The 72,089-nt window shown below is 41.6% G+C and overlaps 2 protein-coding genes and 1 long non-coding RNA gene across 6 annotated transcripts; all 3 read right to left on the bottom strand.

Moving 5' to 3' along the window:
* Positions 1 to 18,303: 18,303 nt before the first annotated feature.
* Positions 18,304 to 21,196, bottom strand: LOC108437812. Of its 2 annotated transcripts, XR_001858646.2 has the most exons (3): positions 21,147 to 21,196; positions 18,816 to 19,143; positions 18,304 to 18,701 (listed from the first exon to the last, which is right to left on the bottom strand). It is a non-coding gene; the product is annotated as an uncharacterized LOC108437812 (long non-coding RNA). The 2 variants fall into 2 exon arrangements; XR_005131838.1 differs by having other exon boundaries at positions 18,304 to 19,143.
* Positions 21,197 to 23,521: 2,325 nt separating this feature from the next.
* LOC108437811 (cerebellin-1-like) lies at positions 23,522 to 27,363 on the bottom strand. The gene is made up of 4 exons (XM_017715179.1): positions 27,170 to 27,363; positions 26,584 to 26,646; positions 24,280 to 24,408; positions 23,522 to 24,172 (listed from the first exon to the last, which is right to left on the bottom strand). Exons 1-4 carry the CDS (start codon positions 27,306 to 27,308, stop codon positions 23,892 to 23,894), a joined length of 612 nt encoding a protein of 203 aa, XP_017570668.1. The 5' UTR covers positions 27,309 to 27,363; the 3' UTR covers positions 23,522 to 23,891.
* Positions 27,364 to 34,275: 6,912 nt separating this feature from the next.
* LOC108437810 (complement C1q-like protein 2) lies at positions 34,276 to 53,794 on the bottom strand. 3 transcript variants are annotated; one of them, XM_037547033.1, is made up of 4 exons: positions 53,602 to 53,794; positions 35,873 to 35,935; positions 35,034 to 35,162; positions 34,276 to 34,926 (listed from the first exon to the last, which is right to left on the bottom strand). In XM_037547033.1, the coding sequence occupies exons 1-4, from the start codon at positions 53,738 to 53,740 to the stop codon at positions 34,646 to 34,648; spliced, it is 612 nt and encodes a 203-aa protein (XP_037402930.1). In that variant the 5' UTR covers positions 53,741 to 53,794; the 3' UTR covers positions 34,276 to 34,645. The 3 variants fall into 3 exon arrangements, with proteins under 3 accessions (XP_037402930.1, XP_017570666.1, XP_017570667.1); XM_017715177.2 differs by lacking the exon at positions 53,602 to 53,794 and adding an exon at positions 36,519 to 36,738; XM_017715178.2 differs by lacking the exon at positions 53,602 to 53,794 and adding an exon at positions 36,519 to 36,737 and having other exon boundaries at positions 35,888 to 35,935.
* Positions 53,795 to 72,089: the final 18,295 nt, after the last annotated feature.

Below are 72,089 nucleotides of genomic sequence, written 5' to 3'. Positions count from 1 at the left end.
GGTAGTGTCATAGGTTGCTGCATCGTGGCCTGGACGTCTTGTCATCACTACACCAGCAAATTCTAAAGGAAAATGTCAGGACAGCGGACTGTGAGCTGAAACTCAAATTGTGGGTCAAGCACCAAGCCAACGTGCAGGACGAATAAACAGTTAAGGGAAACGTTTAGTTGCAGTTATTGCTGCACAAGTGGGTCAAACCAGATACTGAAAACAAAGGTTCACACACTTTTGCCACTCACAGATACATTGTACGGCATATATATCCAGAGTGCTTCTGCAAACAGTGAAAGAATGGGTCACTCTCAGGAGGTCAGTGAATTCCAGCGTGGCACCATGATCAGACGCCACCTGTGCAACAAGTCCAGTCGTAGGATGACAGAGCGGTCAGCAGATGCTGAGGGGCATAGTGCACAGAGGTCACCAACTTTGTGCAGTCAATAACTACAGACCTCCAAACTTCATGTGGCCTTCAGATCAGCTCAAGAACAGCGTAGAGAGCTTCATGGAATGGGTTTCCATGGCCGAGCAGCTGCATCCAAGCCCTACATCACCAAGCGCAATGCAAAGCGGGGAATGCAGTGGTGTAAAGCACGCTGCTAATCTTAACCTCAACCCAAAACCTACTCTTAGCCCTAACCCTGGACGAGGATTAGGTTAACAGTTTATTAATTATCTACAAATAACCAGTGCATATATAGTATTGACATATAACTGTATGGGTGGCTGAGGATAAACCCCAGAAGACTTTAGATAGAAGAGTTTCTTATAGGAGAAGCAAGATTAATTTTTTTGCATAAAATTGACCTGATAATTGAATTCAAATCATCTTTTAAATAATAACGTGTGCAGGGGTCCTTCTGGGAAATGTTGTCTTGAGGCAACATTGTGTGCGACAACGGGACAAACTGATATAGATCCATGTTCCCTGAAGTGGTGAGAACTGGCGTGTGACTGGCTAAATCCATCCCACTGTTGCACTGCTTCTGGTCAACAAACATATTTCTGCATATTCTCATAACTGAACATGATACTGAATGTTAAAGAGATGTTTAAAAGTGCCCTCTAACAGATAGTATGACCAAAGACGTGCTTTTTTACTGACCCAGTCAAACTCTGCCCTTCATTGTTAACCCTGTCAGTGTCCTTAAATATGTACAATGTTATTATAAAGTGATGAGAATGTTTGTTGCCCTGAGGCAATATTGTGCAGTAGAGGGTTAATGGACGTATCAGATAGCTGATAAGACCCAAATGTATCAAACTATGAAAATGAGTGTGTGACAGAGGTCACTGGTGGCCCAGAAAGACGTTTAAATTGGTCACTATGCTGTGTTAAGGTCAGAAATATAGGGCTTAGTATATCCTTTCACTACTTCTTCTCGAGGACTTTTACTTTCTCAAGGAGTCCATTTATTGATGTTAAGTTAGGCTGATCTGTAAAACATGGAGTACGTCCACAGTTTCAACATCTACCACACTGCCCCTTCTTTTCATTGCAATTTCACACTTCAACAAACAATGTGTGAAACCATGCATCAGCTTCTGTACAGAATGTGTTTGCAGTGTCAGACGCTGCTTCTCTAACACAATTAGAAAGTTTGGCCATCGTTGCTGACCACTTAACCCCTTAAAAGCCCAAGCCTATTACACACTAAGGGTTACTATGTAGTATTCAGTAACTACAGGGACTTCAATTCAAAGTTTTGTTCTTAACTTGTAACTACTAAGATCCTGAAGCATATATTTCTGCAAAGAATTTGGACATGGTTTGATTGTACGCAGTGGTACTTGAAAGTTTGTGGACCCTTTAGAATTTTCTATATTTCTACATAAATTTCATCTAAAACCTGATCACATTTTCCTATCACATTCCTAGAAGTAGATTAAGAGAACCAAATGAAACAAATGAGACAAAAACTATTATTACATAGGTCTTTTTAGTTTAAATGACAGGTGTTATGCTTGGAGAAAGGAAAACACTGAATTCCAGCATAAAAACCTTATACCATCTGTGAAACACGGTGATGGTAGTATCATGGTTTGGGCCCATTTTGCTATACGTCAGGACAGCTTTTGTACGCAGGAATGAAATAAAACACCAAGCCGATGTGCTGGACTAATCAACAGTTACCAGGTGTAACACCAGATACTGAAAGCAAAGGATCACATACATTTCCCACCCCCAGATATTAAAATTGGGTCACTTTTCTTAACAAATAAATGATTATGAATAATGAATAAAGTCTAATATTTGTATCTTATTTAGTTTAATTTGGATCTCTTTATCTATTAGTAAGACTTAGGTCAAATGCAGAACTGTAGAAAATTCTGAAGGGTTCACACACTTTCAAGCCCCACTGTGCATAGTAATACAAGTGACAGCCTCATATCGTCCATCTGCAATATAAGTATACCAAATGTTATCAGTGCCGGATTTATGTCTACATATCAACACTGCTCATTGATCGGGTGCATAGTATGCATTACTTACATGTCTCTGGCCTAAGAGAAAACTGAAAATGTTTCTTAGGCTAAATTAAGACACACAATTCCTATCTAATTGACAATTTTCAGATTCATGATCAAAAATCAAATGTTATGACTAATTGAGTTTTAACTTTCTCATTAAGTATTGTTTGCGTAACAATTAATTTCAGCATCAAAAATTAATTTAATGTAGTATTGCACAATGAAAGGTCTTGGTCAAGGAAAACGTTCAGTTGTTTTGTTTGCATTACTGATACTGCGTATGACAACTGGAGAGTCCCAACACATCAACACAACACAACAATGACTACAACCATCATTAAAGTCAACACGAAGGTCATAAGACAGTATCAGAACAGTTTTCCGTTGTTCTCTCTCAATTTTCCTGAGGTACGCCGTTTGAAGAGGGTCCATGAAGATCATCATCAGGCTGGACCTGCTCAGAATTGGATCATTTACATGTTAAGGGTTTAAGTTGGAGTGTATGCCTTCGTCAGACACCATCAGTGTGAGAAAAGTAACAAGTGATATAAATTTTTATCTGAACTTTTTCCACTTAGACAATTTCAATATTGCCTAACTCAGTTCCTTCACTTGCAGCGTATGTACTGCGATCTGCGTGTTTCCATATATGGTAATATATAGAGTAACTCGGAATCTTATTATCTCAGGTCCTCATGAATAACCCTGTACTAACTTCGATATTTGCTGAACCCAATACTGATCTCACTGCCCTGCCTGTCATTAACTCAATAGGTATGAAACCTGTTGGTTTTTGTGGGGCCAAACCACTTGGTCTCAAGGTCTCTAGGACTGCTGATAACGATGATGTCCAGCTCTTCCTCTGGAGCCTTGGATTTTTATTTATTTATTTTTATTTTTTTTGCCAGATTTTCTTCTGACATACCAGTCATGACTATCACATCAATGCAGTAATCCTGGACTTGATTAGTCCATTTGCCTTTGCCTTTGTTTTTTTTACATCAGGCCTTCCATTATAAGCATGTAGGGGAATTTACATTGCCATGGTTTCAGTCACCATTTGATTTCTTTTTTCAAATTTGGGTAAAAATCTGTAGGAAACAATTGGGTAGTTTTAATATTTTCAAACTGCCAGTGTCCATAAAAAGCTGGCTGTAACTAGCCGATATAAACAGCTTTGTTGATGGTCAGCAGCGCTGCTGGAGCTTTTAAACACCTCAGTGTCACTGCTGGACTGAGAATAGTCCACCAACCAAAAATATCCAGCCAATAGTGTCCTGTGGGCAGCATGTGCATATGTTCTGGGAATCTAGCAGATATGTGGACCTCTACAGTAGATATCTTATGTAAAATACTTGATCTCAGTATTCCACTGTCATCATATTTATGTCTTTTAAGTGATGACTTAGCTCTTTAGTTTTCTTCAGTTCAGCGAAGGATGGTGATGGCAGGTTTTACAGCTACCAAAACTGTCTTACCTCTTTGGAAATTTCACAGTTTGCCTCTCAGTCAGTCTTTTTTTTTTTTAAACAACTTATGGAGGTGTGATGCCACAGAGTCACAGAGATCGGCTTCTGTGATCTTTTTGCAAGTGTGAAGACCTACTTCTGCATTTTCTTGTATGTCTGTGTGTGTGTGTGGGGGGGGGGGGGGGGGGGGGGGCGCTCATTTCTGCATGTTCCACTATATAAGAATCAGAAGCTCATTGCCTTTTACATTCACCACAGTTCATCTCTATAGAGCTGTTGACCAGCTGGTTGTGGGGGACGATCAGACTGAGTTCACCCAAAGCCAGATTGAAGAGCTGAAGAAACAATACGCAGGTAAATCAAATGATCTGAAAGCTCCCCAAACAACCTTTTTTCACAATGGCTTTGACTTGTTTTGCTTCAGACCATAACGCTGAATGAACATCTATGAAGGTCATACAGTTCCACAAGTTTAAAAAATCGAATGAAATTTGTTTGAAAAATTCAGATAATTTTATTCTGCACTTCGTTGCTTGTTGTTCCACATTGTTTCATGCTGTTTATAAAGTTTGTAATGTTTTAAACTGGGCTTTAAGGTTGTTGGTTAGTTTTTTCCGCTTCTGAACTGAGTTATAATTCACATGACAGATATTAAAGAGAACAGAACTGGAAAAAATAGCACAACTCTGTGTTTATTAAACACCAACATTCACTTATTTATGTTCATGAATATTTCATCTTTATGAAACTTGAAATGCTAAAATATATATTAACATATGACCCTTTTTATATCTCATTAGAATATATATAAAGTGGTCCATTTGGTGTAAAACCTGATTCTGTGTTTAGTTGGTTGGATTCTTTGTGTGTGTCACAGGGCTGGAGGGGAGTGTGGACTCTACTGAACTGAGTGCTGAAGAACCAGGAGAGGAGAATTCATGTAAGACTTAAATATGAAACAGAAAAATCATTTTTAAAAATACTTCATTAGAAAACTGAGCAACATTTATCTGAATAAATCTCAGAACTAAACATGTAATGTATGTAAATATAACAAACTGAGTGTGTAGTCAGGCTCCATGTGCAGAGCAGCTTCATTAAGGACAATCTAGCTCTGCCACAGCACTAGAGGAGCTGAGCATACATAATCTTAAATTAAGCTTGCAGCAATTTATTGACTAGATTGGAGATGATTTTACCTGATAAGAGAGCTTTTTGCAATGATCAGGTCAGTAGTTCTTCAAACCACTCTGTCCATCCCTCTCATGGGAAGAGATCAAATACATGTTTCCGTTTGCAGACATGGAAAAGGTGGCGTTCTCATATGCTTCAGGCCTAAACGGCGATTTTGGGCCTCACAGCTCTAACGTTACACTGGTTTTCCACAAAAAAATCACAGATGTTGGAAAAGCATTCAGTCCAATCACAGGTAAATGCAGTCACTCCAGAGACAGTGTCTGATGTCTGGTCTGGTTTGGTTCTTCTCTCTGGTGGTGTAGAGACGCTGTACTGATCCATCTTTTTCTCCTCCTGCAGGTGTTTTCACTGCTCCACTCGAAGGCGTCTATTACTTCAGGTTTAATTTACTTGGTTGCAGCAGTTCTCACAGGCTGGCTGTATGTTTGTACAAAAATGAAATGAAAATTTTAGACGTGACTAAACACCCAAAAGGAGAGTATACATACGCTATTGGTGGAGTCACTCTGCTGCTGCAGAAAGGAGATCATGTCTATATTAAGCTCAGAGAACAAAGTCAGGTTTTTGATAACAGCGACAACCATTGCACTTTCAGTGGTTTTCTGCTGTTTTCTATGTGAAATGCTTTTACTGGTGAGGACAAATTGTGCATTCGAAGTTCTAAGACTTCATTTCACAATATACAGCCTTTGGCTTCTGTAGCTGATACGTTTCAGAGTGCATATAAAATGTGACCTGCATTTTTAAAATGTGGGAGAGATTATTAAACAATAAATAACATTAAGTGCCAGAAATCATTGAACCGGGTAAAAACAGCCACTATAAGTAGATCAGAATACAGAACAATTATGTAGCTTAATGCTTTCTTCTTTACTCGAAATATATTACGACTTTCTCTGCTTTAAGTTCCTCACCATTCCTTGCCATTTCTAGCATCACAAAAATGTGGTAAAAATGCTTCATGTCCATAAAGTATCATTTTGTACTGCACAAGTGTGTTGTGTTTATTGCCTAAAGTGACGTTTGTCATTGAAAGCAAGTGGCCCTATGATCAAAATGTGTGTGTAGTGATTCCAGAGGAAGCTGAACTGAACATGCAGGGAAATTTTAGCCCTTTAATTCATTTGGTAGTGTAGTTGGCAATATTACTGCTCTTCTCATAGAAGACTGGGGTTTGATTATCTATCAGACTGAACACACCTATATACCAATAAGAGTCCTTGGGCAAGACAGATAATACAATACAACAGTGACTCTATGTAAGAAGATTTGCTAAATGTGTGTAAATGTAAAAAATATGGGCTAAAATGTAGTTTTGGATTTGTGCTCCAAATAATATTCACTAAGCCTTCATATAGGTGCATATAAATTAGCACAACATTTTCCCATGAATGGGTTTCTGATTGGAGTCCAGTTGGAGATGGGAAATAGTTAATGTACACATGCTCACTAGAAAATGACTGAAGAAGCAGGACGCATCTTAATTACTGTGCCCGATGGCTTCTGGGAATTGGAGTTCCCTGAATGTATGGCACCTCGCCGCCGTCGCCCTCTGCTGGCGGCCCTTACAACAAACACACACACACACACACACACACACACACACACACACCCTGCCCCAAAGAAACACATTCAACACACACACACTTGTGCTCTCTCTCTCTCTCGCTCTCTCTCTTTGTGAATTTAATTATAATGGGATGTCAACATAAATTAAAAAAAAAATAATAAAAAAATGGTCCAAAGATCACAAACAGCCAGTACTGGTTTTCAGCCTTGTCCCTTCCATACAGAGATCTGGTACCAAGTATAATAATAAAGTAACCGTATAGTCAATATGGGAAAAGCTCTATATCAATATCCATAGACAATCCATAACACCATCCCATCACACACATATGAATGGCTATGGCTTTGCTGGGCTTCAGAAAAAAGCCACGTCAGTCTCGACTGCATATGTGGACATATTTCTATATTGTGCTCTATTTACACAAAGTTAGGTTAGTTCATCATTTATGTTGAACAGACTCTCCCAAAGTTGCTGCTGCGCTGACGTTGAACCGTGTGCTGCACTGGGTCGGTATGACCAACAGGTCAAAACCAGCTCTAAACAAAGTGACCGCTAGGCCCTGATTGGTGCTCTGGCTTTGCGCTTCTTTCGTTTTGACATGTTACGTTTTTATACACACAGAAATATACACTATATTTCCAAAAGTATTCGGTCGTCTGCCTTCACACGCATATGAACTTGAGTGACATCAGATTCTTAATCCATAGGGTTTAATATCCTAATCCTATCCTAATCCTAACCTCAACCCAAAACCCAAACCTCACTCTGGCCCTAACCCTAACCTCAACCCAAAACCTAATCCTGACCCTGGCCCTAATCCTAACCTCAACCCAAAACATAATCCCAAACCTCACTCTGGCCCTAACCCTAACCTCAACCCAAAACATAATCCTGACCCTGGCCCCAATCCTAACCTCAACCCAAAACCTAATCCTGACCCGGCCCTAACCCTAACCTCAACCCAAAACCTAATCCTGACCCTGGCCCTAACCCTAACCTCAACCCAAAACATAATCCTGACCCTGGCCCTAATCCTAACCTCAACCCAAAACATAATCCTGACCCTGGCCCCAATCCTAACCTCAACCCAAAACCTAATCCTGACCCCGGCCCTAACCCTAACCTCAACCCAAAACTAAATCCTGACCCTGGCCCTAATCCTAACCTCAACCCAAAACCTAATCCGGACCCTGGCCCTAATCCTAACCTCAACCCAAAACCTAATCCTGACCCTAATCCTAACCTCAACCCAAAACCTAATCCTGACCATGGCCCTAACCCTAACCTCAACGCAAAACCTAATCCTGACCCTGGCCCTAATCCTAACCTTAACCCAAAACGTAATCCTAACCCTGGCTCTAATTCTAACCTTGACCTTAACACAACCTAAACTTAACCCTCACACTGGCCCTTAACTTTAATCCTAAACCTAACCGTAACCTTAAACCCACTCTAAACCCTCATATGTTTTTGACATGTTGCTGAAAGTACTGTTTGTTTGATGTAAACAGGACCACTCGGCATAAACGTGTCACCCATATTTCATTTGTTTGCATGTATTCTTGCTTAAGGACTCTTATGAGACCTGCATGGTGTGATCACTCAAGCAGAGAATCAAACCCCAGTGGTATTACCATCTACACGAATGAATGAGGGAATGAAGGAAGGAGGGAAGAACAAAAAGGGCACAATGTGATGGCAATGTCCTTCCTGTGAGATCAACACCCAGACTTTAATAACATCACCTGAGTGAAACCATCATCACATGATGTCTCTGAAGGTTTTCTCAGTGCCCCTCGCTTTGAATGATGAACATCAGTGTAGGAAATAAAAAGAACACACTTCTGTGGTCCAGAATGTATTGGTCACGTTCATTTTTGACTGAATAAAAAGGGCAAAGAATGTAGCAAAGCAAAGCAAGTATTGAATCAAATATAGTAGAAAACATCACTCTGTGTAATAATGTCTCCTGCATTTTAAAGCTGCAGGTCATTTTAGACGTATTCTAAACAGTATTTGGTAAATGGATCATCTGCAGTATATACTTGGACTTGGACTGCATTTTTGATTAAAAAACACACATATGAAAATTTCAGTATATACACTATTTCCAAAAGTAAGTGACATCCCATTATTAATCCATAGGGTTTAATATGATGTCGGCCCACCCTTTGCAACAACTTCAACTCTTCTGGGAAGGCTTTCCACAAGAGTTAGGAGTGTGTTTATGGGAATTTTTGACCGTTCTTCCAGAAGCGCATTTGTGAGGTCAGACACTGATGTTGGACGAGAAGGTCTGGCTCGCAGTCTCCACTCTAATTCATCCCAAAGGTGTTCTATCGAGTTGAGGTCAGGACTCTGTGCAGGCCAGTCAAGTTCTTCCACACCAAACTGGCTCATCCATGTCTTACACCACTGCATTCCACGCTTTGCATTGCGCTTGGTGATGTAAGGCTTGGATGCAGCTGCTCGGCCATGGAAACCCATTCCATGAAGCTCTCTATGCTGATCTTGAGCTGATCTGAAGGCCACGTGACGTTTGGAGATCTGTAGTAATTGATTCAGCAGAAAGTTGGTGACCTCTGCGCACTATGCCCCTCAGCATCCGCTGACCCTGCTCTGTCATTTTACGTGGCTGAGTTGCTGTCGTTCCCAATCATTTCCACTTTGTTATAGTCCCACTGACAGTTGATTGTGGAATATTTAGTAGTGAGGAAATTTCACGACTGGACTTGCTGCACAGGTGGCGTCCGATCACGGTACCACGCTGGAATTCACTGAGCTCCTGAGAGCGACCCATTCTTTCACTAATGTCTGTAGAAGCAGTCTGCAGGCCTAGGGGCTCGGCTTTATACACCTGTGGCCATGGAAGTGACTGGAACAGCTGAATTCAATGATTTGGATGGGTGACTGAATACTTTTGGAAATATAGTGTATATGTAAAAAAAAAAAAGCCACGTGATGAGTATAATATAAAGGCTGTGCTGGTTCCTCTTTCTCCTAGCCACAAAGATCATTTCACATTGCAAACAGCAGAAAACCACTGAAGCTGCAAAGGTTGTCACTGTTGTCAACTGTCACTTCTGAGCTTAACATACACTTGATCTCCTTTCTCCAGCAGCAGAGCGGCTCCACCAACGGCATACTCATTCGTTCCTTGTGGGTATTTACTCACATCAAAAACTTTCTTGTGATTTTTGTACAAACATACAGCCAGCATGTGTGACCTGCTCGAGTCAACTAAATTAAACCTGAAGTAATAGACTCCTCTGAGTGGAGCAGTGAACACACCTGCAGAAGGAGAATCATGGATCAGTACAGTGTCTCTACACCACCAGAGAGAAGAACCAAACCAGACATCAGACACGGTCTCTGGAGTGACTGCATTTACCTGTGATTGGACTGAATGCGTTTCCAATATTTGTGATTTCTTTGCTGAAAACCAGTATGGCGTCAGTGCTGTGAGGCCCAAGATTTCCATTTAAACCTGAAGCAAATGAAAACGCCACCTTTGGTCTGTCTGCAAGCAGAAACAATCAGTGTCAGACCAAATCTGATCTCTTTCCATATTAAAGGCTGCACTCTGTACGTTTGGGGGGATTTGGAGACCTCTCTGGTGGAAACATGAGAACATTTTGTAGCGTGGGTTGTGCTTGTGACCCCTTTTGTTCCCTGAGCCGATGAATATGATGACTGAAAGAGAATTCTAAGAGGACTCGGTCAAATCTTGGTGAAGGACACGTCTTCTGAGGATGTGAGTGAAGTATCTACTGTTGTCGTCGTATCTTCATCAGTATCATGTAGATTTTGAGAACATTTTGAGACTTAAATATTTTTATGCGTAGTCATGTGATGTTTAAGCAATAGAAGACGAGAGGGGGTGCGTTATCATGAAATAACATCCTGGCTGTGGTTTGGTGTCCGTAGATCATCACAGCCGTGATGTTATTGGTGATAACTCACTCCTCCAGTGTTCTACTGCTTTATAATAAACACAGTAAGAAATGAATAAACTGGACGTGAACGCGGCGTTTAATATGTTTTAATGTTCAGTTCCTTCCTCCTAATTATAGCTCCTTAACGAGCAGCTTGATGTTACGTCAGAGTAATGAGCTCCGCCCACTCGCTGCTCAGCCGGCAGTTCGTTCTCCAGGTCCTTACACTAAATTCCCAAACTGTCGTCACCACTGAGCAGCTTTTCAGTCGGCAGCTGTGACAGAAGAACAGCTGAACAACCTGGAATCAGCCAGAAATGAACCCAACACCATTCGCCAAATGTGTCTGATCTTCAGAGTTGGACCAAATCAGACTGAGCCATAAAACTGACCCAATATCAGGTTCAGCTCAGTTTGGTCAGTTTTTCCAGTCATGGGCTGGAGGTTAGGGATCCAGCCTCATGACCGGTTCGATCCCCAGAGCCGACAGCACATGACTGAGGTGTCCTTGAGCAAGACACCTAACCCCCAACTGCTCCCCGGGCGCTGTGGATTGGGCTGCAAACTGCTCCGCAAGTGCGCTCACTGCCCCCTAGTGTGTATGTGGTGTTTCACTGCCCAGATGGGTTAAATGCGGAGGTGAAATTTCCCCATTGTGGGACTAATAAGGGTCACTTATTATTTTTTTAATTTATATTATTATTAAAAGTAAAGATGGATTTTTCCTTCTCCTGTAAAGCTACAAGGGTTTTGCTAACGCTGTACAGATTGGTAATAAGAGGGTAATGTTATGGAAGTATCATGGTAATGAGCTGTATTTATAAACTCATTATTATTTATTCATTAGTTAAAAGGCAACACAAAGGGAACATGTGATGCTGTATTTTCCAGCCCTGATTCTGTGTAGTCTCAGTACATTTACCTCCTCTATTCCTGTGCAAGTTCACTTGTAAAGTAGTAGAAGTTACCCAGACTGTTCTGCAGAGCTGATGGTGTTACATGATGTGAGATGTAGTAAGTGGAAAAAAAGATGGAAAGAATCAAGCTTGCATTTTACAGCTCTGATACCCTTTAGTTTGACTGTAATTCCAGCGTGTAACATCATCCAGCCGTGACCACTTAAAGACATCACAGCAAGGAAAAATTGGAAATTGATTGAGGGGCAATGAAAGTGTGTTACTGTTATGTTTCCACATTATCATCAGCTAGTCATCACTACAGTTACTGACTTATTATTTTCTAAGAACTAGAACATTTGTATGAATTTTAACAAAGTCCAACTTGTTACCATTATTTTACTATTTTATTTCTGACCACCGCTACAATGGCTTCCCATTTATTAATGACTAACAAGTGTGCAGGTCATTTTTAGTCAAATACAACTTGTTTCGCAGAAGAAACACCAAAAGAGGTGTATGTCAGATTGAGGGACCTGTATCAAAAGTGGGTGAAACCTGCAACAAAGCCTGTCAAGCAAATTGGGGAGACCATTATCCTGGAGCAATTTCTGAGAATGCTGTGCCCAGAGTTGCAAGTGTGGATCAGAGAACATGATCCACCATCTGCAGAAGAAGCAGCAAGGCTTGCAGATGTATTTGTTGCAGCTCGGCGTAAAAATCAGCCCTGGAGTTACACCCACTGGAAAATGGACAAAGACAGGCCATCACCCCGTCGTCCAACTGTGACTGCTGAAGGGGGTAAGTCCATGGAAGTTGGACATGTGAGAAAGACGTGTTAAGCATGTTAATCCTCGTGGTACAAAGACGATCATCTGCTATAGCTGTGGTCAAGTAGGTCACAAAAAGCCTGTGTGCCCAAATGTGGTAAAGAAATCAAATAATATGTGCTACATGCCCAGTATAGTAGGTCCTGAGCCCCATACAGTCCCAATACCCAGTGAAGTCATTAAAAACATTGTATTAAACGGTCAAACCGTTAATGCTCTGATAGACACAGGATGCGCTCAAACTGATGCTGAAATCTCTAGGTTGCTTTCAAAAATGTCCAAGTCGACTCCAGAGAACCTGGCTCAGTGGGAATATAAAGGGAGCTGTTTCAGCGTGCAAAACAACGTTCTGTACCAGGAAAATAGGAGAACGTGGCAAATGGTGCTTCCCCAATGTGTGCGCCCTAAAGTGATGACCCTAGGACATTCCATACCGTGGGCTGGTCATCTTGGAAGACGCAAGACACACACCCGGACACACACCATTTCTTTTGGCCAGGAATGTCAAGATATCGCAGACTTCTGTAAAACCTGTCCAGAATGTCAGAGCACTTCTGTTAGGGGTCCCCCTAAAGTCCCTCTGATACCGTTGCCTGTTACTGATGTTCCCTTTCAGCGCTTGGGCATGGATATTGTGGGTCCCCTGGAAAGAAGTCAAGGAGGTAACAAGTATATGTTGGTCGTTTGTGACTATGCAACTCGTTATCCAGAGGTTTTTGCTTTGAAAAACATTAAGGCCAAATCTGTAGCATTTTGTCTTGTACAGTTTTTTTCCAGAGTGGGATTCCCAAAAGAAATTTTAACTGACAGAGGTTCCAATTTTATGTCCACACTTTTAAAACAAGTCTACAACTTGCCGGGCATTAAAGGACTGAGAACGACTCCCTACCATCCTGAAACAGATGGTTTAGTAGAACGTTTTAATCAAACATTAGTGCAGATGCTACGGAAATTTGTGAATGAAAGTGGGTCTGACTGGGATCAGTGGCTCCCCTATCTTTTATTTGCATACAGAGAAGTTCCGGCATCAACTGGTTTTTCGCCATTCCAACTGGTTTATGCCCATGAAGTGCGGGGACCACTGTCGCTGATGAAGGAAACCTGGGAAAAGCGTCCAAATCCAGATGAGGTTAGTACCATTGACTATGTACTGAGCATGAGAGAGAAGCTAGAACGCATGACAAAGTTGGCTGCTAATCATCTGCAAGAGGCTCAGCGTAAGCAAAAAGTCTGGTATGACAAAAAAGCACAGCAACGATCTTTTGTTCCTGGACAGCAAGTGCTGGTGATGCTCCCCACTGAGGAGAACAAGCTCTTGGGTAAGTGGCAAGGGCCTTTCACTGTCACTAAATGACTAGGATCTACCACCTATGAAATCGCCACACCCGGACAGGCGTGCTCTGTGACCCTGATGTTTTTAGGAATCAGCCTGGATATACTCCCTTGGTACAACATGAAATCGTGCTGAAAGAGAATGCTTAACCCAAACGTCTGAGCTACCGGATTCCTGAATGGTTAGTATCAGCATTTATGGAGGAAGTGGAACTGATGAAGGCCATGGGCATTGTGGAACCATCAAAGAGTGAGTGGTGTAACCCTGTAGTTCTTGTGCCCAAGAAAGATGGCAGTTTGCGTTTTTGCATTGACTTTCGCTATCTCAATTCTGTTTCCAAGTTTGATTCATATCCAATGCCTTGGATTGAAGAGTTGCTTGAGCGATTGGGAAAAGCTAGATTTATCAGTACTTTTGATTTGTGTAAGGGCTATTGGCAGGTTCCCCTTGCCGCAGAGTCTCGGGAATTAACTGCTTTCCGTACTCCTACCAGTCTAATGCAATTCCGGGTTTTACCATTTGGATTACATGGATCACCTCCTACATTTCAAAGACTGATGGACACTGTTCTGCAAGGTTTAGGTAGCTTTGCAGCTGCTTACCTTAATGACATAGTGATCTTTAGTGATTCTTGGCATGCACATCTTCAACATCTACAAGCAGTGATCCAACATATTAAAGATGCTGGCTTAACCATAAATCCTACAGTGTTCCCTTGCAAAGCATGAAACTGAATATTTAGGCTATGTACTGGGAAACGGTCTAATTAAGCCTCAAGTCCAGAAGATCCAAGCCATCCAGTCTTGTGCTCTTCCTGTTACCAAAAAGGAAGTGAGGTCCTTTTTGGGCCTTGCTGGATGGTATAGGCGCTTCATTCCGAATTTTGCCACTCGGGCAGCATTGTTGACTGATTTGACAAGGAAAACTTGCCCCAATCAGGTCCCTTGGACAGAACCAGCTAAACATGCTTTTCATGACCTCCAAGAAGCTCTGAGCCATGAACCTGTGTTGCACAGGCCTGATTTTGACAAGCTCTTTGTTTTACAGACTGATGCCTCAGATATTGGTTTGGGAGCAGTCTTACTACAGGAACATCTGGGTAAACATCCTATTGTATATCTAAGTCGAAAGCTCTACCCCAGAGAAACCCGTTATTCTATTGTGGAAAAAGAGTGTTTAGCATTAAAATGGGCTTTGGATTCTCTCAGATATTACTTGCTTGGAAGAGACGTTCTTGTGGAAACGGACCACAGAGCCCTTAAATGGATGGACAGAATGAAGGACACAAATGCCTGCTTAACCCGTTGGTATTTGGCTATGCAGCCATTTCACTTTGTTATCAAACATTGACCAGGAAAAGACAATGTGATTGTTGACTTTCTGTCAAGGTTACCTTGCCAGCGTTCAGAGGTGGGGGGAAATGTGATGGCCCACTAAGGTCCCCACATGTAACATCAACATGGGTTGTGTGTGTTGGGTATTGGAGTGTGCTGGGGATTTCATGTAGTTTAAGGCAGTTTTTAAATGTAACTTAAGGTACTCCACATAAGTATAGAAATACACTGTTATTTTTACTAGGTATATAGCTCTCTGATTCTTTGGAACATTTCTAACACTACTCATATCTTGTGCTAATGGTTGCTAAGTTAACATTGTTAAAATGTATACTTTTCTATGCTAGGATTGCACACTAGCAAGAAGAGTCAGACCATGGGTTGGACCCGTTTTAACACTTTATTGAGCTCACCAAATGTGTTTTGCCGCCTTCTTTGTTTGTTCCCCAGGAGCCATGTCTGCAGCGTGGGTCAGTGGGTGGTGCTTAAAAGGGAGTGCGGGCTTACAGAGCATGTCTTTATAGACATGCTTGGAATTCTGGCAAATGTGGACTAGACTATCTGGAACCTTTCTAGGGGGTAAACCAGAAGTACTCAGAGAGCTATATGAATAATGTGTAACATTACTATTTTTATACCCAACATTGAAATATTATTTTGTGTGTTGGGAATGTGCTGTGAAATGGGAAACGGCGTTATCAAGCTAAATGTAATCTGTTAGTTACTGTTGGTGGAGAAGGTACCCTGTGGATTGTTTATGGTTTTACCCATGTTGTTAAAAGTGTCCATGTCGCCCTGTCTTGGAAAACGAAGGAGGTTTTTGCCTGGCCAGAACCTTGTGTCCCCATATGGGGTAATAAATATTAAAATTGACGCCTTGTTGTGCTCCTTTGCTTTTGGTCACACCCTGACAAGGTGCTGCTGGTGTTTTTCCATGCTGAACTCTTGCCTGTTCCCCTGGATTTTGCTGATCTTTCCTTTGACTGTGATGTTCTGCGAGTCTTGGATTGTCTTTATAAAACTACTCTGCGCATGGAACCTGCCAACAAACCCATTTTGCAACATTGGCCAACAACATGCTGCTCAAGTACTTGCGAAATGATTGTTCAGCCACTTATTTGAGTCTCACTTGCATCCTCCTCTCAGTGCTTCCACGCCCAGTTCAGCAGAGACCACTCTCCCCTCCAAAGCTGTGAAACACACAACAACAATGCATCAGGTTATGGATCAACAGCTAAAGCACCATTAAGAGTCATGGTTAAAGACTTTAAGCAGCAGGGTTAGTCTCTTGCAGAGGCACCACGTATCCCGTCTTGCTTGATATTCCCTAAATAAGCTGAGCCATAAGGGACCTACCCATCATTCCAACTGTGTGCTTTCCTGCACTGACTCAAGCTGATCTGAACTCCTGTTTCTGTTGCTGGTCTTCTGATTTTCTCATCACTTTCAATGTCTTTCCTGCTGCTTCTTGCAAGACAGGATGCTTGTTGGATGCTTCAGCCTTCAAGAGGTCCTCCATAACATCTATCATTTCTCATAAAGGGATTCCTGGAGATTCATTAGTTCTACATATTATTCCTGAAGGAGTGCCAGTGAACCCATAAAGGAGTAATAGCATATTTGCCTGAGACATGTCAATGAGAGATGGTCAAATACAAAAGGGTTTTTTTGTTCTTTAACATGTTGGAAAAAAATAAAATATAAATTTTTTTTTTACAAATGTGCCATAAATTTGTCACATAATTTAGTTTTTCAACAAATGAGCAGAAAGTGTATTTAAATGTGCAGCAGTGTGCTCTCTGTAAAGGATGTGTTCACTTATTCACACAATAACATCTCTTGAACAGGGGTGCCCAAACTTTTGCATACGCCTGTAACTATGCTTTTGTCAGCATTAAATGAAAATAATAACAAAAATTGATAAAAAAAAATGGATTGAGTCCTGCATGAAGAAACTCAATGTATTGGTTTTTAAAAAATGATATTTCATTAATATTCAGAACAATTTACATCATTTTACCAAAATAACTGATGAAAGCAAACGTGAAAGTGGTGGGAATGAACAAATATGGAACTAGTCGTGTTACGAAGTGCTCCAGTTCAGTTGTTCTTAAGTATCTAATTTCCCAAAAAACAACTGTGTTAAGCCCAGTGACGCATTATGAAGCAGGTCAATGGAGCAAAAGTGGTCAAATTTCTTATCAGTCGTTTACAGATCAGTTCAACTCACCTGCGTTTTGTTTCTTCAGCTCCTCCACCGTGTCCCGCAGCTCTCTCAGCTCGGTCCACACATCGGGCTGGACACTGGTTTGGTCTGGCTTGGACTTTTCCGCAAGACTCTCGTTCGGAGGCTGCATGTCCCCCGCAGCGAGCTGGTCATCAGCTCTCTGGAGCTGAACACAAGACAAGAAGAACCAAAGCAGAACCACACTGACCCTCATCCTGAGATATCCACAGTATAGAGAGTAGAAAGGGTCAGCTGAAAATGGGGCGTTTGTAACAGGAGCTCAACATCTGGTTCTTATAAAGTGGAACATGCACAGATGTGCCACGTACGTACAAACACACACACACATTCAAGACTGAGACTGGCTTCATGAACTCATTTCAGGTGAAAGTCCTCCAGCGTCTCTCTTGGTAAACCATTCTCTTAATAGAACGTCATTAATTAGTGACGCTGACATCTATTAAAATGATCAGAAGCACAAAACACTGAAGGTAAACAGTTTCCATCAGGGAGAACCGAGTGGCTCTGAAATCACTTTTTACACACAAGCAGAGTTTCAGTTTCAGATTTATTTACAACTTAGTTCCCAGTTTAAGTTGAATAAAAACTGGCTTTAAACTCAGGATCACAGATAAGCTCCTTTACTGTGTTGATCTGTAGGCCTCTGCTCATAAACCAGCTGTGTGTGTGTGTATGTATATTATATATACACAAGACACAAGGGCTGCTCACTGTTGCACAAATTCCCACAGACACGCTCAAATCTTGTGAAAAGCTTCATCTCTGACGGGTAGAGTCTGTTATTGCCACTAAAGGGGTCCACACCATGTTAACACTCATGGTTTTGGAATGGGACGTTTTTGGAGCAGCGGACTGTTTCTGTGATAACAGGCTTAGCTTTGGCTGCCATACACGGTCAGCTGTGCATCTAATGTTTTTTTTTTTTTTTTTTTTAAATATGCACTTATTTATTTATGTGTTTATTTGCTGTTTATTTATTTATTTATTTTCCTGGTCTGAAGAGTAGCTGTTCTCTTGTGGTCAAAGCTGATGCGCTCAGTTTTTTTTTTTTTTTTTTACATTGCCCCTCTGGCAGAGTGGTGTAATGATGAAGTAGAACTTATCCTCAGGAACGTAATTTCTTTCTTTTATCTGTTTAATACTTCATGGCTTCCGTAATGCAGCCGGAAAAAAAAAACGGAACCTGAACTAAAACTCAAACCCAAAGTAACAGAATTAAATAATGCCAAATGGTAGTAAGTCTGTTATGAATTGAGAAAATGTGCAGCTTAATCTGACATTCACTCTGAAAGCAGCCTTGAGGTTCCTCCTCCTTCTGCTCTCCAGCTCCTCCCTCTCAGCTTTGAAGGGTCTTGCCAGCCTTCACTAGGTGTACAATACTGGCATCTAGTGTTCAGTCATAATATTGCAGTGCCACTTTCTGAAAAAAATAAAATGATGATAAATAATTTTGTGTGTGGGTGAATGGAAGTTAAACAAGATCATGAGACCTGATGTGTATTTAGGCCATGCCAGTCCCTACAGTGACACTCACTATAAAGTGACCATATAAAAGGACTCCAGTGAGAGACGCTATACACTGTAATTATCTCAGGATGAGGGTCAGTGTGGTCCTGCTTTGGTTCTGATTGTCTTGTGTTCAGCTCCAGAGAGGCGATGACCAGCTCACAGTGGGGGACGCGCAGTCTGGACTGAACAGACTTCAGAACCAGAGTTGTGCGGAGAGCTCAGAGCTGAATCCAAACCAGCCCGATGTGTGGACCGAGCTGAGGGACATGGTGGTGGAGCAGAGGGTGAAGCTTCAGTTCAGTCAAAGCCAGATTGAGGAGCTGAAGACAGAGAACGCAGGTAAATCCAGAGATCTGAAAGGGAGATAAACATTCTAAATGATTTTTCTGAAGATGTAACAAGAGTGAAGGACATGAACATCAGTGACTGTCCAGCATTTAGCTTTCTTTTATATCGCTGTTGTCGGAGGAAAATCTCCAAAACGGTAACTTTACAGAAAAACCTACTCCACTTTTAATGGAAGTCAATGGAACCAGAATTTTTTCCAAGTCTTTTTGGGACGTTTCTTTTGTTATTCTTGCGTTTAAGCCGTGAATAACAGACTGCTGGACTTGAGTCAGGAGCGTTCAAGTCAAATAAATAAATAAATGAATAAAAATCGGGACGTATAAAGTGAAACATGCTGCTGGCTCATTCCACACCACCTCCACAAGGACCTGGCGGGTCACATCGTGGACTTTAATAGACCATTTGAAGGGAAATGTTTGGTTTAGTTCACGCAAAAATGCAAAACCAAGTCATTTTTCAGTCACATTTGTATTTGCTACACCCCCCGTGGTGTGCGGGATGGGACATAACAGTTATGCGACCCTGGGGTTAGCAGGGCCTAGATAAAATCTGGATAACAGGACACAGAAGACACGATGAGACAGTGTGTCCCGCTTGAGCTCTCAGATTCATCTCTTAATTTTTATTCACCAACATACAAAACTAAATCAATTTTTGGTCTTGTACTTCTCTTATCGCAGTTTCACAGCAACATTGCATACTACTTGCACTTCATATACATTCACAAAGAAGATAATTTCAACTTCTCAAATAACAAAACTGCACATCGCAGTAAACACTTGGGTCTATAACTCATCAATATACTTGGGCTCTAACACTATCCAAAAATATATATAAAAATGTATATATGTACATAAAAAAATACTCTATATTTACACATCTATAAATGCACATATCTATATATACTCATACACATGTTCTGCGTTAATTTACTCCAGTACACTGTTACAGCTTCACCAAAAATACCTTTAACTCATACTGAGTACACTGACTTTCTTAGTGCTTTAATCTCATTGTTAAGTTGAGCTTCATATACTTTATCTGCATAGAGTGCATTTACAATTGACCAAAGTATGAAATCTGAATAAAACTGAATGTGAACAGGAACAGTAAGTAGAAAAACCCCAGAGCTGTTACCAACTGTAGCTTATATAGCTTGTAAACACATTCCAGTGGTCGGCAGAGGCTCTAGCTTCACTTAAATGAGGCCAAACAGGCTCTTTAATAGGAAATACAAATAAATAGAATTTTTAGAACCCCCTAACTTCCCTCACAGCGACCTAATATGGTTTTATATTCACATATATTTAATTATCTTACCTACTTGTGTACAACCAATAGATTAAAGGTGTTTATAAGGCCAAAATGATTAATGCTGCTTATTACATGTGTGTAATAAACTAGAGGGAGGAAAACAGCACACAATAGCGGCGGCGAAGCGCGCGGGAACAGGGCTGAGGTAGCTAACGCTAGTGAGAGACTAATGACTCACAATAGCGGCGGCCAGACGCGTAACTAACAGGCCACGGTGGCTAACGCTAGCGAGAGCACACAAGGGATAGCGACAGGGAGACACGCAGTTAGAGCCAAGTGAGGGAGCGCCAGAGCGAGAAATAGTGCACAATGGGCCGCGGTAGCTAATGCTAACGGAAGGCTAATAGCACCCAATAGCGTCGGCCAGACGCGAGGTTAGCGGGCTGGGGTAGCTAATGCTAACGGAAGGCTAATAGCACCCAATAGCGTCGGCCAGACACGAGGTTAGCGGGCCGGGGTAGCTAATGCTAACGGAAGGCTAATAGCACCCAATAGCGTCGGCCAGACGCGAGGTTAGCGGGCCGCGGTAGCTAATGCTAGTGGCGCAGAACGTCTGCCAGTGCACCAGGACATAGCGGCTCATATTACACACAGTTCAACCTTCAGTAGCACACACACTCATCAACCCTTAACTATAGTGCTTTGTGAACATTTATACTTGCAAATTTCCGCAAATTTCCACATATTTCCCCACCTGGATAGCAGGACACGATGAGACCGGGCGTTCCGCTTGAGCTCTCAGATTCATCTGAGAACATTCTCCTGTTGCCCACCTAAGCCACAGTCTAGCGCCCGCCCCCTGGCACAGCTCCCTCTACAGGACTGGAGGCATCACATTACAGTACAACAACCCATACAAAAAACCCCCAAAAGAACATACGGATAAAATATATGTGAAATAAATAATTACTTAAATGTGATCACACATTTAAGGGTGTCACATATTACCTAGTCAGTGAATGACAGCTCAGCAACGTGTTTCCTTTATTGCTGAATTTATATGTCAGCTCACTTAATTTACCTTGTTTAAGATTGTTTGTTTACTTCAGCAAATAAAAAGAAATTGTGCAATGCAATTTGGAGAAATTGAATGCCTTAATAAAGTGTGTTCTCTGTAAAACGTGTCCACTTATTTTCACTTTAAAAACCAAGAAAACATTAAATTTGACCAGCACTTTTCAAACTGCATGTAGCTGTAATGCTTTTTATGACAGTTGTGTTTAAGCCGTGAACAACAGACTGCTGGCTACTGAGTACCGAGTAGAGGAGCTGTAGCAATTGAATGCAGGTATGATGACAAACGAACAAACAAACAAACAAATAAATAAAAAATCTGGAAAAACTGAATAAAATATGCTGCTGTGTCGAACCAGGACCTGGCGTTGATTTTAGATTTAGAAGTAAAATGTTTGAACATTTCGAAGCTCTGCTCCAAGTCAGTCTTTGAAAGTAACTCTTAATTTGTCTCGCCATGAATATTACCATCCAGGAAGGGGCATCATTACTAAATATAGGAATCAACCACTGGAAACCAGTTAAACCACAAACCAAAGTGCATTACCAAACCATCAGAAACAAAAAGAAACACATCATGATTTAGCCTAAAGCTTAATATTATGCTCTGTTAAAACCTGGTAAAGTTTTATGCATGTCCCTGGTGTCAGAAGAAAACCTCGTATCTCCAAAACGGGAACTTTACAGGAGAAGGAAAAAACCTACTTTACTTTTAATGGAAGTCAATAGAACGAGACGTCTGTCCAAGTCATTTTGGGTTGTTTCTTTTAGTCCATTCATCCTGAAATTTACACACAATATAAAGAGTAACAGGTGTTTTCAAATTAGGCCAGAAACTGAAAAATGTCAAAAATTGAGATATGAGGTTTTCCTCCGATAATAGTGACATTCACATGAAGCCCCAGGGTAGGTTAACTGAGCCACATGTCTTCCTAACTCATCAGTTTACCCAGAGCCACATCAGCTGTATTTTGTGTAATATTTACCCTGTTAATCTCTGTATGTGTTCAAACCAAACTCTGTTTTAGTTAGTTTAGTCTGCTAATGTTCTCAGCTGCGGTAATAAATGGGAGCTTTGACAAAGGTTCTGCGAGGAAGACTCTAAAGCTACGTCATTCATCCATCATGACTAATTACAGACCTGCACCTGTCTTTAAAATGAAAAACTTACGTACCTATTCTGCTTCGGATTTTGGGTGCTGACATGTTGATGTTCCCGTACTTCCTCCTCCTCACCACCACCAGCAGTTGGGTCCTTGTCTGGTTGTAGGGAGTAGGCTCCAGCCCTGCCGTCTCTGTCCAGCGGGTATACCGGGTCTCGGTACTCCAAGATCTGGACAGAGGACGGGGTCTACACTCTCTAATTTCCACTGAATTGTTTTCTTTCAACTTATAAAATTGTACTGAGGGTATAAAAAAATGGTCCTCCTTCACTTTTGCCTCCTGAGTCTTTCCAGCAGAAGTGCAATTCCTTATTGACCTTATAGTCACTAATAGTACATGTGTTTGTCTGATAACTAAGCTGCATTGTGATGCTTCAGTCTATTTCTAGTGAGCACATTGGCATGATTTTTCCTCTGTCTTGTAATTTCTAGTTTTTTCATGGCATGTAACCTAAGAAAGTATATATTAACTATCTCCAACAGGCCTACTGTATTAAACACACATTTGTGGAAATATGTTATGATAATTTATATACACCTAGGATACACAAATCCTAAAGTACATTTTAGCACATATTTTTTACATTTGCATGCATTTGGCAGACGCGTTTATGCAGAGCAACTTAAAATAGTAAGAAAATACAATTTTAAGAGTCTTGCCAAAGGACCATGGTATAGCATGGTGTGTTCAGTCTGATAGATAATCAAACCCCAGTCTTCTATGAGAAGAGCAGTAATATTGCCAACTACACTACCAAATGAATTAAAGGGCTAAAACTTCCCTGCATGTTCAGTTCAGCTTCCTCTGGAATCACTACACACACATTTTGATCATAGGGCCACTTGCTTTCAATGACAAACGTCACTTTAGGAAATAAACACAACACACTTGTGCAGTACAAAATGATACTTTATGGACATGAAGCATTTTTACCACATTTTTGTGATGCTAGAAATGGCAAGGAATGGTGAGGAACTTAAAGCAGAGAAAGTCGTAATATATTTTGAGTAAAGAAGAAAGCATCAAGCTACATAATTGTTCTGTATTCTGATCTACTTATAGTGGCTGTTTTTACCTGGTTCAATGATTTCTGGCACTTAATGTTATTTATTGTTTAATAATCTCTCCCACATTTTAAAAATGCAGGTCACATTTTATATGCACTCTGAAACGTATCAGCTACAGAAGCCAAAGGCCGTATATTGTGAAATGAAGTCTTAGAACTTCGAATGCAGAATTTGTCCTCACCAGTAAAAGCACTTCACATAGGAAACAGCAGAAAACCACTGAAAGTGCAATAGTTGTTTTTGTTGTCAAAAATCTCACTGTTACGATTGAGCACAACATAGACATGATCTCCTTTCCGCAGCAGCAGAGTGGCTCCACCACTGGCAGTTTCACACGATCCTCTTGGCTTTTCAGTTACGTATAAGATTTGCTCCTTATTTTTGTTCAAACTTACAAACACACCATTTGAACTGCTGCAACCAAGTAAATTAAACCTGAAGTAATAGACGCCTCTGCGTGGAGCCGTGAAAACACCTGCAGGAGGAGAAACAGATGGATCAGTACAGCGTCTTGACACCACCAGAGAGAAGAACCAGACCAGACCAGACATCAGATACTGTCTCTGGAGTGACTGCATTTACCTGTGATTGTATTGTACGTCTTTCCAACATCTGTGATTTTTTTGCGGAAAACCAGTATGAAGCCAGAGCTTTGTGCCTTAAGAACGCCGTTTAGGCCTGAAGCATATGAGAACGCCACCTTTGCCGTGTCTGCAAACAGAAACATGTATTTGGTCTCTTCCCATGAGAGGGATGGACAGAGTGGTTTGAAGAACTACTGACCTGATCATTGCAAAAAGCTCTCTTATCAGGTAAAATCATCTCCAATCTAGTCAATAAATTGCTGCAAGCTTAATTTAAGATTATATAACTCATTTCTAGACATTAAGTAATTTTATCAAGTATGATTTTATCAAATGATTTCACTATAGCGGCAGATCGTTGTGCTCATTTCTAGAAATGTGCTTGACACCAGCAAAATCATCTGCCAGTATAGTGAGTGATAATCCTACTCAGTAAAATGCTCTAAAACATGTAACATTTCTGAGAAATATCTCAAAATAGGCTAGATAATCTTATTTTAAGTGCACAGCCATATCAAGATGGGAAATGTTAGAGATGATGACTAGATTTAAGATCACTTCACTTGATAAGATACTATTTTTTTTTTTGCTGTGTGCCTCTGATGTTTAAATGACTATTAGTTTATACAACCCCAATTCCAGTGAAGAATACGATGATCTGCAAATCCTTTTCAACCTGTATTCAACTGAATACACTACAAAAACAAGATATTTAATGTTCAAACGGATAAATTTGATTGTTTTTTACAAATATTCACTCATTTTGAAATTGATGCCTGCAACACGTTCCAAAGAAGTTGGGACAGGGGCGTGTTTACCACTGTGTTACATCACCTTTCCTTTTAACAACACTCAATAAGCGTTTGGGAACTGATGACACTAATTGTTGAAGCTTTGTAGGTGGAATTCTTTCCCATTCTTGCTTGATATATACAACTTCAGTTGCTCAGCAGTCTGGCGTTTCTGTTGTCGTATTTTGTGCTTCATAATGTGCCACACAATTTCAATGGGAGACGGTCTGGACTGCAGGCAGGCCATTCTAGTACCCGCACTCTTTTACTACGAAGCCATGCTGTTGTAACACGTGCAGAATGTGGCTTGGCATCGTCTTGCTGAAATAAGCAGGACGTCCCTGAAAAAGACGCTGCTTGGATGGCAGCAGATGTTGCTCCAAAACCTGTATGTACCTTTCAGCATTAATGGGGCCTTCACAGATGTGCAAGTTACCCATGCCATGGGCTCTAACACACCCCCCCACACCATCAGAGATGCTGGCTTTTGAACTTGATAACAATGATAACAATCCGGATAGTCCTTTTCCTCTTTGGCCCGGAGGACACGACGTCCATGATTTCCAAAAACAGTTTGAAATGTGGACTCGTCAGACCACAGGACACTTTTCCACTCTGCGTCAGTCCATCTCAGATGAGCTCGGGCCCAGAGAAGCCGGCGGCGTTTCTTGGTGTTGTTGATATGTGGCTTTCGCTTTGCATGGCAGAGTTTTAACCTGCACTTGTAGATGGAGCGACGAACTGTGTTCACTGACAGTGGTTTTCTGAAGTGTTCCTGAGCCCATGTGGGAATATCCGTTACAGAACGATGTCAGTTTTTAATGCAGTGCCACCTGAGGGATCGAAGGTCACAGGCATTCAGTGTTGGTTTTCTGCCTTGCCGCTTGCAGAGATGTCTCCAGATTCTCTGAATCTTTTGATGATATTATGGACTGTAGATGATGAAATGCATGTTGAGAAACATTGTTCTTAAGCTGTTGGACTATTTGCTCACGCAGTCGTTCACAAAGTGGTGAACCTCGCCCCGTCCTTGCTTGTGAACGTGAACTGAACCTTTCAGGGATGCTCCCTTTATACCCAATCATGACACTCACCTGTTTCCAATGAACCTGTTCACCTGTGGAATGTTCCAAACAGTTGTTTTTTGAGCATTCCTCAACTTTTCCAGTCTTTTGTTGCCCCTGTCCCAACTTCTTTGGAATGTTTTGCAGGCATCAAAAGGCAGAAGCTTCACCCATGGAAAGCCATGGGCCCCTCAACCCGACAGTCCACTGTGTCCATGGAGTTCCAGCCAGAGGCTCTAGCACCGCATGTTCAGCTCCTCTAGTGCTTTGGCAGAGCTGGATTGTCCTTAATGAAGCTACTCTGCACATGGAGCCTGACTACACACTCAGTTTGTTATATTTACATATATTACATGTTTAGTTCTGAGATTTATTCAGATAAATGTTGCTCCGTTTTCTAATGAAGTATTTTAAAAATGATTTTTCTGTTTCATATTTAAGTCTTACTTGAATTCTCCTCTCCTGGTTCTTCAGCACTCAGTTCAGTGGAGTCCGCACTCCCCTCCAGCCCTGTGACACACACACAGAATCCACCCAACTAAACACAGAATCAGATTTTACACCAAATGGACCACTTTATATATATATATATAACTGAACAAATGCCCCTGCCCCCATGGGGACATGAAATATTAATATCATTAGCATATAGATTGAGCAAAAGAGGTCAAATTTCAGGTCAGTCATTTACTAAAAAATCAATGTTTAAGCTGTAGTTTAGAACATATAGTTTTGAACATGCCTGCTTATTTATTGTGTGTTTTTAAAACGTTAAAATGGCTTTAACATAAAAATAACAGAAAAAATATTAAAGCAAAACGATCTTTAATAGTACAAATGTATGTGGATCATTAAGACATTATGACATTATGACATGCAGAATAAAAATGATCTGATTTTCATTGAATTTTCCAAACTTGTGGAACTGTATGACCTTCATAGATGTTCATTCAGCGTTACGGTCTGAAGCAAAACAAGTCAAAGCCATTGTGAAAAAAGGTTGTTTGGGGAGCTTTCAGATCATTTGATTTACCTGTGTCTTGTTTCTTCAGCTCTTCAATCTGGCTTTGGGTGAACTCAATCTGCTCGTCCCCCACAACCAGCTGGTCAACAGCTCTATGGAGATGAACAGAAGACAAGCAGAGCAAAAGCAGAACCACACTGACCCTCATCCTGAGATGTTTTGCTTGAGATGTGTGTAGAGTGGAGGAGCTCGGATGAAAATGGGGTGAATGTAAAAGGCAATGAGCTTCTGATTCTTATATTGTGGAACATGCACAGATGAAGCAAACACACACATACACGTGTACACACACACACACACCTACATGCACACACACATACACGTGTACACACTCACACTTCAGGAGAAGAAAATGCAGAAGTAGTGGTGGCTTCACGCTTGCAAAAAGTGTTTAGAAAATTCAGAAGAAGATTGCAGAAGCTGAACTGATTGTGACATCACATCTCCATAAGACTGAGAGGCAAACTGAATTTTCTTCACTTATAGAAATGCCACAATCAGCTGTGAGTGGTATTATTGAAAATTGGAAGGGGTTAGCAACCACAGCAACTCAGCAACAAAGTGTCACACCATGTAATGTTACAGAGCAGGTCGCCGAGCGCTGAGGAGTGTAGAGCATAAAAGTCTCCAACACTCCTTGCAAGCCTTACATCACCAAGCACAATGCCAGGCCAGGGAGTTCCACTGGACTCTGGAGCAGTGGAAACATTCTGTGGAGTGATGATTCACGCTTCTCTATCCATCAGTCTGATGGACGAGTCTGGGTTTGGTGAATGCCAAGAGAACGTTACCTGTCTGACTGCACAGTGCTAGCTGTAAAGTTTGGTGGAGGAGGGATGATGCTATGGGGTTCTTTTTCAGGGGTTGTCCTAGAACCCTTAGTTCCAGTGAAGGGAAATCTTACTGCTTCAGCAGCTCAAGACATTTTGGACAATTGTATGCTTCCAACTATGTGGGAACAGTTTGGGGAAGCCCTGATCTCAACCCCACTGAACACAAATACTCTTCTGGATGAAGGCCAAAAATTGCCATAGACACTCTCCAAAATCTCGTCAAAACCTTCCCAGAAGAGTGGAAGCTGTTATAGCTGCAAAGGGGGACCTACTCCATATTAATTCCTATGGAATTAGAATGGGATTCATTAAAGCTCCTGTAGATTTAATGTGTAGGTGACCCAATACTTTTGTCCATTTAGTGCATCTTCGCCATTATTTTATTGCTCATCTGCCTTTTTAGCAGCAGCTTGTGCTACAGGTGCAGTAAGACATTCTGGAAGGAGTAAAATCTTTAAACAGGCAGATTATACAGACAGTACTACACTGAGGAAGGCAGCCTCTGATCTCCCCTGAGAGAGTAACGCTCCACACTGCCCCAACAGCCAGAAAGAGCAACCACCACCATGGGTTTAGAATAGAGTGCAGTATTGACAGTGAATGGCTCACCGTGCTCACTGACACAAGGTCAACTATCTCTCTGCTGCAGCTGGACATGAGAGGTACACCACGAGAGGGAGGCTGGACAGCTGGGAAGTTACTACCATTCAACTCAGCTCCATTACCAGTAGTCAAAGCGACATGAATCAAATCAAGTTTATTGTCACATTACATTTACAAAAGTGGAAAGTGAGTGAAATGTTTACATGCATATATAAATATCTAAGAAGAAAAAAAAATCATATATATATATATATATATATATATATGGGGGGGTGGCACGGTGGCGTGGTGGGTAGCGCTGTCGCCTCACAGCAAAGCGGGCCTGGGTTCGGATGGATGGATATATATGAATGTGTATATTCATATATGTGAATATACACCACTATTGCACTATTCCAGTGTACAGTTGTACTAAATTATGAAATAAAACGTGGAAATGTGCTGCTGTGCAGTTAGTCTGCGGTAGATAGTACACAGGGAGAGAACACTGATATAGAAATCTTCCAGATTGTACAGGACATGGATAGAAGATCAGAGTGAGTCTGTTGAGATGTGCATGAGGTTTTAGATTGTCCATGGAGATGATGACTCAGAGGTGCAGTGACAGGCCTCTAGACCGAAACACCAGCACTACTGGCTGAAGAAACTGGCTGGTCCAGTACCTCCTCCCACTCGGCAGCTGTGAGGACAGACAGTGGCTTGGGTGAGCGGAGTCCTTTAGAATCCACATACGTGTTGTTTTTGTCCAGATGGGAGAGGGCAGTGTGTAGAGTCATTCTGCTATATTCTACATGATACCAACATTATGTGGTGTTCTGCCACTGGCTGCACAGCATAGAGGCTCATGGGAGACATTCCCGGTGAGTAAAAAGGGCTGTTTAGTGTTGTTAATTTTGTTTGTTCTTTTGATTAGGTATGTGCTGTTATGACCCCTGGTCATAGCATACCCTTTGTGTGCCTTGTACTGCCATTCTGTGTTTTCCCTGTCGTGTGTCCCCTTATGGGCAGGTAAATGTTTGACCAGATGTGGGCGCTCTGAGGTATAAGACGTCGCCGAGCCACCATCCTGAGAGACGTTCAGGGCTTTCTCTCCTCTGACGTGACCTGGCAGACCGCCTGTCCAGACCAACCCGGCACTCTTCACTTCTGCCTTCTTTGCGTTGCTGCTATTGTTAAAATTGTGACTGGGGGGAGAGGTGCCATGTTGTTTGGTTACCTTTTCTCCTGTTTAGGAAGTAAAGGTAAGGCAAGGTAGTTCAGGTAGGTATTTAAGATAGGGAGTTAGGGTAGCCCACATTTCTTTTGTTTCGTTTGTATTCGTTTTGTTTGTTATTTTGGCGAATGCTCGTGCCTGAAGCCATCAACCCAGCTTGTTTGAGCTTGACCCTAAACCGGGCCGTAAGAGTGTACATTACATGTTAACAGTAACAGTATTTTACATGTTATTTTGTGTCTGGCATGTAGGGTTTTAAGGTGAATTTACCAGATGAAGCAGAAAACAGGAACATACAGTATTGAACAGGCAAGATGTCAACACAAACCACAAACCACAAACCACAAGCCACAAGCTTCACAACATCAGTGACCCTCTGCCTCTTCAGTGCTTTTTGTTCCCCTTTTCTGCTTTGCTTAATAAAGAGTGACTTTTAAGCACAAATTGTGGCTTCTTCTGCCTCTTCCTTCTGACTGATGCTAAAATATGCTCCTCACATGTCTGTTCTAAGGCCGGTAGGGTTCGCATTTAAGAGTCATCTGTACCTTGAATGCAGGACAGTTCCATATAGCTGCTAACATCCCAGAACATGTGCATAAATGTACCAGGTGCAGAGTTACAAATGTTACAGGTATGTCGCATATACTCTGTGAATAACACTGATCAGGCATGACATTATTTTGTGTTAAACACTGTCCACTCACTGTCCACTCACTGTCCACTCTATTAGACACTGCTACCTTGACAGTCCTCCTTGTAGATGTCAGAGTAGACAGCTCATCTGCTGCTGCACAGTTTGTGCTGGTCATCCTCTAGTCCTTCATCGGTGGTCACAGGATGCTGCCCACAGGACACTGTGGGCTGTATAGTTTTGGTTCGTGGATTGTTCTCAGTCCAGCAGTGACACTGAGGTGTTTAGAAACTCCAGCAGCACTGCTGTGTCTGATCCACTCAGACCAGCACAACACACACTAACACACCACCACCACGTCAGTGTCACTGCAGTGCTGAGAATGATCCACCATACAAATAGGACCTGCTCTGTGAGGGTCCATGGGGGTCCTGACCCACTGAAGAACAGGGTAACAGAGTATCAGAGAAACAGATGGACTACAGTCTGTAACTGTAGAACTACAGAGTGCAGCTATACAGTAAGTGGAGCTGATAAAAATGGACAAAGAGCATAGAAAAAAGGAGGCGGTCATAATGTTATGCCTGATTGGGGTATTTTATAAGAGGTAAACAGGTTTCTGACTTAAATTAGCCCATATAGTGTTCCAGTACTAGAAAGGACCAGTACAAGAAAACTCTCACTCCCACAGTTGTTGCTTTATATGTTGGTCTACCAAAGTTCTGTAAATAAACAAAACTCTGCCCCATGGATTGTCCAAAGGCCATGTTCAGTCTAGCAAAGGATGAGAGCTGAGAGTGCTGCCCCAGGAAACTCCATAGGCTCGAAGTGCAGAACGAAGGTGTTAATAAACAAAATATGAAGAAGCTGAAAGATTAAAAAGCAACTCCTGAAATGACTGCAAACCACTATCGCCACACACGTCCTCTACTGTTTTATACCATGAGAGGACCAAAAACAATTATAGGATGGTTTATCCCTAATAAAAATCTTGAAATTATTCCATAAAGGAGTCTGTAAACAGATTTGATGTGGAACACCCATAATCCTTTCCACTTTTCTCCAGATACTAAGGGTGCAAGACATTATGATTTGTCCTACCATTTCCAGTAAACAATCAGTTTGTAATCTAGGAAGTTTTACTAAAGATTATTCAATAGATCTGCAAGGAACTCGAGTGTTGGTCCATCCATCTAAAGCTTGATACTACCACCACCATGTTTCACAGATGGCATAAGGTTTTATGCTGGAATGCAATGCTTTCCTTTCTCCAAGCATAACACTTCTCATTTAAACCAACAATCTATATATTATCTGTCATTGTTCCAATAGTCCTCTGGCTTGTCCACGTGATCTTTAGCAAACAGCAGACTGGCAGCAATGTTTTATTTGGAGAGCAACAGCTTTCTCCTTGCAACCCTGCTTCTTGTTGTTGTTATTGTAAAACAGAAAACTCTCAATTTCTATTTTATATCTGGTCTTTTTAGCCAGCTTTTTAAGGACACTCAAAATTTTATTTAAAATATTAATACTACCAAATTATTTCTGACAAAAATGATCATTACCCAAATTCGTATTTGAAAAAATGAATCAAATGGTGACTGAAACCATGGAAATTCCTCCTTCTATAGTTGGTTACAATGGAATGCCTGGTATAAAAGGCAAAGTCCAATTAAGTCGAGAGGAAAAAGAAAGCAAGTCTCCAGAGGAAGAGCTGGATGTCATTGTTAATGAGACTACAGGCGGCTCATACAAAACAACAGGCTTCACACCTATTTAGTTAATGTTAGGGCAGTGAGATCAGTATTAGATTCAGCACATGTAGCAATAGGTTGTACAGGGTTATTTATGAGGAACTGAGACAATAAGATTCTGAGTTACTCAGAGATGATAAGATGCTGAGTTCAAGATAAAGTGCTACATGTGGAAACATTCAGATCGCAATGCATATGCTGCAAGTGAAGGAACCAAGTTAGGCAATATTGAAATTGGTTTTATGATTATGATCTGTGAAATACCCTCCCATATACTGCGGTCTAAGTGGAGAGACTGTTCAGAGTAATGCATATATCACTCCTGATGGTGTCTGACGAAAGCTTAAATTCCAACTTGAACCCTTTATATGTAAATGATTCAAGTCTGAGCAGGTCCACGTCGTAGGTTGTAGTACTTTAAATTTTGCCGTGGATTTTGAAAAATAATCAAGTAGATAGAAATTCTGTTCTGTTACAGGCTGGAGACTGTACATACTGACGTGGTGGTGGTGTGTTAATGTGTGTTGTGCTGGTCCGAGTGAATCAGACACAGCAGTGCTCCTGGAGTTTTTAAACACTGTGTCCACTCGCTGTCCACTCTATTAGACACTCGTACCTTGTTGGTCCACCTTGTAGATGTAAAGTCAGAGACGACAGCTCATCTGTTGCTGCAAAATTTGTGTTGGTCATCCTCTAGTTCTTCATCAGTGCTGATAATTTACTCACATTAAGTAGATGTGTGTGGACAGTGAGTGGACACAGTGTTTAAAAACTCCAGGGCTATTGGCTGGTGTGCTTGTGCGCTATATGCCTGATTAATAGTCCCATCGCTTGAGTTCATTACTGCTAGTGGTTAACAGTAACTGTAATTAGTAAATGTAATTGTTTTCTGTACTTAAGTAGTTTTTTCGTGTATCTGTACTAAAGTTTTTCCATTCTGGGCGACTTTTTACTTTTTCCTCTGCTACATTTTGAGAAATCTGTCGTTCTTTTTGGTTTCTGTGTGTATAAAAACGTAACATGTCAAAACGAAAGAAGCGCAAAGCCAGAGCACCAATCAGGGCCCAGCGGTCACTTTGTTTAGAGCTGGTTTTGACCTGTTGGTCATACCGACCCAGTGCAGCACGCGGTTCAACGTCAGCGCAGCAGCGTAAAACTTTGGGAGAGTCTGTTCAACATAAATGATGAACTAACCTAACTTTGTGTAAATAGATCACAATATAGAAATATGTCCACATATGCAGTCGTGACTGACGCGGCTTTTTTCTGAAGCCCAGCAAAGCCATAGCCATTCATATGCGTGTGATGGGATGGTGTTATGGATTGTGTATGGATATTGATATAGAGCTTTTCCCATATTGACTATACGGTTACTTTATTATTATACTTGGTACCAGATCTCTGTAGGGAAGGGACAAGGCTGAAAACCAGTACTGGCTGTTTGTGATCTTTGGACCATTTTTTTATTATTATTATTTTATTTATGTTGACATCACATTACAATTAAATTCACAACGAGAGAGCGCGAGAGAGAGAGAGAGCACAAGTGTGTGTGTGTTGAATGTGTTTCTGTGGGGCAGGGTGTGTGTGTGTGTGTGTGTGTTTGTTGTAAGGGCCGCCAGCAGAGGGCGACGGCGGCGAGGTGCCATACATTCAGGGAACTCCAATTCCCAGAAGCCCTCAGGCATGGTAATTAAGATGCATCCTGCTTCTTCAGTCATTTTCTAGTGAGCATGTGTACATTAACTTTTTCCCATCTCCAACTGGACTGCAATCAGAAACACATTCATGGGAATTTGGAGCACAAATTCAAAACTAAATTTTAGCCCATATTTTTTACATTTACACACATCTTCTTACATGGTATATAGGTGTGTTCAGTCTGATAGATAATCAAACCCCAGTCTTCTATGAGAAGAGCAGTAATATTGCCAACTACACTACCAAATGAATTAAAGGGCTAAAATTTCCCTGCATGTTCAGTTCAGCTTCCTCTGGAATCACTACACACACATTTTGATCATAGGGCCACTTGCTTTCAATGACAAACGTCACTCTAGGAAATAAACACAACACACTTGTGCAGTACAAAATGATACTTTATGGACATAAAGCATTTTTACCACATTTTTGTGATGCTAGAAATGGCAAGGAATGGTGAGGAACTTAAAGCAGAGAAAGTCGTAATATATTTCGAGTAAAGAAGAAAGCATCAAGCTACATAATTGTTCTGTATTCTGATCTACTTATAGTGGCTGTTTTTACCCGGTTCAATGATTTCTGGCACTTAATGTTATTTATTGTTTAATAATCTGTCCCACATTTTAAAAATGCAGGTCACATTTTATATGCACTCTGAAACGTATCAGCTACAGAAGCCAAAGGCCGTATATTGTGAAATGAAGTCTTAGAACTTCGAATGCAGAATTTGTCCTCACCATTAAAAGCACTTCACATAGGAAACAGCAGAAAACCACTGAAAGTGCAATGGTTTTCATTGTCGTCGTGAATCTGACTTTTTCTTTTGAGCTTAACATAGACATGATCTCCTTTCCGCAGCAGCAGAGTGGCTCCACCAACAACATACTTATACCATCCTCTTGGGGACTTGGTCACGTCTAAGATTTTCTCATGATTTTTGTACAAACATGCAGCCAGGCTGTAAAAATAACTGGAACCATATAAATTAAACCTGAAGTAATAGACGCCTCTGAGTGGAGCAGTGAAAACACCTGCAGGAGGAGAAGCAGATGGATCAGTACAGCATCTCTACACCACCAGAGAGAAGAACCAAACCAGACCAGACATCAGACACTGTCTCTGGAGTGACTGCATTTACCTGTCATTGGATTGAATGCGTTTCCCACATCTGTGATTTTTTTGTGGAAAGGCACTATAACCTCCTTGTTGCAAGGCCCAAGACTTCCTTTTAGGCCTGAAGCATATGAGAACGCCACCTTTCGTCTTACTGCAAATGGAGAAATGCACAGTCTCAGGGCAAATTTGATATTTTTCCATGAGAATGATTTACAATGCTGACCTGATCACTGGAAAAAGTAAATATAGTCAATAAATCTAATTGTAGAGATTGTTGTAAGCTTAAACTAAGATTATGTAACTAATTTCAAGACAATTTTTGCTTGTTTTAAGTAATTTTATCTTACTATACTGATAATTTTACCCAATAAAATGACCTAAAACACATAAAATTGAGAAATATCTGAAAATAAGCTTGATAATCTTATAATAAGTGCACAACCATCTCAAAATGGGAAATATTAGATATGACGACTAGATTTAAGATCACTTCATTTGACACGAGGCTATTTTTCTGCAGTGCCTCTGACTTTTAAATGATTATTAGTTTACAGTGTGACTGACAGCAGCACACACGCCATATTTAAGCCTGTTTTCATTCTCCTCACTAAGTAATTATGCTTCTCCGACCCCCTTCCCTTTGAGGAAACTCCTCCTGCTCCTTCATGGCTCCATCATGCTTTGGCAGAGCTGGATTGTCCTTAATGAAGCTACTCTGCACATGGAGCCTGACTACACGCTCAGTTTGTTATATTTACATACATTACATGTTTAGTTCTGAGATTTATTCAAATAAATGTTGCTCAGTTTTCTAATGAAGTATTTTAGAAATGATTTTTCTGTTTCATATTTAAGTCTTACTTGAATGCTCCTCACCTGGTTCTTCAGCACTCAGTTCAGTAGAGTCCACACTCCCCTCCAGCCCTGTGACACACACAAAGAATCCAACCAACTAAACACAGAATCAGGTTTTACACCAAATGGACCACTTTATATATATATATATTCTAATGAGATATAAAAAGGGTCATATGTTAATATATATATATATATATATATATATATATATATATATATATATATATATGTATATATATATATTAGCATTTCAAGTTTCATAAAGATGAAAGATTTGTGAACATAAATAAGTGAATGTTGGTGTTTAATAAACACAGAGTTGTGCTATTTTTTCCAGTTCTGTTCTCTTTAATATCTGTCATGTGAATTATAACTCAGTTCAGAAGCGGAAATAACTAACCAACAACCTTAAAGCCCAGTTTAAAACATTACAAACTTTATAAACAGCATGAAACAATGTGGAACAATGAGCAATGAAGTGCAGAATAAAATTATCTGAATTTTTCAAACAAATTTCATTCGATTTTTTAAACTTGTGGAACTGTATGACCTTCATAGATGTTCATTCAGTCTTACGGTCTGAAGCAAAACAAGTCAAAGCCATTGTGAAAAAAGGTTGTTTGGGGAGCTTTCAGATCATTTGATTTACCTGCGTATTGTTTCTTCAGCTCTTCAATCTGGCTTTGGGTGAACTCAGTCTGATCGTCCCCCACAACCAGCTGGTCAACAGCTCTATAGAGATGAACAGAAGACAAGCAGAGCAAAAGCAGAACCACGCTGACCCTCATCCTGAGATGTTTTGTTTGAGATGTGTGTAGAGTGGAGGAGCTCGGATGAAAATGGGGTGAATGTAAAAGGCAATGAGCTTCTGATTCTTATATAGTGGAATATGCACAGATGCCCCCCCCACACTTCAGAACAAGAAAATGTTCTTGCAAACATTTTCTTGCAAAAAGAAGATCGCAGAAGCCGATCTCTGTGACTGTGTGGCATCACGCCTTCAAGAGTTGTTAAAAAAATGTTAAAAAAAGACTGAGTGAGAGGCAAACTGTGAAATTTCTTCGCCCTATGAGGCGCACTATGCCCCTCAGCATCCGATGTCGCCGCTCCATCATTTTACGTGGCCGACCAACTCTCACTGGGAACGAGTCTGACTTACTGCCGGCCATGCGAACCAAACTCCTGCTTTCTTTGTACAGAGAGACATGTACCCCGTGCTCCCGAAGCACCTCCCACAGAATACCACAGGGAACACAGTCTCATGCCTTCTCCAAATCCACAAAGCACATATGGACTCCCATGAACCCTCCAGTATCCTGGAGAGGGTAAAGAGTTGGTCCAGTGTTCCACGATCAGGGCGGAACCCGCACTGCTCCTCCTGAATCCGAGGTTCGACTATAAGCCGGACTGTCTTCTCCAGTACCCCTGCATAGACCTTACCAGGGAGGCTGAGGAGTGTGATTCCCCTGTAGTTGGAACACACCCTCCGGTCCCCCTTTTTAAAAAGAGGCACCACCACCCAAGTCTGCCAATCCAGTGGCACCGCCCCCGATGTCCACGCAATGTTGAAAAGGCGTGTCAGCCAAGACAGCCCCACAACATCCAGAGCCTTGAGGAACTCGGGACAGATCTCATCCACCATTGGAGCCTTGCCGCCAAGGAGCTTTTTAACTACCTTAGCGACTTCGGCCTCAGTAATGGAAAAGCCTATTCCCGTGTCCCCAGACTCTGCCTCCTCACTGGAGAACGTGTCGGTGGGATTGAGAAGGTCCTCAAAGTATTCCTTCCACCGCCCAATGACGTCTTCAGTCGAAGTCAGCAGCACACCATCTCCACTATATACAGTGCTAGTGGCACACTGCTTTCCCCTTCTGAGTCGCCTGATGATTTGCCAGAATCTTTTTGGAGCTGACTTGAAGTCACTTTCCAAGGCCTCACCAAACGCCTCCCACACCCGGGTTTTTGCCTTGACAATGACTGAAGCCGCAGATCGCTTGGCTGTCGATACCTGCCAGCTGCCTCTGGTGTCCCACAGGCCAAACATGCCTGGTAGGACTCCTTCTTCAGCTTGATGGCATCTCTCACCTTGGGTGTCCACCACCGGGTTCGAGGTTAACGCCCCGCCACCTACAGTCAGCCGCTTCAACAACGGAGGAGCGGAACATGGCCCATTCTGAGGCAATGTCCCTCACCTCCTCCGATATCTGGTCAAGGTTTGCAGAAGCACTCTGGATATATATGCTGTACAATGTATCTGTGAGTGGCACAAGTGTGTGAACCTTTGTTTTCATTATCTGATTTGACCCACTTGTGCAGCAATAACTGCAACTAAATGTTTCCCTTAACTGTTTATTCGTCCTGCACATTGGCTTGGTGCTTGACCCACAATTTGAGTTTCAGCTCACAGTCAGCTGTCCTGACATTTTCCTTTAGAATTTGCTGGTGTAGTGATGAAAAGATGTCCAGGCCACGATGCAGCAAACTATGACTCTACCATCACCGCATTTCACAGATTAAATAGGTTGTTATGCTGGAATGTAGTGTTTTCCTTTCTCCAAACATAAAAACGTAATCAGATCTATATAATGTTATTTTGGCTCATTTGTTTAACGTGGTTCTATTTCGGGATCTGATGAAGTTTTAGGTCAAATTTCTGCAGAAATGTAGAAAATTCTAAAAGTTTCACAAACTTCCAAGCACCACTGCATGCAATCAAACCATGTTTAAATTCTGGACAGATATGTTTGCTTCTTCATGGTTGTAGTTACAAGTGAAGGACAAAACTCTAGTGATGACAAGACATCCAGGCCACGATGCAGCAAACTATGACACTGCCATCACCACAAAACCTCAGTTCCTATTGTAAAAGTAATAACCTCTTTAGGGTTTTCTCTCTGGAATTGACATTTAAATGTAGTTCTACTGTGATTACAGTGGGCCCAAAGTTTTTTTTAAACTTCTATCACCCAAAAATAACTCAGCCAGTCAGTCCTTGTAGTTACTGAATACTACAGGATTAGACTTGGTGTATAATAGGCTTGGGGGTTTAAAGGGTTAAATCATCACCAATGATGGACAAACTCAACTTGTGTTAGAGAAGCAGCGTCTGACACTGCAAACACATTCTGTATAGAAGCTGATGCATAGTTTCACACATTGTTTGATGAAGTGTGAAATTGCAATAAAAAGAAGGGGCAGTGTGGTAGATGTTGAAACTGTGGACGTACTCCATGTTTTACAGTTCAGTCTAACTTAACATCAATAAATGGACTCCTTGAGAAAGTAAATGTCCTCGAGAAGAAGTAGTGAAAGGATATACTAAGCCCTATATTTCTGACCTTAACACAGCATAGTGACCCATTTAAATGTCCTTCTGGGCCACCAGTGACCTCTGTCACACACTCATTTTCATAGTTTGCTGCATTTGGGTCTTAACAGCTGTCTGATACGTCCATTAACCCTCTACTGCACAATGTTGCCTCAGGGCAACAAACATTCTCATCACTTTATAATAACATTGTACATATTTAAGGACACTGACAGGGTTAACAATGAAGGGCAGAGTTTGACTGGGTCAGTAAAAAAGCATGTTTTTGGTCATACTATCTGTTAGAGGGCACTTTCAAACATCTCTTTAACATTCAGTATCATTTTCAGTTATGAGAATATGCAGAAATGTGTTTGATGACCAGAAGCAACTTTTCTCTCTGCTCATTTGCCAGAATATATCACTTCATTGATGAATACAAATAACAGTAATTATCAGACTCGCTCTAGTAACTGGATCAGCTGCCAGGTACCAAGAGATTTTACTGAACTGGGAAAATCTGCTTTTAGTCACAGCACCAGTGAGCTGGAATTCACTACAGGAAACACTGAAACTCAGCTCACTGGTGTCACTCAGTCATTTTAAACTTTTAATATCAAACCACCTACAGACTGCCTGTACCTGTTTTACTTAATCATATTTATTCGTATCTTTTATTTTTGTGTTAGTTCTCCTTAGTTCTTTATCTCTTTTTATTTATTTATTTATTTCCTCTCTTTTTATTTTATGTTTTTTATCATTACTTTTTTAACTTGTGATATTGTACTATTACCTTACTAATTTCTTATCTATTTTTGATCTTAATTTCTTACCATTTAAATCTCAAGTTCTATTTTTATCTACTTTTATCTTTTATTCACTGTTATTTAAAACTTTCTTTTAATTTAAAATGATTAAATGTAGTTATTATTTTCTTTGTCATGTCAATCCCTGTTTTTGTAAATGCTCGGCTATATTGTAAATGAGGGTTGCCCTCAATGTACTTCCGAGTCAAAATAAAGGTTGATTGATTGATTGATTGATTGTGCGACAGTGGGATGGATTTAGCTAGTCACACGCCAGTTCTCACCACTTCAGGGAACATGGATCTATATCAGTTTGTCCCGTTGTCGCACAATGTTGCCTCAAGGCAACATTTCCCAGAAGGATCCCTGCATACAATATTATTTCAAAACTGATTTGAATTCAATTATCAGGTCAATGTTATGTAAAAATAAATAAATAATGAGATATATATTTTTAAAATCTCTCTTATAATGCCTGCCAGACAGATTTAAGACTAGACACTATCAGGTAGTTCCTCTTCATTTTTATGTTAGCTCTATTGTCCCCAAACCTCCTCCAAATTGGGAAGATTTGCATACACATTTGCCATTACAACATCCTAAGAATGGAATTGTCCCACACGATCTTAGTTGGCCATGCATCTTGGTTCTCCCATAAGAAACTCTGCTATCTAAAGTCTTCTGGGGTTTATCCTCATCCATGCAGTTATATGTCAATACTGTATATGCACTGGTCATTTGTAGATGGTTAATAAACTGTTACCCTAATCCTCGTCCAGGGTTAGGGCTAAGAGTAGGTTTTGGGTTGAGGTTAAGATTAGCAGCGTGCTTTACACCACTGCATTCCCCGCTTTGCATTGCGCTTGGTGATGTAGGGCTTGGATGCAGCTGCTCGGCCATGGAAACCCATTCCATGAAGCTCTCTACGCTGTTCTTGAGCTGATCTGAAGGCCACATTAAGTTTGGAGGTCTGTAGAAAGGTCTGAATCTGCAGAAAGTTGGTGACCTCTGCGCCCCATGTGCCTCAGCATCCGCTGACCGCTCTGTCATTTTACGTGGCCAACCACTTCATGGATGAGTTGCTATCGTTCCCAATCGCTTCCACTTTGTTATAATCCCACTGACAGTCGACTGTGGAATATTTAGTAGTGAGGAAATTTCACGACTGGACTTGTTGCACAGGTGGCGTCCGATCACAGTACCACGCTGGAATTCACTGACCTCCTGAGAGTGACCCATTCTTTCACTGTTTGCAGAAGCACTCTGGATATATATGCTGTACAATGTATCTGTGAGTGGCAAAAGTGTGTGAACCTTTGTTTTCAGTACCTGGTTTGACCCACTTGTGCAGCAATAACTGCAACTAAATGTTTCCCGTAACTGTTTATTCGTCCTGCACGTTGGCTTGGTGCATGACCCACAATTTGAGGTTCAGCTCAGTCAGCTGTCCTGACATTTTCCTTTAGAATTTGCTGCTGTAGTGATGACAAGACATCCAGGCCACGATGCAGCAAACTATGACTCTACCATCACCACAAAACCCCAGTTCCTATTGTAAAAATAATAACCTCTTTAGGGTTTTCTCTCTGGAATTGACATTTAAATGTAGTTCTACTGTGATTACAGTGGGCCCAAAGTTTTATTTAAACTTCTATCACCCAAAAATAACTCAGCCAGTCAGTCCTTGTAGTTACTGAATACTACAGGATTAGACTTGGTGTATAATAGGCTTGGGGGTTTAAAGGGTTAAATCATCATCAATGATGGACAAACTCAACTTGTGTTAGAGAAGCAGCGACTGCAAACACATTCTGTATAGAAGCTGATGCATAGTTTCACACATCGTTTGATGAAGTGTGAAATTGTAATAAAAAGAAGGGGCAGTGTGGTAGATGTTGAAACTGTGGACTTACTCCATGTTTTACAGTTCAGCCTAACTTAACATCAATAAATGGACTCCTTGAGAAAGTAAATGTCCTCGAGAAGAAGTAGTGAAAGGATATACTAAGCCCTATATTTCTGACCTTAACACAGCATAGTGACCCATTTAAATGTCCTTCTGGGCCACCAGTGACCTCTGTCACACACTCATTTTCATAGTTTGCTGCATTTGGGTCTTAACAGCTGTCTGATACGTCCATTAACCCTCTACTGCACAATGTTGCCTCAGGGCAACAAACATTCTCATCACTTTATAATAACATTGTACATATTTAAGGACACTGACAGGGTTAACAATGAAGGGCAGAGTTTGACTGGGTCAGTAAAAAAGCACGTTTTTGGTCATACTGAGGGCACTTTCAAACATCTCTTTAACATTCCGCATCATTTTCAGTTATGAGAATATGCAGAACTGTGTCTGTTGACCAGAAGCAACTTTGTGCAACAGTGGGATGGATTTAGCCAGTCACATGCCAGTTCTCACCACTTCAGGGAACATGGGACATACATGCCAAGTGTAAAGTTTGGTGGAGGTGGGATTATGGTGTGGGGTTGTTTTTCAGGAGTTGGGCTCGGCCCCTTAGTCCCAGTGAAAGGAACTCTAAATGCTTTAGGAGACAAAGATATTTGGGACAATTTTTATTTGGGACGGCCCCTTCCTGTTCCAACATGACTGCGTGCCAGTGCACAAAACAAGATACATAAAGAGTCCTAACCTCAACCCGATAGAACACCTTTGGGATGAATTAGAGCGGAGACTGTGAGCCAGACCTTCTTGTCCAACATCAGTGTCTGACCTCACAAATGCGCTTCTGGAAGAAAAAAAATTCCCATAAACACACTCCTAACCCTTGTGGAAAGCCTTCCCAGAAGAGTTGAAGGTGTTATAGCTGCAAAGGGTGGACCGACATCATACTAAACTCTATGGATTAAGAATCTGATGTCACTCAAGTTCATATGCGTGTGAAGGCAGACGACCAAATACTTTTGGAAATATAGTGTAAATTTCTGTGTGTATAAAAACGTAACATGTCAAAACGAAAGAAGCGCAAAGCCAGAGCCCAGGGCCCAGCGGTCACTTTGTTTAGAGCTGGTTTTGACCTGTTGGTCATACCGACCCAGTGCAGCACGCGGTTCAACGTCAGCGCAGCAGCGTAAAACTTTGGGAGAGTCTGTTCAACATAAATGATGAACTAACCTAACTTTGTGTAAATAGAGCACAATATAGAATATGTCCACATATGCAGTCGTGATTGACGCTGCTTTTTTTTTAAACCCAGCAAAACCATAGCCATTCATATGCGTTTGATGGGATGGTGTTATGGATTGTCTATGGATATTGATATAGAGCTTTTCCCATATTGACTATACAGTTACTTTATTATTATACTTAGTACCAGATCTCTGTAGGGAAGGGACAAGGCTGAAAACCAGTACTGGCTGTTTGTGATCTTTGGACCATTTTTTATTATTATTATATTTATGTTGACATCACATTACAATTAAATTCACAACGAGAGAAAGAGAGAGAGAGAGAGAGAGAGAGAGAGAGAGAGTGGTTGTTGAATGTGTTTCTGTGCGGCAGGGTGTGTGTTGTAAGGGCCACCAGCAGAGGGCGACGGCAGCGAGGTGCCATACATTCAGGGAACTCCAATTCTCACTGATTAGGCCCAACCTGGCACACCGGTGGACTCTTCTACTTAAGGCTGTGGCAAATTGTAACCCTTTGTCACACCTTTCTGGAGGGGTGACTGATATGGTACTTAACCCAGGTGGGTATTTAAACAGAAAAGAAAAGGGGGCAGAAAAACCAGAGAGAAGTCGCCCCAAATCACTCTCCACAAAGAGCAAACAGGTGAAACAAAGTCTACCTTCCTCCCATAAAACAGAGGAAGTGTCTTTGTTTTCTGATTTATCTTTTATTTCACCTTTGTTTGAGCACACGGCTTCAGCATCCCCTCCCTTTGCCTTTTTCCCACCTTTTTATTTCACAGCTGTAACTCCTTGAATTGCCAATCAGTACATCAGTGGTTTGAGCCTGGTTCTGAACCACCACATCTCCATGTACAGTCACCATATCCCCACTCAAACACCTCATTAAATTCATTTAAGACCCTTTCTCACGGGTTTCCTCTCTGCACTTGGGTCCACCTCCCGGCCGCTCTGTAACGTGTGTGTGTGTGTGTGTGTGTGTGTGTGTGTGTGTGTGTGTGTGTGTGTGTGTGTGTGTGTGTGTGTGTGAAACCTTACAAAGTCCAAAACACTATCTGCACTGTGTTTCTGCTGCATTCTTGGTTGTCTTTCTGAACAACAGAGTGAAAGCTGAACAGCAAGAGTTATTTTTTTATTTGATGCATTCACATCACTGAAGTCATCAAATATCATAAAATTAAATTGTTCAGATTTTAGCAGCACGATGGGAGTTTTTAATGTAATTACATATTTAGTGTTAGATTGTTGGTGTAAAACAGCCTGTATTGAACAGGAAAACCAGAAGTTGTGGTTCATTCAGGGGAACAACAACAAAAAACAGTTGGCGTTCCTCTGTGCAACTCGCTGCCCCCTCTAGTGGACAAACTAGAAGATACAACCTGACATGTTAAAAAGGAAAATAAAATCTCACCATCCTCACACATCCATTCTATCATTTAGATGACAAAACATGCAAGTCCTGCTTTCTCCTCCCTCCACATTCAGTTCAGTGGAGCCCGGTCGCCCCTCCAAAGCTGTAAAACATCTGTCCGGTCAAATAAGTACAGAACCAGACTGTCATATGCAAAAGTTTGAACAACTCCAGTCAAATTCGATGTGCTGTTGATTTTGTAAATAAAACTAAGTTAACACATTTTCTACTGAGAGCACTGAAATGCATGTGGGTCCACATAACCTATAGATTCAGCAATAAAGGACAAAACTCTAATCTCTTGATTTACCCATGTTCTCTTTCTCCTTTGACTGAACTGCAGCTGCACCCTCTGCTCCCTGTGCTCGGTCGACACATCAGGATGGTTTGGATTCAGCTCTGATCTCTCCACATGACTTGTTCTGAAGCCTGTTCAGTCCAGACTGTGTGTCCTCCACTGTGAGCTGGTCATCATCTCTCTGGAGCTGAACATGAGATGAGCAGAACCAAACTGATGCTTTTATCAATCATACGGTCTATTATTTATTTATAGCACTTCAGATTGAGCTCTAATATTTAAAGTTGTCCTTGAGTTAAAAACAAATTTAAAAACTCCACACCTGATGGCTGAAAAACACACATGCCCACTCTCCTATGATCATCTTTACCTTCTGTTAACTTCCATTCACAGCCCCCTGGACTGAATACCCCAAAAAGGTATCACTTTATTGTCTTTATGGGCTGGGGCTCTCGTTCCATAGGCTCACTTTTTTTTATCCTCCTCCTATAATATTACCATTTTGGAGATGCAAGGCTTTGTTCCGATGACAGATTTACATTTGTCCAAGCTATTTTTATCCTTCCAGCTGCGTTTCTCACCAATAAGTATACCAATAACCAGAAAATCCCCCTAAATGAATGGGAATTAAAAAAGCAGAAAAGGAAAAACATAGGGAATGCTGAAAGCAGTGTGGTCAAACAAAGGCAGAGATGGAAAAAGTGAAATTAAAGAGAACTGGAAAACACTTTCTTTGTATTTATGAGGGGAAGGTCAGCTTTGTTTAGACTACTTGCTCTTTGTGGAGCAAACACTTCTGTATGGCTTGGAGCCATTTCTTGTTTTAAGCCTTCTTTTTGGGCTTTTAAGCAGTTTTGGGTGGTTGGCTAGTGCAGTGGGTAACATCTCCACCTTCTACCCTGGGGTTCAATCCCCACCTGGGCAAACACCCTACACTATACCAAATAATTGTATAATAATAACCCAGTCATTGCCAAAATGAGCATTGAAGTCTCCCAGCAAGACTATGGAGTCTGTAGGTGTGGCCCTTTTCAGAACCCAACCCACTCGCTCCAAGAAGGCCAAACACTCCGACCTGTTGTTCAGTGCATAAGCACACATCTCCCTGTGATTTTAATTCATATTGAAGTGACCCTCTCCTCTAAGTGGGACAAACCCTAATTGCATAGCAGCCAGCTGGGGACACCACTGACTGAGTATCCCTACACTTGCCCAGCACCTCTCACCCTCTGCAACGCCTTAGTAGGAGAGGGACCAACCCATATCGTAGATTTTGGTTACTGAGCCCACACTGGGTGGTATACGGCACTGCACCGGTCCCGGGCAGGATACATGGTTTTCTGTGTCCTGGAGGATTTTTGTCATGGAGGATTTTTTGGATTGAGTTAGTCTGGGTCTTTAACCCAAGCATGTACGTCTTGGAAGACCCTACCAGGAGCATATTGCTCCAGATGACTTGGGTCTGAAGATCCCTGGACCACACAAGCCCTTCTGCCACAGCAAGGCCCTGATTCAGGAAGGAAAACAACTTGACATGAAACAGACCATGAATGTATATGTACTTAAAAACAAAAAGGAAAATGTACTCAGTGAAAGACATCTGGGAGCCAGAGCTACTTTTTCAAAGTATTTTGATTCAAGATTCAAGAGTTTTGTCATATGCACAGCAGAACAGGCAACTACACTGTACAGTGCAATTCTTCCTTTGCTGTTCCATTCACCAAATATAATATTAAGAGAATAAATAATGCTCAATATCCTTTCGCTTCTCCTTTTCAAGCACACTTCTTAAGAAATCGAGTCATTAATCTCACATCACATTCAACTTAAACACATGGAGTGCTTGTATGATGACAGCATCTGCAATGTTGCCCTTTTGTTTTAGGAATTTTAGTATAATTAACATCTGAGGCATGACACCATGAATGATGAACATCCCTAAAATGTGTTTGTGGTATATTGCACAATGGAAACTTTTTTTTTTCATCCGTAATTATGAACCTAACTGTGATCATCAGACTGTACCGGCAAAGAATTGAATAATGTAGATACCATGGGTTTAAATTGGGGACGTATATCTCCATCAAATAGCATCTAAACAAGCAGCATGTGATGTATAGATTAAATGAGCTTCTCTCTTAGATTGAAATGCAGCAGAAGACAATGCGCACGTCTTACCCATAGAACTAATTTCAATATTGGCCAACTCAATTATTTGACTTGCAGCATCGGCTTTGATCTCCAACTGCTCCCACATACAGCGCTTGGTCTTTATTAGTCTGTTTGCCATGTCAACATATCTGGAAGACTGTAGATGATGAGGCATGATGATGATGATGGCAGTATGACAGAAATTCATCATCATCATCATCATCATCATCATCATAGATTAATGGGTTCCTTTTTCACGTGGGAATTTGATCAAGATAATGGGTTAGAGGAAGACCTGAAAATAAAATAAAAACAAGCAAACAAACAAACAAAAAGGAGATGAGCAGCTTTTTATGTACAACAAGTGAAAAATCCAACGTCAGAATCCTGTGACTTGTCTCATTTGAGTGATGAACAGAGTCTGTCTTGTTTTAATTACTATTCTTACTGCACTCCAGACAGAAAATGAAAGTGAAAGTGTGTGCCTGCTTTTTAGGAGGTGACGCAGTGAACCACTCAACTTTTTCATGTATTCTGTTCAATTTATGCTAAATAGATTGACGTGTTTGATTTTTCATAACTCATCTCTACAGATGCTTGGATAAATGTGTATATAATATATGAACATTCTAATAAAATAGCTGTGGTCTTGCATCACTTAAGCCACCAATACCTATGAGGCTGCCTAGACTGGCCACTTGAGTGATGCAACACTACAGCTTTGTGGTTTGCCTGGAGTGGCTGCTTGAGCAACACTACACCACAGCGATGAGGCTGCCTGAACTAACAGCTTGAGTGATATTACACCACTGCTAAGAGGTTTTACTGGGCTGGACGTTTAAATGATGCTTCATCACACATCACACACATCACGGCCTCCCCATCTGTCCACTTGAGTGTCTTGATACCACAGCTATGAGTCTGCCTGGACCGACTCTACACTGTGCCACTACACTGCAGCTACAAGGGGCTGAGAGAAACCTTCTCCCATGCTGAAGGTTGTCTGAGGAGTTTACCCAAACACTAGGTAGGGAACTGTGTTTGTGTGCATTGTGGATTGTTAGGGTTCAAGCATGCAGTGCAAGAACCCTATTATTTTTGTCAAGATTTTTTCTTATTATTCTTTTTCTGGCATGAAACGGAACGCACAGCCCAAACCGTAAGTCCTACAGACTTGAAACTTGGTCACTTGGTAGTAGTCCCTCCCGCTACTCAGGCGCAAGAAATCAGCCCAGTCGGCCACAAGGGGGCGCTATAGCGAAGGTCAACGCGTTTGGGCCTGTATCTCCTAAATCAGATTTTTGCCCAACGAGCCATATTTTTTTCTGGGTTCCTTGGGTCCAAACAAACCACTTTTGTGTTTGGACCGTTTAGCTCCGCCCACTTACATTTTTCGCAATACTGCAAAATATGCGAAATCTACTTTTGCAAACTAGTCCGCCAATTTTTGCCCAATCCCGATGTATTTGGGCTCAAAAAATTCAGAGGAGCCTATAGATGAATACTTATAAAAAACATTTTGAGTTTTCCATACAACATGGCTGCCATATGCAAATGAACACGTCTGGATAAATTAATATTAATTAAGAATTAATTGAAAAAATCTGTAACTCAAGACTCTTTCCGCCAAAAAATTTCAAACTTGACAGATCACGTTCCGAGGTCATTCTGAGGTAGACATGTAATTTATATATGCATATGTAATTAGGGGGCAGAGCAATAAAAACAGGGCATTTTCTCAGCATCCGTACATCCAATCAAGTTGAAACTTTGCATGCAGCATCCTATGTTGACAATACAAGTCATATTTTAAGGACAATTGGATACGTCTAAATTTGGGGCCGCCATCGGCCAATAAGCATTCAACAGGCCTTTTGACAGGCTTACAATTGACCAATCATCATGAAACTTGACAGATGTCTATATGTAACCATTTCCTAACAATCTACCAAGTTTCAAAATATTTGGCCACTGGATGGCGCTATTCACGAAATTCTCATATTATTACATGTTATTACAATATATGTACAATTTTCACCTATAGGCCCATTAAGCGCATTATGGCAAACAATTTGGCCTATACATGTTTATTAAAAAAGTGCATAGTTTTTTAGTAGTTGATACCTGTTTGAAAATGCTCTTTTTCAAACTAGTCTCTGGATTTTGATCTAAACTTTTCAAATTTGGTCTAGAATAATTCTGGGGCCTCTCTAGGTAAAGAATTATCAAAAGAATTTTGAGTTTTCGACTCAGGGTCATGTGGATCAGTCAACTAATTACTGCAGTCTTGGCATTTCTAACTTGATTTACTGTAACTCGAACATTAGGCAGATCACCTCCACACTTTAAGCATCATTGCACACTGAGACTGTAAGGGTGCATGCAACTTTTTGTCCAGATAGGCCTTTAGGGGGCACTTCACCACTCAAAAACACTTCAAAATCAAATAAATTGCTATTACAATGTTATTACAAGGTTGATCAACAAACAATTGGTGCCATATGACTCAGTTCACTCACCTGAACAACTTTCTAATTGCATGTCATGTCAAAAATTGTACGGCTTGTCTGGTATTTTGCCTTATTTGTTCAAAGATTTCACTATACAAAGGCCTATTATACAAAGGTCAAAAGGTCATTCTGACCAAAACCTGGTGAACATCTATGGTTTTAGTCCGTGATCAATACTGATATCATATTTAGGCCTTTTGACTGATTCTGACCCAGTTTCACTGAGCTGCTCTACACCTAAAGGGCCCATTATCACTGCATTAGGCCTCACTATGGCCTACATCAAGTCAACGGGTTAAATACTGAACCAGTCCACCGTGCAAGTGGTACGGTGTGAGAAATGCTGCCAATGGTCATGTAGTTCTGACATCTATGTTCTACAAACCAGTGTAGCTCAGTACATATGAATGGAAACATAATGTGCATAAAGACCTCTGCTTGCTGTTTATGCAAACTGAAGGCCTTTTGATGAATTGACATTATTTCGGTTCTATTCGCTTGGCCTCTGAACAAGATTCTAACAGCTTGAGGCCTTTTTACGCCTGATGGGCTAAACTGCTGAAGGGCTGGTACCGCTTGTATGTGCTTGAACCCGCTCATTGCCGCTTGCGGCTATATTTTTATTTGTTGTTGATTATGTATTTCATTACTACTGTACTTTATGATTTATATATAAATCATGAAAAGTTTGTTTTGCTTTTTACAAATGATCTGCAAACACAGAATCAGGGTCAAAGACGTATCGATTGCTTATCATTTCAGCTGTGAAATTCTGAAATTTCTTATTGACACTGTCAGTCTATTTTGTGTGTTTTCATGGTAATTAAGATGCATTGTGTTTCCACAGTTGTTTGCTTGTGAGTGCATTAATATGATCTTATTCGGTCATCGTTATCTACCATCATCAACTGGACTACAGTATTAGATGTACATTAATGGGATTAGGCAGGAGTAATCTAAAGCCTTGGGGTCACTGCATGACTTTTAAAGTCTGGACAGATTAGAAAACATTTGCCACCTCATCCGTTTTTTGCAGATTATTTGGGGGGGATGAAATACCAAATGGAAGTCACGTAGACTCGCGCAAACTCTCGTCTTCTCCTGTTACTAGGAGACGCAAATAAACAAACTGAATTGTTGACATAATTTGAAGGTGCCTGTGGCCCTTTGCATTGTGTGTAAATTTCATGATAATTGAACCCAAAGAAATGGGCCAAAATAACTTGGAACAAAGTCTGGATCCTTTAACTTACATTGAAAATAAATGTTTTTTCCTTGTCCTGGAAAAATACCATTTTGGAGATTCCAACAACAGCGATATGTGTTTTCATGGTAAATAAGATGCGTCCTGCTTCTTCAGTCATTTTCTAGTGAGCATGTGTACATGAACTATTTCCCATCTCCAACTGGACTCCAATCAGAAACACATTCATGGGAAAAAGTTGTGCTAATTTATATGCACCTATATGAAGGCTTAGTGAATATTATTTGGAGCACAAATCCAAAACTAAATTTTAGCCCATATTTTTTACATTTACACACATTTGCCAGATCTTCTTACATAGAGTCACTGTTGTATTGTATTATCTGTCTTGCCCAAGGACTCTTATTGGTATATAGGTGTGTTCAGTCTGATAGATAATCAAACCCCAGTCTTCTATGAGAAGAGCAGTAATATTGCCAACTACACTACCAAATGAATTAAAGGGCTAAAACTTCCCTGCATGTTCAGTTCAGCTTCCTCTGGAATCACTACACACACATTTTGATCATAGGGCCACTTGCTTTCAATGACAAACGTCACTTTAGGAAATAAACACAACACACTTGTGCGGTACAAAATGATACTTTATGGACATAAAACATTTTTACCACATTTTTGTGATGCTAGAAATGGCAAGGAATTGTGAGGAACTTAAAGCAGAGAAAGTCGTAATATATTTCGAGTAAAGAAGAAAGCATCAAGCTACATAATTGTTCTGTATTCTGATCTACTTATAGTGGCTGTTTTTACCTGGTTCAATGATTTCTGGCACTTAATGTTATTTATTGTTTAATAATCTGTCCCACATTTTAAAAATGCAGGTCACATTTTATATGCACTCTGAAACGTATCAGCTACAGAAGCCAAAGGCTGTATATTGTGAAATGAAGTCTTAGAACTTCGAATGCAGAATTTGTCCTCACCATTAAAAGCACTTCACATAGGAAACAGCAGAAAACCACTGAAAGTGCTATGGTTGTCGATGTTGTCAAAAACCTGACTTTGTTGTCTGAGCTTAACATAGACATGATCTCCTTTCCGCAGCAGCAGAGTGGCTCCACCAACAGCGTATGTATACTCTCCTTTTGGGTATTTAGTCACGTCTAAAATTTTCATTTCATTTTTGTACAAACATACAGCCAGCTTGTGAGAACGGCTGTGACCAAGTAAATTAAACCTGAAGTAATAGACGCCTTCGAGTGGAGCAGTGAAAACACCTGCAGGAGGAGAAAAAGATGGATCAGTACAGCGTCTCTACACCACCAGAGAGAAGAACCAAACCAGACCAGACATCAGACACTGTCTCTGGAGTGACTGCATTTACCTGTGATTGGACTGAATGCTTTTCCAACATCTGTGATTTTTTTGCAGAAAACCAGTGTAACGTCAGACCTGTGAGGCCCAAAATTGCCCTTTAGGCCTGAAGCATATGAGAACGCCACCTTTGCCGTGTCTGCAAACAGAAACATGTATTTGATCTCTTCCCATGAGAGGGATGGACAGAGTGGTTTGAAGAACTACTGACCTGATCACTGCAAAAAGCTCTCTTATCAGGTAAAATCATCTCCAATATAGTCAATAAATTGCTGTAAGCTTAATTTAAGATTATGTAACTCATTTCTAGACATTTTTTGCTTGTTTTACGTAATTTTATCAAGTAAAAATAATCACAATCATCTGCCAGTATAGTGAGAATTTTACCCAATAAAATGACCTAAAACACGTAACATTGAGAAATATCTGAAAATAAACTTGATAATCTCATAATAAGTGCACAACCATGTCAAAATGGGAAATATTAGATATGACGACTAGATTTAAGATCACTTCATTTGACACGAGGCTATTTTTCTGCAGTGCCTCTGACTTTTAAATGATTATTAGTTTACAGTGTGACTGACAGCAGCACACACGCCATATTTAAGCCTGTTTTTATTCTCCTCACTCAGTAATTATGCTTCTCCGACCCCCTTCCCTTTGAGGAAACTCCTCCTGCTCCTTCCTGGCTCCATCATTACCCTCCACCTGACAGTCCACCATGGAGTTCCAGCCAGAGGCTCTAGCACTGCATGTTCAGCTCCTCTAGTGCTTTGGCAGAGCTGGATTGTCCTTAATGAAGCTGCTCTGCACATGGAGCCTGACTACACGCTCAGTTTGTTATATTTACATACATTACATGTTTAGTTCTGAGATTTATTCAGATAAATGTTGCTCAGTTTTCTAATGAAGTATTTTAAAAATGATTTTTCTGTTTCATATTTAAGTATTACTTGAATTCTCCTCTCCTGGTTCTTCAGCACTCAGTTCAGAGTCCACAATCCCCTCCAGCCCTGTGACACACACAAAGAATCCAACCAACTAAACACAGAATCAGGTTTTACACCAAATGGACCACTTTATATATATATATATATATATATATATATATATATATATATATATATATAACTGAACAAATGCCCCTGCCCCCATGGGGGCATGAAATATTAATATCATTAGCATATAGATTGAGCAAAGTTTAGAACATATAGTTTTGAACATGCCTGCTTATTTATTGTGTTTTTAAAACGTTAAAATGGCTTTAACATAAAAATAACAGAAAAAATATTAAAGCAAAACGATCTTTAATAGTACAAATGTATGTGGATCATTAAGACATTATGACATTATGACATGCACAATAAAAAATATCTGATTTTCATTGAATTTTCCAAACTTGTGGAACTGTATGACCTTCATAGATGTTCATTCAGCGTTACGGTCTGAAGCAAAACAAGTCAAAGCCATTGTGAAAAAAGGTTGTTTTGGGAGCTTTCAGATCATTTGATTTACCTGTGTCTTGTTTCTTCAGCTCTTCAATCTGGCTTTGGGTGAACTCCGTCTGCTTGTCCCCCACAACCAGCTGGTCAACAGCTCTATGGAGATGAACAGAAGACAAGCAGAGCAAAAGCAGAACCACGCTGACCCTCATCCTGAGATGTTTTGTTTGAGATGTGTGTAGAGTGGAGGAGCTCGGATGAAAATGTATGAATGTAAAAGGCAATGAGCATCTGATTCTTATATAGTGGAACATGCACAGATGAGGCAGACACACACATACACGTGTACACACACACACACACACCTAAATGTACACACACATATACGTGTACACACTCACACTTCAGGAGAAAATGCAGAAGTAGTGGTGGCTTCATGCTTGCAAAAGGTGTTTAGAAAATTCAGAAGAAGATTGCAGAAGCTGAACCGAGTGTGACATCACATCTCCATAAGACTGAGAGGCAAACTGTGAATTTTCTTCACTTATAGAAATGCCACAATCAGCTGTGAGTGGTATTATTGAAAATTGGAAGGGGTTAGCAACCACAGCAACTCAGCCACAAAGTGTCACACCATGTAATGTTACAGAGCAGGTCGCCGAGCGCTGAGAAGCGTAGAGCATAAAAGTCTCCAACACTCTGCTGATCAATAACTGCAGAGTTCTAAACCTAAACATCAGCATAAAAACTGTGCTGCGGGCTTAATGGCATGAGTTTCCATGCAAGCCTTACATCACCAAGCACAATGCCAGGCCAGGGAGTTCCACTGGACTCTGGAGCAGTGGAAACATTCTGTGGAGTGATGATTCACGCTTCTCTATGCGTCAGTCTGATGGACGAGTCTGGGTTTGGTGAATGCCAAGAGAACGTTACCTGTCTGACTGCACAGTGCCAGCTGTAAAGTTTGGTGGAGGAGGGATGATGCTATGGGGTTCTTTTTCAGGGGTTGTCCTAGAACCCTTAGTTCCAGTGAAGGGAAATCTTACTGCTTCAGCAGCTCAAGACATTTTGGACAATTGTATGCTTCCAACTATGTGGGAACAGTTTGGGGAAGCCCTGACCTCAACCCCACTGAACACAAATACTCTCCTGGATGAAGGCCAAAAATTGCCACAGACACTCTCCAAAATCATGTCAAAACCTTCCCAGAAGAGTGGAAGCTGTTATAGCTGCAAAGGGGGACCTACTCCATATTAATGCCTATGGATTTAGAATGGGATTCATTAAAGCTCCTGTAGATTTAATGTGTAGGTGACCCAATACTTTTGTCCATTTAGTGCATCTTTGCCATTATTTTATTGCTCATCTGCCTTTTTAGCAGCAGCTTGTGCTACAGGTGCAGTAAGACATTCTGGAAGGAGTAAAATCTTTAAACAGGCAGATTATACAGACAGTACTACACTGAGGAAGGCAGCCTCTGATCTCCCCTGAGAGAGTAACGCTCCACACTGCCCCAACAGCCAGAAAGAGCAACCACCACCATGGGTTTAGAATAGAGTGCAGTATTGACAGTGAATGGTTCACCGTGCTCACTGACACAAGGTCAACTATCTCTCTGCTGCAGCTGGACATGAGAGGTACACCACGAGAGGGAGGCTGGACAGCTGGGAGGTTACTACCATTCAACTCAGCTCCATTACCAGTAGTCAAAGCGACATGAATCAAATCAAATCAAGTTTATTGTCACATTACATTTACAAAAGTGGAAAGTGAGTGAAATGTTTACATGCATATATAAATATCTAAGAAGAAAAAAATCATATATATATATATATATATATATATATATATATATATATATATATATATATATATATATATATATATATATATATATATATATATATATATATATATATATATATATATATATATATATATATATATATATATATATATGAATGAATGGGGGCGGCACGGTGGCGTGGTGGGTAGCGCTGTCGCCTCACAGCAAAGAGGGCCTGGGTTCGATTCCCTGGCCGGGTGACCGGGGTCCTCTCTGTGTGGAGTTTGCATGTTCTCCCCGTGTCTGCGTGGGTTTCCTCCGGGTTCTCTGGTTTCCTCCCACAGTCCAAAGACATGCAGTCAGGCCAACTGGACGTGCTAAATTACCCCTAGGTGTGAGTGACTGTCTGTGTCTGTCTGTCTGCCCTGCAATGGACTGGCGACCTGTCCAGGGTGTATCCTGCCTTCCGCCCGAAGACTGCTGGGATAGGCTCCAGCACCCCCCCGCGACCCTGACGGAGAGGCGGATTAGTAAATGGATGGATGGATGGATGGATGGATGGATGGATGGATATATATGAATCCACACTATACACCACTATTGCACTATTCCAGTGTACAGTTGTAATAAGTTATGGAATAAAACTTGGAAATGTGCTGCTGTGCAGTTAGTCTGAGGTAGATAGTACACAGGGAGAGAACACTGATATAGAAATCTTCCAGATTGTACAGGACATGGATAGAAGATCAGAGTGAGTCTGTTGAGATGTGCATGAGGTTTTAGATTGTCCATGGAGATGATGACTCAGAGGTGCAGTGACAGGCCTATAGACCGAAACACCAGCACTACTGGCTGAAGAAACTGGCTGGTCCTGTACCTCCTCCCACTCGGCAGCTGTGAGGACAGACAGTGGCTTGGGTGGGCGGAGTCCTTTAGAATCCACATACGTGTTGTTTTTGTCCAGATGGGAGAGGGCAGTGAGTAGAGTCATTCTGCTATATTCTATATGATACCAACATTATGTGATGTTCTGCCACTGGCTGCGCAGCATAGAGGCTCATGGGAGACATTCCCGGTGAATAAAAAGGGCTGTTTAGTGTTGTTAATTTTGTTTGTTCTTTTGATTAGGTATGTGCTGTTATGACCCCTGGTCATAGCATACCCTTTGTGTGCCTTGTACTGCCATTCTGTGTTTTCCCTGTCGTGTGTCCCCTTATGGGCAGGTAAATGTTTGACCAGATGTGGGCGCTCTGAGGTATAAGACGTCGCTGAGCCACCATCCTGAGAGATGTTCAGGGCTTTCTCTCCTCTGACGTGACCTGGCAGACCGCCTGTGCAGACCAACCTGGCACTCTTCACTTCTGCCTTCCTTGCTTTGCTGCTGTTGTTAAAATTGTGACTGATTACTGGGGAAAGTATCAAATCAAATCAAATCAAATTTATTTGTATAGCGCTTTTTTACAACGGATGTTGTCACAAAGCAGCTTTACAGAATTTCAGAGAAGAAAAAGTTTTAAGAGAACTGTAAGAATGTACAGAAACCCCCCAGTGGGCAAGCCAGAGGCAACAGTGGCAAGGAAAAACTCCCTCAGAACTGAGGAAGAAACCTTGGGAGGAACCAGGCTCACCAGGGGGGACCCATCCTCCTCTGGTCAAACTACCTACAAGTGATTATATTACTAATATTAACAGCAGTAATATTGGTATTAGGAATAACTAGGAGTCTATGAGAACATCAGCGTAGGGTGGGCAGCTCATCCGAGGTAGTTGGTTGTGGCGTGGGCAGCTGGTCTGAAGTGGGTAGCAGGAGGGCTCGGCAGTCAGTCGTCCTTCAGTGTCCAGCCGGACATATGGGTGATTGTGTACTCGGAAAGAAAGCAGGTAAATGGAATTAATTTTGTTCTATCCGTAAAGTAGGGGACAGGTGCCATGTTGTTTGGTTACCTTTTCTCCTGTTTAGGAAGTAAAGGTAAGGTAAGGCAGTTAAGGTAGGTGTTTAAGATAGGGAGTTAATGTAGGCCACATTTCTTTTGTTTTGTTTGTTTTTAGTATAGTCAGCTTGTTTTGTTTGTTATTTTGGCGAATGCTCGTGCCTGAAGCCATCAACCCAGCTTGTTTGAGCTTGACCCTAAACCGCGCCGTAAGAGTGTACATTACATGTTAACAGTAAGAGTATTTTACATGTTATTTTGTGTCTGGCATGTAGGGTTTTAAGGTGAATTTACCAGATGAAGCAGAAAACAGGAACATACAGTATTGAACAGGCAAGAGGTCAACACAAACCACAAACCACAAGCCACAAGGATCCCAACATCAGTGACCCTCTGCCTCTTCAGTGCTTTTTGTTCCCCTTTTCTGCTTTGCTTAATAAAGAGAGACTTTAAGCACAAATTGTGGCTTCTTCTGCCTCTTCCTTCTGACTGATGCTAAAATATGCTCCTCACATGTCTGTTCTAAGGCCTGTAGGGCTTGCATTTAAGAATCATCTGTACCTTGAATGCAGGACAGTTCCATATAGCTGCTAACTTCCCAGAACATGTGCATAAATGTACCAGGTGCAGAGTTACAAATGTTACAGGTATGTCGCATATACTCTGTGAATAACACTGATCAGGCATGACATTATTCTGTGTTAAACACTGTAATCACTCACTGTCCACTCTATTAGACACTGCTACCTTGACAGTCCTCCTTGTAGTTGTAAATTCAGAGACGACAGCTCATCTGCTGCTGCACAGTTTGTGCTGGTCATCCTCTAGTCCTTCATCGGTGGTCACAGGACGCTGCCCACAGGACACTGTGGGCCGGATAGTTTTGATTGGTGGACTGTTCTCAGTCCAGCAGTGACACTGAGGTGTTTAGAAACTCCATCAGCACTGCTGTGTCTGATCCACTCAGACAAGTGCAACACACACTAACACACCACCACCACATCAGTGTTACTGCAGTGCTGAGAATGATCCACCATACAAATAGGACCTGCTCTGTGAGGGTCCATGGGGGTCCTGACCACTGAAGAACAGGGTAACAAGAGTATCAGAGAAACAGACGGACTACAGTCTGTAACTGTAGAACTACAGAGTGCAGCTATACAGTAAGTGGCGCTGATAAAAATGGACAATGAGCATAGAAACAAGGATCATAATGTTATGCCTGATTGGGGTATTTTATAAGAGGTAAACAGATTTCTGACTTAAATTAGCCCATATAGTGTTCCAGTACTAGAAAGGACCAGTACAAGAAAACTCTCACTCCCACAGTTGTTGCTTTATATGTTGGTCTACCAAAGTTCTGTAAATAAACAATACTCTGCCCCTTGGATTGTCCAAAGGCCATTTTCAGTCTAGCAAAGGGTGAGAGCTGAGAGTGCTGCCCCAGGAAACTCCATAGGCTCAAAGTGCAGAACGAAGGTGTTAATAAACAAAATATGAAGAAGCTGAAAGATTAAAAAGCAGCTCCTGAAATGACTGCAAACCACTATCGCCACACACGTCCTCTACTGTTTTATACCATGAGAGGACCAAAAAGAATTATAGGATGGTTTATCCCTAATAAAAATCTTGAAATTATTCCATAAAGGAGTCTGTAAACAGATTTGATGTGGAACACCCAGAATGCTTTCCACTTTTCTCCAGATACTAAGGGTGCTAGACATTATGATTTGTCCTACCATTTCCAGTAAACAATCAGTTTTGTAATCTAGGAAGTTTTACTAAAGATTATTCAATAGATCTGCAAGGAACTCGAGTGTTGGTCCATCCATCTAAAGCATGATACTACCACCACCATGTTTCACAGGTGGCATGAGGTTTTATGCTGGAATGCAATGCTTTCCTTTCTCCAAGCATAACACTTCTCATTAAAACCAACGATCTATATATTATCTGTCATTGTTCCAATAGTCCTCTGGCTTGTCCACGTGATCTTTAGCAAACAGCAGACTGGCAGCAATGTTTTATTTGGAGAGCAACAGCTTTCTCCTTGCAACCCTGCTTCTTGTTGTTCTTATCGAAAAACAGAAAACTCTCAATTTCTATTTTATATCTGGTCTTTTTAGCCAGCTTTTTTTTTTTAAATTTTATTCAAAATATTAATACTACCAAATTATTTCTGACAAAAATGATCATTACCCAAGTTCGTATTTGAAAAAAGGAATCAAATGGTGACTGAAACCATGGAAATTCCTCCTTCCATAGTTGGTTACAATGGAATGCCTGGTGTAAAAGGCAAAGTCCAATTAAGTCCAGAGGAAAAAGAAAACAAGTCTCCAGAGGAAGAGCTGGACGTCATTGTTAATGAGACTACGGGCGGCTCATACAAAACAACAGGCTTCACACCTATTGAGTTAATGTTAGGGCAGTGAGATCAGTATTAGATTCAGCACATGTAGCAATAGGTTGTACAGGGTTCTTTATGAGGAACTGAGACAATAAGATTCTGAGCTACTCAGAGATGATAAGATGCTGAGTTCAAGATAAAGTGCTACATGTGGAAACATTCAGATCGCGATGCATATGCTGCAAGTGAAGGAACTGAGTTAGGCAATATTGAAATTGGTTTTATGATTATGATCTGTGAAATACCCTCCCATACACTGCGGTCTAAGTGGAGAGACCGTTCAGAGTAATGCATATATCACTCCTGATGGTGTCTGATGAAAGCTTAAATTCCAACTTAAACCCTTTATATGTAAATGATTCAAGTCTGAGCAGGTCCAGGTCGTAGGTTGTAGTATTTTAAATTTTGCCGTGGATTTTGAAAAATGATAGTTTTGATTCTCAGTCCAGCAGCGACACTGAGGTGTTTAGAAACTCCAGCAGCGCTGCTGTGTCTGATCCACTCAGACCAGCGCAACACACACTAACACACCACCACCACGTCAGTGTTACTGCAGTGCTGAGAATGACCCACCACCCAAATAGTACTTGCTCTGTGAGGGTCCATGGGGGTCCTGACCACTGAAGAACAGGGTAACAGAGTATCAGAGAAACAGATGGACTACAGTCTGTAACTGTAGAACTACAAAGTTCACATACACTATATTGTCAAAAGTTTTCACTCACCCATCCAAATCACTGAATTCAGGTGTTCAAATCACTTCCATGGCCACAGGTGTATAAAGCCGAGCCCCTAGGCCTGCAGACTGCTTCTACAGACATTAGTGAAAGAATGGGTCGCTCAGTGAATTCCAGCGTGGTACCGTGATCGGACGACACCTATGCAGCAAGTCCAGTCGTGAAATTTCCTCACTACTAAATATTCCACAGTCCACTGTCAGTGGGATTATAACAAAGAAGAAGCGATTGGGAACGACAGCAACTCAGCCACAAAGTGGTCGGCCACGTAAAATGACAAAGAGGGGTCAGTGGATGCTGAGAGGCATAGTGGGCAGAGGTCACCAACTTTCTGCAGAGTCAATCACTACAGACCTCCAAACCTAATGTGGCCTTCAGATCAGCTCAAGAACAGCGTAGAGATCTTCATGGATTGGGTCTCCATGCCCGAGCAACTGCATCTAAGCCTTACATCACCAAGCGCAATGCAAAGCGTGGAATGCAGTGGTGTAAAGCGCCGCCACTGGAGTCTAGAGCAGTGGAGACGTGTTCTCTGGAGTGACCAATCACTCTTCTCCGTCTGGAAATCTGAGGGATGACTCTAGGTTTGGTGGTTGCCAGGAGAACGGTACTTGTCTGACTGCATTGTACCAAGTGTAAAGTTTGGTGGAGGGGGGATTATGTTGTGGGGTTGTTTTTCTGGAGTTGGGCTCGGCCCCTTAGTTCCAGTGCAACAGTGGGATGGATTTAGCCAGTCACACGCCAGTTCTCACCACTTCAGGGAACATGGGACATACATGCCAAGTGTAAAGGGCTTTCTCTCCTCTGACGTGACCTGGCAGACTGCCTGTGCAGACCAACCCGGCACTCTTCACTTCTGTCTTACTTGCTTTGCTGCTATTGTTAAAATTGTGACTGATTACTGGGGAAAGTATCAAATCAAATCAAATTTATTTGTATAGCGCTTTTTTACAACGGATGTTGTCACAAAGCAGCTTTACAGAATTTCAGAGAAGAAAAAGTTTTAAGAGAACTGTAAGAATGTACAGAAACCCCCCAGTGGGCAAGCCAGAGGCAACAGTGGCAAGGAAAAACTCCCTCAGAACTGAGGAAGAAACCTTGGGAGGAACCAGGCTCACCAGGGGGGACCCATCCTCCTCTGGTCAAACTACCTACAAGTGATTATATTACTAATATTAACAGCAGTAATATTGGTATTAGGAATAACTAGGAGTCTATGAGAACATCAGCGTAGGGTGGGCAGCTCATCCGAGGTAGGTGGTTGGGGCGTGGGCAGCTGGTCTGAAGTGGGTAGCAGGAGGGCTCGGCAGTCAGTCGTCCTTCAGTGTCCAGCCGGACATATGGGTGATTGTGTACTCGGAAAGAAAGCAGGTAAATGGAATTAATTTTGTTCTATCCGTAAAGTAGGGGACAGGTGCCATGTTGTTTGGTTACCTTTTCTCCTGTTTAGGAAGTAAAGGTAAGGTAAGGCAGTTAAGGTAGGTGTTTAAGATAGGGAGTTAATGTAGCCCACATTTCTTTTGTTTTGTTTGTTTTTAGTTTAGTCAGCTTGTTTTGTTTGTTATTTTGGCGAATGCTCATGCCTGAAGCCATCAACCCAGCTTGTTTGAGCTTGACCCTAAACCGCACCGTAAGAGTGTACATTACATGTTAACAGTAAGAGTATTTTACATGTTATTTTGTGTCTGGCATGTAGGGTTTTAAGGTGAATTTACCAGATGAAGCAGAAAACAGGAACATACAGTATTGAACAGGCAAGAGGTCAACACAAACCACAAACCACAAGCCACAAGCTTCACAACATCAGTGACCCTCTGCGTGTTCAGTGCTTTTTGTTCCCCTTTTCTGCTTTCCTTAATAAAGAGAGACTTTAAGCACAAATTGTGGCTTCTTCTGCCTCTTCCTTCTGACTGATGCTAAAATATGCTCCTCACATGTCTGTTCTAAGGCCTGTAGGGCTTGCATTTAAGAATCATCTGTACCTTGAATGCAGGACAGTTCCATATAGCTGCTAACTTCCCAGAACATGTGCATAAATGTACCACGTGCAGAGTTACAAATGTTACAGGTATGTCGCATATACTCTGTGAATAACACTGATCAGGCATGACATTATTCTGTGTTAAACACTGTATCCACTCACTGTCCACTCTATTAGACACTGCTACCTTGACAGTCCTCCTTGTAGATGTAAAGTCAGAGACGACAGCTCATCTGCTGCTGCACCGTTTGTGCTGGTCATCCTCTAGTCCTTCATCGGTGGTCACAGGACGCTGCCCACAGGACACTGTGGGCTGGATAGTTTTGATTGGTGGACTGTTCTCAGTCCAGCAGTGACACTGAGGTGTTTAGAAACTCCATCAGCACTGCTGTGTCTGATCCACTCAGACAAGTGCAACACACACTAACACACCACCACCACATCAGTGTTACTGCAGTGCTGAGAATGATCCACCATACAAATAGGACCTGCTCTGTGAGGGTCCATGGGGGTTCTGACCACTGAAGAACAGGGTAACAAGAGTATCAGAGAAACAGATGGACTACAGTCTGTAACTGTAGAACTACAGAGTGCAGCTATACAGTAAGTGGCGCTGATAAAAATGGACAATGAGCATAGAAACAAGGATCATAATGTTATGCCTGATTGGGGTATTTTATAAGAGGTAAACAGATTTCTGACTTAAATTAGCCCATATAGTGTTCCAGTACTAGAAAGGACCAGTACAAGAAAACTCTCACTCCCACAGTTGTTGCTTTATATGTTGGTCTACCAAAGTTCTGTAAATAAACAATACTCTGCCCCTTGGATTGTCCAAAGGCCATTTTCAGTCTAGCAAAGGGTGAGAGCTGAGAGTGCTGCCCCAGGAAACTCCATAGGCTCAAAGTGCAGAACGAAGGTGTTAATAAACAAAATATGAAGAAGCTGAAAGATTAAAAAGTAGCTCCTGAAATGACTGCAAACCACTATCACCACACACGTCCTCTACTGTTTTATACCATGAGAGGACCAAAAAGAATTATAGGATGGTTTATCCCTAATAAAAATCTTGAAATTATTCCATAAAGGAGTCTTTAAACAGATTTGATGTGGAACACCCAGAATCCTTTCCACTTTTCTCCAGATACTAAGGGTGCTAGACATTATGATTTGTCCTACCATTTCCAGTAAACAATCAGTTTTGTAATCTAGGAAGTTTTACTAAAGATTATTCAATAGATCTGCAAGGAACTCGAGTGTTGGTCCATCCATCTAAAGCATGATACTACCACCACCATGTTTCACAGGTGGCATGAGGTTTTATGCTGGAATGCAATGCTTTCCTTTCTCCAAGCATAACACTTCTCATTAAAACCAACGATCTATATATTATCTGTCATTGTTCCAATAGTCCTCTGGCTTGTCCACGTGATCTTTAGCAAACAGCAGACTGGCAGCAATGTTTTATTTGGAGAGCAACAGCTTTCTCCTTGCAACCCTGCTTCTTGTTGTTCTTATCGAAAAACAGAAAACTCTCAATTTCTATTTTATATCTGGTCTTTTTAGCCAGCTTTTTTTTTTTTAATTTTATTCAAAATATTAATACTACCAAATTATTTCTGACAAAAATGATCATTACCCAAGTTCGTATTTGAAAAAAGGAATCAAATGGTGACTGAAACCATGGAAATTCCTCCTTCCATAGTTGGTTACAATGGAATGCCTGGTGTAAAAGGCAAAGTCCAATTAAGTCCAGAGGAAAAAGAAAACAAGTCTCCAGAGGAAGAGCTGGACGTCATTGTTAATGAGACTACGGGCGGCTCATACAAAACAACAGGCTTCACACCTATTGAGTTAATGTTAGGGCAGTGAGATCAGTATTAGATTCAGCACATGTAGCAATAGGTTGTACAGGGTTCTTTATGAGGAACTGAGACAATAAGATTCTGAGCTACTCAGAGATGATAAGATGCTGAGTTCAAGATAAAGTGCTACATGTGGAAACATTCAGATCGCGATGCATATGCTGCAAGTGAAGGAACTGAGTTAGGCAATATTGAAATTGGTTTTATGATTATGATCTGTGAAATACCCTCCCATACACTGCGGTCTAAGTGGAGAGACCGTTCAGAGTAATGCATATATCACTCCTGATGGTGTCTGATGAAAGCTTAAATTCCAACTTAAACCCTTTATATGTAAATGATTCAAGTCTGAGCAGGTCCAGGTCGTAGGTTGTAGTATTTTAAATTTTGCCGTGGATTTTGAAAAATGATAGTTTTGATTCTCAGTCCAGCAGCGACACTGAGGTGTTTAGAAACTCCAGCAGCGCTGCTGTGTCTGATCCACTCAGACCAGCGCAACACACACTAACACACCACCACCACGTCAGTGTTACTGCAGTGCTGAGAATGACCCACCACCCAAATAGTACTTGCTCTGTGAGGGTCCATGGGGGTCCTGACCACTGAAGAACAGGGTAACAGAGTATCAGAGAAACAGATGGACTACAGTCTGTAACTGTAGAACTACAAAGTTCACATACACTATATTGTCAAAAGTTTTCACTCACCCATCCAAATCACTGAATTCAGGTGTTCAAATCACTTCCATGGCCACAGGTGTATAAAGCCGAGCCCCTACGCCTGCAGACTGCTTCTACAGACATTAGTGAAAGAATGGGTCGCTCTCAGGAGCTCAGTGAATTCCAGCGTGGTACCGTGATCGGACGCCACCTATGCAGCAAGTCCAGTCGTGAAATTTCCTCACTACTAAATATTCCACAGTCCACTGTCAGTGGGATTATAACAAAGAAGAAGCGATTGGGAACGACAGCAACTCAGCCACAAAGTGGTCGGCCACGTAAAATGACAAAGCGGGGTCAGCGGATGCTGAGGGGCATAGTGGGCAGAGGTCACCAACTTTCTGCAGAGTCAATCACTACAGACCTCCAAACCTAATGTGGCCTTCAGTTCAGCTCAAGAACAGCGTAGAGATCTTCATGGAATGGGTTTCCATGGCCGAGCAACTGCATCTAAGCCTTACATCACCAAGCGCAATGCAAAGCGTGGAATGCAGTGGTGTAAAGCGCCGCCACTGGAGTCTAGAGCAGTGGAGACGTGTTCTCTGGAGTGACCAATCACTCTTCTCCGTCTGGAAATCCGATGGATGACTCTAGGTTTGGTGGTTGCCAGGAGAACGGTACTTGTCTGACTGCATTGTACCAAGTGTAAAGTTTGGTGGAGGGGGGATTATGGTGTGGGGTTGTTTTTCTGGAGTTGGGCTCGGCCCCTTAGTTCCAGTGCAACAGTGGGATGGATTTAGCCAGTCACAAGCCAGTTCTCACCACTTCAGGGAACATGGGACATACATGCCAAGTGTAAAGTTTGGTGGAGGGGGGATTATGGTGTGCGGTTGTTTTTCAGGAGTTGGGCTTGGCCCCTTACTTCCAGTGAAAGGAACTCTAAATGCTTTAGGAGACCAAGATATTTGGGACAATTTCATGCTCCCAGTTTTTGGGAACAGTTTGGGGACGGCCCCTTCCTGTTCCATCATGATTGCGTGCCAGTGCATAAAGCAGGTCCATAAAGGTCCAACTTGACTGGCCTGCACAGAGTCCTGACCTCCACTCGATAGAACACCTTTGGGATGAATTAGAGCGGAGACTGTGAGCCAGGCCTTCTCATCCAACATCAGTGTCTGACCTCACAAATGCGCTTCTGGAAGAAAAATTCCCATAAACACACTCCTAACCCTTGTGGAAAGCCTTCCCAGAAGAGTTGAAGCTGTTATAGGTGCAAAGGGTGGGCCGACATCATATTAAACCCTATGGATTAAGAATCTGATGTCACTCAAGTTCATATACGTGTGAAGGCAGACGACCGAATACTTTTGGAAATATAGTGTATATAGAGAAATGGAGGTGGTCCTAATGTTATGCCTGATCAGTGTTGATGATCAAACATTTGGAAAATTACACACATTTGCATAAACACCATCAAGACAAACATGAAAAACAGGCAACAAGACCCGTCAATAAAGCCCATTTAAACACATGAGGACTACATACATCCAGCCTGATGGATGTAAATTGAAGAGAGAGTGCCGTGGGTGATCAGGGTCTGGCTTCATTGTTCTGGTTTGACAGGTTGTGTGTTGGAAGGCCTCTGGTTGTTGAGGAAAATGTGTAATGCATAACAGTTTGTTGATGTTTGATACTTTTAACTTTATAAAGAATCAGGTTGAACAGCACAGCATAATATGCTCAATTAGGCTTCTATAGTGGAGAAAGAGCAATGAAAGTGCCCCATGAAGTGCCCTTATCTTTCTAATAAGAGAAACAGTCTCTGCTGAAAGCTCTTATAGAGGTCCATTACATGTTGGTCAAAGCCAACTTTTTATTGTCCAGTCCAGTACAGTAACTTTATTTCTAACTGTGCGGTCTTTCCTTGGCCTTAAGAATATCATTCTTCACTGAATGGTGTATGATTTTTAGAGAGACCCAGTCCTTGTATAGAAAAGCTGTTTTTCCTTCAGTCTGAGTTTAATATGAGAGGTGATTCTGGGCTTGGAGTTGAGGTACTTTCTCATGATTTTAACGGGAGTGGTAGTTTCAACACAGAACTTAATGTAGTCTATGATGACAGTGACCCTCTTTCCAAAATCGCCATCAAACATGTTGCAATTTGGCCGGTGTGCTTGTGCGCTATATGCCTGATTAATAGTCCCATCGCTTGAGTTCATTACCGCTAGTGGTTGACAGTAACTGTAATTAGTAAATGTAATTGTTTTCTGTACTTAAGTAGTTTTTTTGTGTATCTGTACTAAAGTTTTTCCAGTCTGGGCGACTTTTTACTTTTTCCTCCGTTACATTTTGAGAAATCTGTGGTTCCTTTTGGTTTCTAACCAACAACCTTAAAGCCCAGTTTAAAACATTACAAACTTTATAAACAGCATGAAACAATGTGGAACAACAAGCAACGAAGTGCAGAATAAAATTATCTGAATTTTTCAAACAAATTTCATTCGATTTTTTAAACTTGTGGAACTGTATGACCTTCATAGATGTTCATTCAGCGTTATGGTCTGAAGCAAAACAAGTCAAAGCCATTGTGAAAAAAGGTTGTTTGGGGAGCTTTCAGATCATTTGATTTACCTGCGTATTGTTTCTTCAGCTCTTCAATCTGGCTTTGGGTGAACTCAGTCTGCTCGTCCCCCACAACCAGCTGGTCAACAGCTCTATGGAGATGAACAGAAGACAAGCAGAGCAAAAGCAGAACCATGCTGACCCTCATCCTGAGATGTTTTGTTTGAGATGTTTGTAGAGTGGAGGAGCTCAGATGAAAATGGGGTGAATGTAAAAGGCAATGAGCTTCTGATTCTTATATAGTGGAACATGACACCCCCCCCCAACACTTCAGAACAAGAAAACGTTCTTGCAAACATTTTCTTGCAAAAAGAAGATCGCAGAAGTCGATCTCTGTGACTGTGTGGCATCACGCCTTCAAGAGTTGGTCAAGAGTTGGTTCAAGAGTCAAGCACCTCCCACAGAATACTCCGGGGAACACAATGCCTTCTCCAATGCCTTCTCCAAATCCACAAAGCACATATGGACTCCCATGAACCCTCCAGAATCCTGGAGAGGGTAAAGAGTTGGTCCAGTGTTCCACGACCAGGACGGAACCCGCACTGCTCCTCCTGAATCCGAGGTTCGATTATAAGCCGGACTCTCTTCTCCAGTACCCCTGCATAGACCTTACCAGGGAGGCTGAGGAGTGTGATTCCCCTGTAGTTGAAACACACCCTCCGGTCCCCCTTTTTAAAAAGAGGCACCGCCACCCCAGTCTGCCAATCCAGTGGCACCGCCCCCGATGTCCACGCAGTGTTGAAAAGGCGTGTCAGCCAAGACAGCCCCACAATATCCAGAGCCTTGAGGGAATCGGGATGGATCTCATCCACCCCTGGAGCCGTTCTGCCAAGGAGCTTTTTAACTACCTTAGCGACTTCAGCCTCAGTAATGGACGAGCCTATTGCCGTGTCCCCAGACTCTGCCTCCTCACTGGAGAACGTGTTGGTGGGATTGAGAAGGTCCTCAAAGTATTCCTTCCACCACCCAATGACGTCTTCAGTTGAAGTCAGCAGCACACCATCTCCACTGTATACAGTGCTAGTGGCACACTGCTTTCCCCTTCTGAGTCACCTGACGGTTTGCCAGAATCTTTTCGGAGCCGACTTAAAGTCACTTTCCAAGGCCTCACCAAACGCCTCCCACACCCGGGTTTTTGCCTTGGCAACGACTGAAGCCGCAGATCACTTGGCCTGTCGATACCTGCCAGCTGCCTCTGGTGTCCCACAGGCCAAACATGCCCAGTAGGACTCCTTCTTCAGCTTGACAGCATCTCTCACCTGGGGTGTCCACCACCGGGTTCGAGGATTACCGCCCCGCCACCTACAGTCAGCCGCTTCAACAACGGAGGAGCGGAACATGGCCCATTCTGAGTCAATGTCCCTCACCTCCTCCGATATCTGGTCAAAGTTTGCAGAAGCACTCTGGATATATATGCTGTACAATGTATCTGTGAGTGGCACAAGTGTGTGAACCTTTGTTTTCAGTACCTGGTTTGACCCACTTGTGCAGCAATAACTGCAACTAAATGTTTCCCGTAACTGTTTATTCATCCTGCACGTTGGCTTGGCGCATGACCCACAATTTGAGGTTCAGCTCAGTCAGCTGTCCTGACATTTTCCTTTAGAATTTGCTGGTGTAGTGATGACAAGACATCCAGGCCACGATGCAGCAAACTATGACACTACCATCACCACAAAACCCCAGTTCCTATTGTAAAAATAATAACCTCTTTAGGGTTTTCTCTCTGGAATTGACATTTAAATGTAGTTCTACTGTGATTACAGTGGGCCCAAAGTTTTATTTAAACTTCTATCACCCAAAAATAACTCAGCCAGTCAGTCCTTGTAGTTACTGAATACTACAGGATTAGACTTGGCGTATAATAGGCTTGGGGGTTTAAAGGGTTAAATCATCATCAATGATGGACAAACTCAACTTGTGTTAGAGAAGCAGCGTCTGCAAACACATTCTGTATAGAAGCTGATGCATAGTTTCACACATCGTTTGATGAAGTGTGAAATATTAATAAAAAGAAGGGGCAGTGTGGTAGATGTTGAAACTGTGGACGTACTCCATGTTTTACAGTTCAGCCTAACTTAACATCAATAAATGGACTCCTTGAGAAAGTAAATGTCCTCGAGAAGAAGTAGTGAAAGGATATACTAAGCCCTATATTTCTGACCTTAACACAGCATAGTGACCCATTTAAATGTCCTTCTGGGCCACCAGTGACCTCTGTCACACACTCATTTTCATAGTTTGCTGCATTTGGGTCTTAACAGCTGTCTGATACGTCCATTAACCCTCTACTGCACAATGTTGCCTCAGGGCAACAAACATTCTCATCACTTTATAATAACATTGTACATATTTAAGGACACTGACAGGGTTAACAATGAAGGGCAGAGTTTGACTGGGTCAGTAAAAAAGCACGTTTTTGGTCATACCGAGGGCACTTTCAAACATCTCTTTAACATTCCGCATCATTTTCAGTTATGAGAATATGCAGAACTGTGTCTGTTGACCAGAAGCAACTTTGTGCAACAGTGGGATGGATTTAGCCAGTCACATGCCAGTTCTCACCACTTCAGGGAACATGGGACATACATGCCAAGTGTAAAGTTTGGTGGAGGTGGGATTATGGTGTGGGGTTGTTTTTCAGGAGTTGGGCTCGGCCCCTTAGTCCCAGTGAAAGGAACTCTAAATGCTTTAGGAGACAAAGATATTTGGGACAATTTTTATTTGGGACGGCCCCTTCCTGTTCCAACATGACTGCGTGCCAGTGCACAAAACAAGATACATAAAGAGTCCTAACCTCAACCCGATAGAACACCTTTGGGATGAATTAGAGCGGAGACTGTGAGCCAGACCTTCTTGTCCAACATCAGTGTCTGACCTCACAAATGCGCTTCTGGAAGAAAAAAAATTCCCATAAACACACTCCTAACCCTTGTGGAAAGCCTTCCCAGAAGAGTTGAAGGTGTTATAGCTGCAAAGGGTGGACCGACATCATACTAAACTCTATGGATTAAGAATCTGATGTCACTCAAATTCATATGCGTGTGAAGGCAGACGACCAAATACTTTTGGAAATATAGTGTAAATTTCTGTGTGTATAAAAACGTAACATGTCAAAACGAAAGAAGCGCAAAGCCAGAGCACCAATCAGGGCCCAGCGGTCACTTTGTTTAGAGCTGGTTTTGACCTGTTGGTCATACCGACCCAGTGCAGCATGCGGTTCAACGTCAGCGCAGCAGCGTAAAACTTTGGGAGAGTCTGTTCAACATAAATGATGAACTAACCTAACTTTGTGTAAATAGAGCACAATATAGAAATATGTCCACATATGCAGTCGTGATTGACGCTGCTTTTTTTTTAAACCCAGCAAAACCATAGCCATTCATATGCGTTTGATGGGATGGTGTTATGGATTGTCTATGGATATTGATATAGAGCTTTTCCCATATTGACTATACAGTTACTTTATTATTATACTTAGTACCAGATCTCTGTAGGGAAGGGACAAGGCTGAAAACCAGTACTGGCTGTTTGTGATCTTTGGACCATTTTTTATTATTATTATATTTATGTTGACATCACATTACAATTAAATTCACAACGAGAGAAAGAGAGAGAGAGAGAGAGAGAGAGAGTGGTTGTTGAATGTGTTTCTGTGCGGCAGGGTGTGTGTTGTAAGGGCCACCAGCAGAGGGCGACGGCAGCGAGGTGCCATACATTCAGGGAACTCCAATTCTCACTGATTAGGCCCAACCTGGCACACCGGTGGACTCTTCTACTTAAGGCTGTGGCAAATTGTAACCCTTTGTCACACCTTTCTGGAGGGGTGACTGATATGGTACTTAACCCAGGTGGGTATTTAAACAGAAAAGAAAAGGGGGCAGAAAAACCAGAGAGAAGTCGCCCCAAATCACTCTCCACAAAGAGCAAACAGGTGAAACAAAGTCTACCTTCCTCCCATAAAACAGAGGAAGTGTCTTTGTTTTCTGATTTATCTTTTATTTCACCTTTGTTTGAGCACACGGCTTCAGCATCCCCTCCCTTTGCCTTTTTCCCACCTTTTTATTTCACAGCTGTAACTCCTTGAATTGCCAATCAGTACATCAGTGGTTTGAGCCTGGTTCTGAACCACCACATCTCCATGTACAGTCACCATATCCCCACTCAAACACCTCATTAAATTCATTTAAGACCCTTTCTCACGGGTTTCCTCTCTGCACTTGGGTCCACCTCCCGGCCGCTCTGTAACGTGTGTGTGTGTGTGTGTGTGTGTGTGTGTGTGTGTGTGTGTGTGTGTGTGTGTGTGAAACCTTACAAAGTCCAAAACACTATCTGCACTGTGTTTCTGCTGCATTCTTGGTTGTCTTTCTGAACAACAGAGTGAAAGCTGAAGAGCAAGTGTTATTTATTTATTTGATGCATTCACATCACTGAAGTCATCAAATATCATAAAATTAAATTGTTAAGATTTTAGCAGTACGATGGGAGTTTTTAATATAATTACATATTTAGTGTTAGATTGTTGGTGTAAAACAGCCTGTATTGAACAGGAAAACCAGAAGTTGTGGTTCTC

This window comes from Pygocentrus nattereri, chromosome 18 (genome assembly GCF_015220715.1).
Source record: "Pygocentrus nattereri isolate fPygNat1 chromosome 18, fPygNat1.pri, whole genome shotgun sequence".
Taxonomy (NCBI): domain Eukaryota; kingdom Metazoa; phylum Chordata; class Actinopteri; order Characiformes; family Serrasalmidae; genus Pygocentrus; species Pygocentrus nattereri.
Note: the sequence above shows the minus strand (reverse complement) of the source record. Positions and strands in the feature narration are given on the sequence as shown.

Bases quoted from the DNA above. Each gene is read 5' to 3' on its own strand.
- LOC108437810 (XM_037547033.1), bottom strand. From the start codon at position 53,740: ATGAGGGTCAGCGTGGTTCTGCTTTTGCTCTGCTTGTCTTCTGTTCAT. The intron at 35,936-53,601 runs GTAAATCAAATG...TGTGTGTCACAG, and splicing joins GCTGAAGAAACAAGACACAG to GGCTGGAGGGGAGTGTGGAC. The intron at 35,163-35,872 runs GTAAGACTTAAA...CTCCATTTGCAG, and splicing joins ACCAGGTGAGGAGCATTCAA to TAAGACGAAAGGTGGCGTTC.
- LOC108437811 (XM_017715179.1), bottom strand. From the start codon at position 27,308: ATGAGGGTCAGTGTGGTTCTGCTTTTGCTCTGCTTGTCTTCTGTTCAT. The intron at 26,647-27,169 runs GTAAATCAAATG...TGTGTGTCACAG, and splicing joins GCTGAAGAAACAAGACACAG to GGCTGGAGGGGAGTGCGGAC. The intron at 24,409-26,583 runs GTAAGACTTAAA...TTCTGTTTGCAG, and splicing joins ACCAGGAGAGGAGAATTCAA to ACACGGCAAAGGTGGCGTTC.